Genomic DNA, 71875 nt, shown 5'->3' with positions numbered 1-71875 from the left:
TTTCTCCCCTGAGCCTTTCCAGGGGAAATTTTCTGGGAATGACTTTAGCAGAGCCTCTTGAAGAGTCGTGAAATACACAGCGATGAGATCACAAGGACTCTCTTTAATAGGATTTCTTTTTTGGGGTCCCAGGAGTAATGCCATGCCAATAACTCATCACTGCAGCTCCCTTTCTGTTTCCTACCAGCAGTAAAGAACCCTAAACAGCATCCTTTGGAAAAAAGCATCCTGAGTTCAAGGGCCTGATCCAAAATGCACAGCAGTCAGCAAACACTGATTGCAGTTATCTCTGTACAAATCTGATGCCAAACCTGTTTCACCCCAGCAGGTCTCAGAATTGTGTCTGGTTCAGGTTTCAGTGTGTTTCACTCTTGTTCCTTAGAAAACAGAAACAAAGCAAAAAAACCTCCAACCGAGAGAGCTGTAAGGAAAACGATATTTTGAAGAATGGACTTAGGCCAGTTCAGGAAATGTTGAGTTATCCCATCAAATTTAGTAAAGAAAACATATTCACAGATACAGCACTGGCTTTGCATAGAGAATTCATACAGTAAATATGGAAATAGAACCATGTTCAAAATAAAAAACATTTCCTGAACTCACTTAACTTCTCTTTCTGGGGGAGAAATAAAATCTCAGGGAGAGGTAAGCTTTGGAGCCAGATCTTGCAGGTCATTTGAAGGGAATGTGAATAAGGCAAGTGTTTTCCAGATTCCAGACCTGGGGAAGGACTTGTCCTGAGGGGTTTCTGTTTGGAAAATTCAGCTGGACTCTGCAGCAGTCTCTCCCATCTCCTATAACGGAGATGCTTCCCAGAGCTCCCAGGGCTCTGTATCCCACTCAAATGTGACCTTTCTCAGGGGACCCTCTGCCCTCTCTGTGTGGGTTGGACTTAGTGGGTGAAATAGGCCCTTTAGCCATGAGGGATTTTCGTGAATTTGAGGCAAACAACTGGGAAAAGTGAGGTAAAGTGCTTTTTGACACAGATTTTTGATGCTTTTCCACTTCTAAGTCTGAATCAGAAAGTGCAAAACTCAGAGAATGGGGTTTTGCAGCATTTGAGCATCACAGGTTGACCTAATTTGAATCCCTTGTTCTCCCAACACTGGTATTTGGGAGGGCAGGTCAGAACAGTGGGAATTAAATCTCTGTGGTGATTTTTGGATGCCTGAGCTGTTATATTGAGGACAACTGGTGAATGGGCTGGCACTTGTGTTTCCCTGCCCACAATGTCTGTCCTTCAGCAACCCCCTGAAGCCTCCTCTTGCCTGTCATCTCTTCAGACAGATCATAGACATCTCCCCCAGCCCATCCTTCTCTTAAAGGGGATGTTAAGTAGGAGCACAGGATTAAAGAAAGTGAAGTTTGCTTGCAGCTGCTCTGTGCTGTCCGTTCCACTCAGCATCAGTGGGATTAAATGCTTTCTTTTGGGTGTCAGGTTCTCTCTGTGCCTAGCACCGAGTTGCCAGTACAGCCCAGTGCCCTGATCATTCTCCCTTCCCAGATTGGTTCCACCTTTATATCCATTTCCTACCCCACATCCCTGGTGTCAGCAGCCTATTTGAAGTCAAATGAATTAGCACTGAAGAAATAACTGATAAAAATACACATTAGCACCAAGCAAACTACAAAGAAGGAATTGGCTTCCTGACGTGAGCATTCAGTACCATCTGGGAACTCTCAGTGTCCAGGGGCAGGCTACATTGTGCCACAAATATTTGAGCTTCATTAAAATTTTTCCCAAAGGAAAGAACCAGTTCTGACACACAAATATTATTTTGAGTGGTGGGGCACTCAAAATAAAGGGTTTCCATCAGTCAGAAATTTTCTTTCAGTCAGAATGGTCATTGCAAACTTATCTTTTTTTCCTATTATGTAAATATGAAATTTTCACCAAGTACATGCATGTTGACAGGACAGAGGAAATGTGTGTCCCAAGCTAATCTTTAGAGAGAAACATGCAAATAAAGCAGTGATAATAATGAGAACGGGCAGCTTGTGTCCATGAGGTTTTTGGGAACCAACACAACCCTGACTGCTATGATGGACTAAAGCCAGAGAAAATTCTTTTATTTTGGGTCATTTGTGAAACATCCTGAGTATTGTTTTCAAGGCAAGGGAACTTTCTAGGAAATATTTCCTAAGTGTTTTCATCTGTAATCCAATGTTGAGCTGCAGCAGAGCCTGTCTCTGGGATTTAGTGTCGGTCCTCTGCACCTTCATCTGAGTTAAGGCTCATTTCTAGCCCCTAATTTTAGTGAAATGATCTCATGAGGGACCTCAGTCTGCTTGACAGAGCTCCAAGGGGTCTCACACACCCAGCTATGTGGCACCTCTGTAGAAGAATTCCCTTACCTTCAGGGGGAAAAAACTGACTCTGGGAATCCTGATAGTTGTTTTCCTCGGTTTCAGATCCCTAATTCTCAATTTTAAGGATTCCCAGGAACATCCCTCCCTGCCAGAGCACCAAGCAGTGATGTTTGTTCTGAATACCTTGGAACCTATGGCAGATAAAAGTGCTTTTTTTTGAGGAGATGTACTTGATATACTTGAAATACTTCCTTAAAAACAAAGTATCCTTCTTCCCAGCACCAGCTGTGTGTTAAGGTGTCCTATAACATGGATTCTTCCATGAATAGAGCCCTATGCTTTTTGCTGCTGCTGCATTAAAACCCCTCAACCTTGTCTTACTGATATCTTTATCAAATTCTTGTGGAAACATGTTTTTAAAAAAAAAACACACACACAGACACAACCCAGCAGTGAAAGCTCTAAGTTAACGCCTCGTGTTCTTCTCAGATTTCCAAAGCACTGAGGCCTTGAGAATATGTTTCCAATATCCTCTCATCTCTCTCTGTTAGTGTTTTACTCAGCTCCATGCTGGGGAGGTCCTGACCCCGGCAATCTCCAGGGAAGGGGGTGGGAAGGGGGGTCAGGCCATGGTGGAGAGCTGCAGGCCACAGCCTGTGAAGTCAGCCCCGTTTCCTCGACTCCTTTAATACATTTAACCTGGAAGAGGCTGTTGCCGGCCAAAGATTAGATTACCAATGTTGGCATGTTTGGCCTAACAAATGGCAAATGGATGACGTGCCAGGCAACAGCTAATCAGTGCTGACACAGATCCATGGGCAGGCCTTTTCCAGGAGGGGATAGTTCATGGCTACAGCCAACTTTTGTCCTGATGACTGAAAGGAGAGTTGAGAAGGCCACCAGAGTACCTGTCTCTTTGAATCTCAGGGCTCCCAAACTGTGTGTCATTTTTAAAGGTCTCACTGGCCCTCTCAGAGGACGATCTAAATGTCCTGTGCTCCTCCAGGCGATAGGACACAAGAGCTTGAACCTTTCTCATAGCAAACCTGCTCTGTGTCTCTCTGTGTATGCACCTATATCCTGACTGTCACGAATTCCTGGCCAGAAAGGAAAAGGAATTGTTTCTGCAGTGTTGGTTTGAAAGGATAGTGGGGTCACCAGCCTTGCTCAGAGCAATGGTTTTTTAAATATTTTTTGAAATCCTTTTCCATGGCCATGGCTTTTGGAGTGTTTCTGGCTCCTTTTCTGTGACATGGCTCTCACAGAGGGGTACAGTGGGAGTTGATGGCTGAGGTGCTGCTGGTCTCTCTGGCCCAGTGAGGCTGCTTTGCAGTGCTTGAATTTAGTTTCAAATGTTCTGTTCTTTGCTTCCTCTAATATCCAAAAGCCTGTGCTACATCTGTATTTTGCATTCTGCTGAGTATTTTCACCTCTGCTCTTAACTCACCTAGACATGTGTACATGTCACTGGAGGGCCAGCAAGGAAAAATATTCTCTGAGTGTAACCAACTAAACCTGAATTTTGGAAGGAAGAGCTGTCTAATTGCTAAAACTATCAGTCACAAGAACCCAGTTCATTCCTAGCTACCATCCTCTTTAGCCTCTGTCAGATTAGTTGTCTTTTAGCTTTGCAGTTCTTCAAGTCTGAAATTAGATGGGGTGTTTTACTGGATAAGTGAGCTCTGGAGGGGGTGAGGAGGAGGAGGAGCAGAATCACTCTGAGTCACTGAAACAGTCTAAACAAGGCTGGGGAAAGGAGACTGCAGGGAGGTCCTGTTGGAGAGCTTTGACTGTTGTTTGCGATAAGCCCAGTCTATCTGGAACTCTCTGTGCTAAATCAAAGAGCCTTTAGATGAGATACCTGTCCAGGGGAGGTCCATGTGCTGTGCTCTGCCTAAGGAGGGATGAGTGGGTGGAACATGGAAGGGGGACGTGATGGAAGGGGGGAGGAAGAGCACTTTAGCACAGTGGAACGTGTCTCAGGCTGAAGCTTGGCATCCAGTGAGCAGTGAACAGAGCTGGATGTCAACTAAGTGATTACTGGAGATTCTACTAAGACAGCATATGTTTTGTTTGCCTCATTGAACTGATGGCATTGGAGCCAAAGTATTCCTTTCTACTTTCCTGTGAGCATTTGAGCTCATTTGCTTGATGGCAGGATATCACTCTGGTACCTTTCTTAGAAGGCATCTGCACAGTTGGGTTTGATGCTGTTGACAGTCTGGTTAGCTGCCAGTCAACTTTATCTTCAGTGCCTGATTCCACTTGTAAGGATTTCTGCTGCAGATCAGATGTGTACCTAGATGCTTCAGACCTTCACAAACTTTGTCAGGCCAAGATATATGACAGATAATGTTTTCTTGGTCCAGAGCTCATCATATTTAATTTTAGACATAACTTTGGTCAAATGAAAGATAACTGTGTTTCTAATATAGTCATTGGAGAAAACCAGGCTGTTCTGCAGGCAGTATTCCTTCTGTCTTGAAATGGAAGATCGTGATTGAAATCAAAGAGTAGCCCTTTGGAAGCTGTTCTGTCTTTTGCAGATAAAGGGAACATAGGTGACTAATTTAGATCTGGGATGCTGTTAGTCATGGGAAATGAATCCCAACTTTTGAGAGGAAATCTGTGCCAGAAGTTGAAGACTGAGTACCTCTGGGAATAATGCAAGACCTCCAGGTGCCTTCAGACCCCTGCCAGTAAAGTCCTGAGACATCTACCATGTGCTGAAAAAGTTGCTGCTGTTTGAAATTGTTTTTCTTCACATTTACTCCCAGATTTTGGCTCATTGTTGGAGAAGGACATGTTTTGCCTTGGCTCTTTTGCTATTCCTGGCTATTGGGAAGACCACTACTTTATTATGTTTGTACTGACAAGATATCTTATCCTATTTCATTGCCAGCAGGGCCATCAAGTACTAAAACTGTGAGATTTGTCTTTTTAAACACAGTTACTGAGAAAAGAGCACTGAACATGGCTGCACAATGATGAAGCTCATGTATTTGTGAAGCCTGATCCTTTTTTTTATAATTGATTTACATTCTGGCTTTGGAATGTTGATTTTATATCCATATTTGGGTTGACAAATACTTTGTTGTTTCGTTTAGCTTTTGTAACTGGAGGAATTAATGGATCTCTGCCTTATGGACATATGAGGGAATAGATTTCTGTAGAGGGTGAGTCTGGCCAAGGTGGGGAGGCCCTGGCACAGGTTGCCCAGAGAAGCTGTGGCTGCCCCATCCCTGGAAGTGTCTAAGGCCAGGTTGGATGGGGCTTGGAGCAACCTGGGATAATAGAACATGTCCCTGCCCATGGCAAAGAGTGGACCTGGATGGGCTTTGAGGTCCCTTCCAGTCCAAACCATTCTGGGATTCTTTGATAAGGTGGGCTTGGTTTTGGTTTTGGAGTGATGGTGAACCTGCATTTGAAATGCTCATGGTTCAAGTAAAAACAAGGGAGGGAAGCAAGACAGAAGGCTGGGGGGTTTTCCCAGGATAGATGTTTGTTGCTTTTGTTTTCTTCAGAAATGAAGAGAAAAATAAAGTTGAGGAGGCAAAGGGGGGGCAAATCTGTGCCTAAGGAGGCTGGAGCTGGGCAAGGCAGAGGTTGTGCAGCTGAGGGAAGTCTCATCAACCTCTGTCTCATGCTGAACACTGCTCCTTGGTCATGCGTGCAAAGGGGATGAGATGGAGGCAGAGGAAGACCTGGGGGAAGGAAGAGAAGAGAGCAAAGATGTTGAAGGGGGTGGGGGAAGATGTGGAAAAAACAAAACAGTTCCAGGGCAGAAGAAGGGACGATGGTTCAATTTAATTAGGAGGGAACATGAGCAAAAGCTCCAAGAGCACACGCATGCACACACCCTCTGCTCCACACCCTCACCCCCCAGAGAAAAAAAATTCATCACACCGATTTTTTCATGGTCTGGCAGTCAAGTGATAAAATTATCAGATGAGGGTCCCATTCTCCTTTCCTGCAGTCACTTTCGCCAAGTGCACCACGTCTGAAATAATGAAGCAGATTTGATTAAATTTTCACTGGCTGAAGCAGCCACGCTAATTTGGAGATGGGCTTATTAGTTTAATGACCGATCTGAATAATCAGAATTCATTAGCATTAGTGCCACTATTGTCAGCTCAACATTAGCCCTGGGCTCCAGTACACAAAGATGCATGGTTATATATTTATATAGAAGGAGGCTGTGTTTATAAAGGGTGAAATGGAGAGGGGGGGAAGCTAAAGAAAAACTATATATGTGCTTTTACATTTTATACTCTTCTTCTTATCCTTTCCTGCATATCCTTGTCCATTAGCAATCCACTGAACGAGGAATCAAAACAAAACAAGGCTTTGTGAGAGGGTCAGTGCTGCTCTGCCCTGGGCCAAGCAGCCCAGTGCTTGGGGCAGGTGAACTTCGGGGCCCAATTTGCAGATCAAAGCAGTCAGGGCTGTTTTCCCATAAGATGCTTTTGACTTCAATGGCCATTACTTGGATCCAGAGATGCTCAGGAACTCCTTAGGGTTTGGAGCTCGGAGAAGCCACAAGGGAAGCCCAGAGATTTTAAGGTATTTACTCTGCTTCTCTCTAATGAAATGAGTGAGCTGTCACTTGGTGAAAGTATCTCAGAAAGACTTTGAGCCTCATTTTCTGTCACCGTGAAGGTATGATCTGGTAGTTCCTCTACCAAAATCAGTGAAGCTTGCAGAGGGTTGGCTTAAATGAAGAGAAAAGAAATGCAGTTCCCAGAGCTCTGATGGTGGTAGCAACTTAGCTGTCAGCTCCAACTACTGCTCAGTTAAATGCAATAAAACAAGATTAATTTAACATTAAGGCTGCACAAAATGTCAAAAAATACAAATTATGAACCCTGATGTTTACTCAGGCTGACTGTGTGTCATGTCTGTCTTCTGATAAACATCTTTTCATGGAGAGAATACTATATTAAATCCTGTACTTAGCAGAAAAGGCAGGAATGTGCAAGGCAACTTATGCTGTAGGAAAGAATGAATGTTGTAGTTATCAGTAGTGTTTGCATTTCCTTCCATTGGGATCTTTTAAAATGGTGAAATTGTATCACTGTATCTGTTGCTTTTTTGGGTGGTTGGGATTTTTTCCTAATGTTCTTGTTCACATTTACAAAATGTATGTTATAATATCTAGGTTAATATGTGTCACCTTAGAACTAAAGCATGCAGAAGCCTTCACTTCCCAGATTTCTCCAGGTATTGGTCTAAAATGTGTAAGGCAAATAGTTTAATGAGGGTAGATTTTATTCCTCACAGAAGCACGGCCCAGTGTCTGTTCCTGTGCAGGACCTGCCATGGCTGTGCAGTGTGTTGGGGTGTGGTGGGAGAGCCCTGTGAGATCCAAACCTGAGAGACCTTGTACCTGTGTCCATTTAACTCCTGTTGCATCACAGGTGTTCCTGAGACAGCATCCAACACATCTTGCTCATTTGCTTTTCCTCATTTCTCTGCTGCTTTGAACAGAGGTGCTTTGCTTTTCACCTGGAGGGGCATTCCATCACCATTATATTGACAAAGTAAGATGTATTAAAATAATATCCAAGGGACTGGGAATAAATCACTAATATTTGGGGAAGCAGTGTAACACCCATCTGTCCATGACCTCTGTTTATATATTGATGTACTGGGGAGAGCACAAAGCACTGGAGTCAGGTGAGTAATAGCAAAGCCAAGAGCATTTACACACCTAAGGATGATTGAGTACAGAGAGTTCCTCACCTGCTGCATTTGAACCCGTCTGAAAGCTCTGCTGTGGGAAGACATATTGATTTTACCTTTGCACCTTCAGCTTAGATCCCTGGAGCAGGGTCCTTGGCCCTCTGACCTTCTCTCCAGTTGGGTGGAATCTGGAGAGGGCAGTGGGAAGGTCCATCCCTGCATCACAGAATTCCTGACTGTTAAATATATATTCAAGGAGCCTTCCTCTGCGAGTCTTGTGTCTCAGAGAAGTACATCCTGTGGAGAAATGTGCTATAAATGTGCAGTTCACTTGCTTACATGTAACCATTGGCATCACTGGATTTAATCAAGTATGGGGAACTGGAAAAATTCCAGTTGCCTTTATTAATTTCTCCTCCTCAGAAATTACACCTCTTGGGGTGTTTCCTTTCACTGTGCTCAGCACCACTGACAGTCTCACTGTGTCATCTCCCTGGGGCTTCACAGCTGCTGTTGGGCTGCACTGGCAAACAAATAGTTGGAATATTAATTTCTCCAGGAACATGAGGCTAGGACTGAGGTTAAAATCCCAGCAACGGGATATTGGTGGGCATCTAAAACTGAGGCCATGAAGTGTCTCACTATTTTCAGGAGTATCAGGTAAAGAGGGATTCAGTACTGGTGTTAGGGATCACTTTTTATTTGTTTCCATTGGGTATAGTTAAATGAGTCTTGTATTGATTTGATGAATCCTATTGCTGTATCACTGACTGATTCTTGTCACCCATTAGATTGTCTTTGGCGTCTCTTCATGACTGCCAGACATGAGAGTGGGATCTTTTAGAAGTCCTGATTCCTGTTTAGCCATCTGAATAAATGAGCAGACTGTTAGGTGTCCAGCCCTCTTCTGGAAATCTGCTCTCTAAGGGATTCAGTAGATGTTTAGTTATTGGAAGTCTGGTGCTGATTTGATGGGTTTGAGTCCTTTAAGAACCTGACCCTTAGCTCATTCAATAGTCTGACTCCATGTTTCAGTTTTGGATGGAGTTCAGAGTGACAGATGTTAACCTTGAATTGCTTTTTGGTGTCTCAGTTCATGCAGCGTTGGGTGTTGGAGATATCGATCCTGGCTTTTGCTTTGTTATTAACTTGTGGTGCAGATGAGGATTTATTTCTCCCTGTCATCCATTGTCCTGCAGAGCTGGGGAGTCTGGCTGAGTCCAGCTTTTACACTGGGTTTGATACTGTCCTAGGAAACAGTAAGTGACAGTTCATTCCAAGGAGATGTGCATTGCATGTAAATTCACCATCATGAAACTCTGCAAGCTGTACACAAAAAAACCTTTCTTCCTTCCATTAATTTTAGCTGGTATTCCTGAGCACTACTGTTTGAACAAGGATTTGAATCTTCAGATGTTGAATGGATCTTGTTGGGTCAGCACTGGCTCCAGCTTCTTGTCACCAGTGAGGCTTTTCTGCTGTCTCAGTTGGCAGAGGGGTGGATGCATGAGGGGCATTTGTCTCCACTTGGGGCATGATGAGAGGAGTTATCTGCATATGCTTCCTTATTCACTAGTTGAGTGTTAGAAATCACATCCAGAAAAATGCCATCCTTGGCATCAGGGGTGTTGCCTGCATAGTTGAAAGCACTGCTGGCATCTGTCCCCCGTCTCTGTGAGCTCAGGGTCTCTGAATTTCTAGTACTGTATAGAAGGCACAAATAGCATGAGACTGGTATTGCCAAAAGGTCCAAATGGACTTCAAGCATCCACTGGAGCTTGGATAGTTACTGGGAATGTCCTTGGCTAGTGTACCCATGGGGATTTTGAAGGGGCATAACACCTCTGTGGGGAATGAAATGGAGAGGGAAGCTTGAGAGATCTGTGCTTAATGAGGATGGAGACAGTCTAGAGAGAATCCCAGAATCAATTAGGTTGGAAAAGACCTCTGAGATTCAAGTCCAACCTATGACCCAACATCACCATGTCAACCAGCCCAAAGCACTGAGTGCCACATCCAGTCTCTACTTAAACACCTCCAGGGATGGTGACTCCACCACCTCCATAATAGAGTGGAGTCAGGAAATATCTTGTATGAAGGCCCTTGTTAAGGGGCCAGGACACTGAAGGAAAATCTGATTAAAAGACACAATATTTGAAACCAGGTCTCTCAGCAGTGTGAAGGGATGACTGGAGTGTGCACAATTACAGGGATGAAAAAGCACTTCTGTTCCAGCAGAGGTAAAGCAAAGCTGAAGTTCAGTGTAGGATGTCTGTGTGTCAGTTCTGTTGACTTCACAGCCACTGGGAATGAGTCAACTAGAGCTGACCAGTAAAGTCTTTCCCCAAGCCATGCCAGCTCTAGTCTGGACAAATCAGTTATGTGTCAGCATGATAGTATGAGGATGAGTAAGTCTGCAACACCTAAAAGCTGGCACGAGAGAAGTACAGTGTGATTTCCTCCCCAGCTGGCATGGATCTGGGGCCAGCAGCTTGACGTGAGCCAAGCGTGGAATGGAGGGAAATTTTGAGTTGGAGCCTGCTTGTTCCAGTGCAGGGTTTGCTCACAGGATCCACCAGAGACGGGTGGTACCTGTGCTTCTGTAGGAAGAAGTTGGAATCCATAAAACACCTAAGAATAAGCAGCTGGTTTATTGTCTGACACACCACACTGTGTGACAACGTGTCTACACATGGGTAGAAAGGTTTTCTGAAGAAATTGAAAAGCTCTTCTTGGTGAGACCAGGGAGCAGCAGGTGTGAGTGTTATCCTGGAATTTCTGCTTACAGCAGCCTCTTTTGATGGCCAAAATAGCACTAGGACATGGCATCAGCCCAGCATTTTCTCCTCTGAGCAGTTTCTTGAACAGCAGTTTCTTGTGACTTGCATTGGATGACTGGCCTGGGAGGAGGAGCTGGGGAGGGTGGGTTTGGAAGGAGCTTTGCCAAGCTAAATTTCTGGGTTGTGTGCACTTCTCCTTGTTTCAAAATCTTTGTTCTGTTCAGTAATCCTCTCATTTTCATGCTCTTCATACTTTCCTGTGAAGAGAGAGTTTATTTCCAAGGACCCGCAGGTTGTGCACCAGTAATTAAATAATAACTTTTGGCTTAGCCTTCTGTACACCTCTGATTAAACTTGTGTGGGTTTTTTTTTTTTTAATTCAGTAGGAAAAAATACTCTGCTACATAAAAAACCCCAAATTTATAACATATATTGCTTCACAGAACACTTGAGAATTACACCATCTGAACAGACTGATCAGCTGCCATGAGAATTAAAATGCACATTTACGTGGAATGTTATTTACACTATAGACAGCTGAACTCAAAATACATCAGTGAAGGTTCTTTTCCAGGTTTTTGAAATTGGAAACCAGTGTGTTACATTGCATCATTCCCTGGGAACGTGAGGCAGTCATTCAGGTTGGAAACTACTTGGATTGTGCCCCGTGTCGTGGGATTCCTGCCCATGGAGAACATTCCCCAGCATGTGTCTGTGCCCTGACAGACACATCACCTGCAGCCCCTCAGAGCCCAAGTGTTCATTGTGCCATGGCCCACACACAGCACCTTGCTCAGCCCTGCACACCTGAAGGCACGCAGGGTCTCCTAAAACAAGCTGCTTGTTGGGTTGCTAGGGAGTGGCAGCAGGAAAGCTCAGTTTGGAGTGGGATTATGGGATATAAACCACGCACCTACGCAAACCTCCATGTGTAATTTCCCTGATTTATTGGTTTGAGCTTCTTACACCTTCAGGGATGGAGTATTATCTGCTGTTCCAGTAAAAGGGGAATGCTCTTGCTCCCTTCTTTGTTGGCAGCTGGAGGAAAACCTGTGGTTATGGAAGGTGGCAGAGCAGAGCTTTGGGAACAGACTGAACGGCACTGTGATTGCTGCTCCTTCAAACTGCTAAAAGATGTCATGGGATACAGTGGGGATTTACAGCTGTTATAGTCCCTGATTGCCCCACAATGGAGAGAAATTTCCAAGAGGAATTTTAATCCAGTGGTGGTGGATTAAAATGATGCTTCCAGGCTCCCAGTTTGCTGGAATACTTGGAGGGAGAATTATTCACACTGTGGCTTCCTGAGGCTGGAAGTTCTGCCCCATTCAGAAGACTTACCCTGCCCTGGAGTGCTCCATCCAGGACAAGTGCCAGCAGGAAGGAGTGTCCAGCAGCTGAGACAGCTTCTGCTTCACTTTCACTTGGGCAAGAAGGGAGAGAGGAAATTCACTGGGAATACTTGGAATACAATCCTGCAGTCTCATGGCAAATGCTGACTCCTGGTCAGCTGCAGTGGGTCAGTACAAATAATTCTCTGTGAGTGCCCATTGACAGCCCCAGTGTGTTTCTGACAGGCTGTTATAGCAAATGTGAAACTGGGAGGGAATTGGTTGTTGTCTGCTTGTCAGGAGCTCTCAGTGGTGTAAAATAGAGCTTTGATATTTCTCCATGGCTATCCCAATTTCTATTTAAAAAGAAAAAAAATAGGCTTTCCAATAAAGAGGTTCCTGACAGGCAATCATTGTAACCCTGGCACAGATATTTCCTTCTCAAAACTGGCTGATTTAAGTGAGCCAAAATTGCAACACTTTTGGAATCTGTTGGTCAGAGGTATGGAGCTGGCTTTCTCGTGAGGTTTCTAGTTCTTCTTGGCTTGGGAGCAGAGGTGGGCTGCCAAGAGGTAGAGGCGTAAAAATCTTTCCTTTTGAAGTTAATCAAATAATTTGAACATTTCTCACCTCTACCTGTTGGGATTAATCCAGTGGCATATGCTAACCTTGAAAGACCTCCAGCACCCATATCAGAGTTGTCTCTGTGGTTTTAATATATGTGAATTCTCCCCTATAATCTTTCCTTATTCCTGGTGACGTTACCAAATCCCTGCACAGCTCTGGAGGATTTCTCCAGAGATTCTTCAAAGCAGTGGCAGCCGTGGGCATCCAAGGAGAGCTGAAGGATCAGAGCCCTGTGTGTTCCCAGGGGGACAGGAGAGCCTGAGCAGGGAGCCTGCAGTGAAATCCTGGGGCTCACAGGTGAAATGGAAAATTTATTTAACATTTATTTGCAGCCCTTTATGATTTTTCAAACTTGCTGTTTACTTACAAAGTAATGGGGAGAAAACCTTGAGATTGCTCTGAGAGCACTGTAGGGAGAAAACCAAGGAATTTGGGAGCTCTTGGGCTACAGGACATGCTCCTGTCCTTCTGAGGAGGCCCTGCTGGCAGCAGTTTGAGCCCAAGGGATGTGGTAGAGCTGGATAACTCAATGTTGAGATGCAGACCTGGAAATTGGTGGATTTATGACCAAGTCATTGTCACTGTTTGCCACAAACTTTCTGTATGATCTCATGCAAAAGGCTAAAAGTTCATGTGATTAGGATTGTGAGTTTTGAAATGTGTTTTTTAAAAAGACCATTAAAAATCAAGACCACTGTTGGAGCAGGCCAGCCTGTTGGTACTTGCACAGTAACTTGAGCAGCAACTGGCTTGGCCATAGTTAAACTTGCCAGTTTGAGTTCCTCACCTCAGGAACAGGAGCAATTGTTTTTTGTCACCTGACAAAAAGAGTTGAGAGGATGAAGAGTTGTGAAGTTGCCCTTAAATTCAGGTGTGGGGAGAATGAAATTATAGAGAAACTGGATTTATCACACAGAATTAAGGAGGTAAAGGGAGCTCCTTCATCCATCCATGAGGATATTCTCCACTTGCTGCAAGACAATGAAGGTAAGCCAAAGGAGAGAGGGAACAGGCCATGAGCAGCTCTGAATTACTGCTTTTATGCAGAATTGTTACATCTGTGAGATTTTAATTGAAAAGACCTTTGAAGTCATCCTGCTCCAACATGGGATTATTTGGATCAGAAGGCATGGAGATTTCAGAGACTTGGCTTTGCTTTGCCACCCAAAAAAAGAATTTTTGCTGCTCCTGAGGTAGGAGGATTTACCCACTGAGCTCCTGGAGCAGAATGATGGGAAAAGCCAAACAGCAAAATAGTTCATGTAAAAGAGAAACAGATGCAAATCTTCCTCTAAGAACTAAACTGATACAGAACATTTTTTTGTTTTTTTCTTCCCCTGACTTGAAAAACAGTTCTAGTCATTGTGATTATTCCTTATGGGGTATTTTGTGGCTGGATGGATGCAGAATAGGAATGTTCCAAATCTCTTCAAGAAAGTTCCTTGTGGTGTCAGCCACGCTGTATTCCAGATTACGCAGCAGTTAAATTCAGATAAAAATCTGTACTTGCTTTGATTCAGCAAAGCAATTAACCATGTGCTTTAGATCCACTTGGGATTTGAGCATAACCTTAGAGTTAAGCATGTACTTAACATTTTGCTGAGCAGGGCCCTGAGTCTTTAACCCTTGCTGGGACCCCTTTCTAATGAATGTTGGCAAAGAATGGGCCTGTTTCTCAATAATGTTTGATTTTTTGTAACCTAGAAGTCTTTCTCTCAGCTTCAGTGGGCTTTGGATCAGGGCCCAAGAATGCAATCCAGAAATAATAATTTACAGTATTTACATTGCATGTAAATTATATATGAAGAAATGAAATGGCATAATGAATCAACCACAGGGGCTTTTCTTCCCCTCTGATACCAGAAGAGAAAAAGCCTGTAGGCAGCTCACAAGTTTTCTTACTAATACTCTTGAGCCCTTCTCTTATTAAGTCTTCTGTTTTCTCTGGCAAAGCCTCCCCTAATGTTACCCTCAGTACAACCTTCTTAGTCCATAAATGAGAATTTGATTCTGCTGTTATTAAAATGTACCATTGAGCACAGGGTTTACTGGTGGGAAAATCCCATTAAGTATTTCTGAAATACCCTTTAACTACTTGATTTTTAAGATGATAGGCAAAACTTAACACTCCTCACAATTATATGTACAATAGCTCGTGCACTCATCAGTTTGGAGATGTGAAGGGGAAAAAAATAGATACTGAGTCTTGTGTTTTAATGGCTTTGCTGAGTGGAGGGTGTGGAGGGCCCTGATTTTAATATAAATTACTGAAGCTTTGAAGCTGTTCTGTTCTGTAGAAATGTACTGGGATGAGTCAGTCCAGGATCCCTTACAGGTGGAACAGTGAATCAAGAGGTATGAGCTGGAGCTCTTAAAACAAAGATCTATTTTGTGTGGAAAAGGCTCCATCGCTGGAGATGATAGTCCAGGGGGTTCCCTGTTCCTCTACTGCCACAGCTGTGTCACCAGTGTGTCACAAATGAGTGGTTTGGGTAACTCAGAGCAAAGGTATCAGCAAAATCAAGTTTAACAGTAAAGTGAAAGTGCAGCAAAATTTGTTGGCTAGGTTCATTCTCCTACTTACTAGGTGGTGAAAGCACACAGAAAAAAATCAGACTAAAATTTAAATCAATTACCCTAAAAGTAAAATCAACCTAAAGTGATCTACATGGAAGCTGGGGATGGAAAAAGGGCAAGAATGGGAAAGAGTAAGGATAGAAGGGAATAGGGAGACCCTTGCATTGAGTCACAAGGTTCACTGAGTGGCTGGGTACATCAGTGAAGGACTTTCTAGGCAGAGCTGGAGTTGACACACAGACACTTAGAGTTTCTAGCCCAAAGACATTAAACAGAGAAATTGCAGTAGTTTTTTCATTACTGAAGTCTGTGCCTCCATTTATTCATTCATGGTTGATGTTTCCCCCCCAGGAATCATTGAGTTAGAGAATCCTAGAAAAGGTTGGGTTGGGAGGGACCTTAAAGCCCATTTCATTCCACCCCCTGCCAGAGCAGGGACACCTTTCAATATCCCAGGCTGCTCCAAGTCCCAGACAACTTGGCCTTGGACATTTCCAGGGATGGGCCACAGCAGCCACAGCTTCTCTGGGCATCTTGGTGTTTTTCTTCCCTTGTTGTCCACCTTGGAGATGGCTGATAGTGTTCTCTCCCACAGCATTCAGGGAGTCAGGTGTAATCCCCAGGAGTGGGTTTGAATTGAACCTGTGATTCCAAATCAGTTCCTTGGGCCAGGTAAAACATGGCTGCAAAATGCACAGCTCTTCTTCTTCTTTGCCAGTTGTTATTACTCCATTTGGTGAAACATTAGAGTAAGAGTATATTCATAAATAAATTTAAAAGGATTAATGCATGATGAATAGACTGTGTAAGCATATTACAGGCATGGTTATTATGTGATATAGGTGATCATAAGTCATGGTTAAATGCAACCTATTGACCAACTGGACTCTGTAAAAGTCTGTAACAAGACATTAGCCACTTGTTAACAGAGCTAGTAATCATTTATTGATCTTCCATGCAGTATTTATACATCCGCCACCCTAGAAAGTGTGGAATTCAATTCCAGGATCTGCTTTCAAGTCCCACTTACTCTAATGGGGGGCACAAATCTCTCACTTCAGAATCTTGAACTGTCAGAAATTGTCAGGGCTGGCAAGAGGCGAGTGCTGTCTTCAGGTGCATGAGGGTCTGGTGCTGTTCTAGCACGGTGCCCTGAGCTAAGCTGCCTGGCTTGGAGAAAGGAGGAACTCAGCTTTTGTGAAGGATCTTGATATTTTTGCATTTGGTTTGGTTCAGGTTAGAAATGAAACACCCACATTTGGTATAACAGGTATTGAGATCATCAGCAGGGACAGACCCAGTGATGGGCTCCCTAAGACACCACAGCTGGGAGTGTTCAGGTCCTCATGGCTGCAGAAGTCCCAGCCAAGGCTGTCCAAGAGAAATGAGAAATGATACAGACCAATCCATACCTGCTGAATCTTTGTTTATTAATTTCCAAAGGAAATGTTTAGCTTGAATTGTTCTCTCAATCTTTCTTCATCCCATCCAAACACAAGTGAGAAATTGAAAGGGATCCAAGTGTCCCAACACAGTGAGATAAGAACCAAATAAGGTCCTCAAAAGTCAGAGTTAAAATTTTAGAAATCTCTAGCGACCAGAGATTTGGTAATGATCTCCCTTTAAGAGATGGGTAATTGTGTTAGGAGAGGGGCAAATTGTCAGAGTGGGTTGGGCAAGGAGAAGGAACAAAAAGGTCAAAGGTGCAGGGAAATGAAAGAGAAAGGAGAGAAATAAGCAGTGTGGGAAGGGACAGAAGGAAAATCAGCCTTGTCAAAGTAAGGCAGTGCAATAATAAATACCTTGGAAAGCCCACAATGCAGTCCTGGAGTGTAGAGTGATACTGGAAAGAGCCCTGCATTTCTCTCCTTCTAGTGGGTGGAAGGAGTGATTTTATTATGAGAGTGAGAAAAAAATGATGGAATGGCATTTTCATGAAGCAACCGAGTGAGGAAATGGAGGACACACAGCCCTGGAGGCTGGGAGAGAATGGCCCTTAATTCCCTGTCTCTGTGTTCCTCTGGCTCTGGGCCTCGGAGCACACACAGCCCATCTGATTTAATAAAGGCAGGAAGCAAATGGTGCCGGAGCCATGAGAGACTGCAGAGAGGGGTTGGAGAAGGGTCAAACTCATTTGTCATATGATGGGATGTAGAGTGTGGGGAGGGGGAGATGCTTGGAGGGTTAAGAGGAGTGGAAATAGTTACAGCGCTGGAAAAATGGATGTTACCACAGCTGACCTGAGTGCTGTGCTGCAGTGTGACTTCTGGGGGTAAGGACAACATCCTGGCCTTTCATCCTCTCCCCTTTCTCACTTTGGGATGGGGTTTTATAGTTTCATTCCTTACAGCTTATTCAGTGTCCCTGAGAGCTGGCTATATTTAGTGTTTGTAGCACACAGGGACTCAAGTCAGGGGTCCCCGCAGGATTGTTGCTGCTCCAAAACATCTGTCCTTCACAAACTGATGCTCCCTCCTAATTGTAGCAGGGGCTTCTCAAACTGTGTGTTCCTCATGCAGCAAGACTCCAAATGAACTTTCCACTCACAGACAGAGGGACTTCAAAGGGTCTTTGTTGACCATGGCAAGTGATGAAGCACAAACTTGAGAGATAACAAGGCAGAGCATGCTCACCCACAGCCCACACATTGATTCCTCTCACTTGGTGAGAGCCTAAGGAAAGGTTCTGGGATAGCCACTGTGTCCAAGGAGTTTTCCAGGTGTCTTGGGAGCAGGAATAGCACAGGCAGCTGCCCTGGTGCTAGGCTGGGGACAAGGTGGTCACTAAATTCCCATGCAGGGTACCTGGGTAATGCCTGGACTTCAGCAGGAATGGTCACAAATAGATGTCACCCTGTCATTAATGAACTGCCTGAATATATATCCACAAAAAATGTGCAAAAAGGCACATCAATAATTTAAAAAGTGCTTTCATTCATTCCAGGAGGAAGTTCAAGAGTTCTAGGTGTTGTGTTGCATCTCAGGACAAACCTTGCTCATGGCAACAAATCTGTTTATTTCTAATGTTGTCTTTTTTGATTGAAAACAAGTTGTTGTTCTGGGTGGTTTTGTTTTTTTGTTTTTTGGGGTTTTTTTTAATATGAAACTAAAACTAGGCATTATAGGCATCAGGTCAGCAAACAATAAGAACTGATCTGAACTTTCCCTCAGAGATGTTTATTGAAGTTCAAGGGGTTTTTCTCACTCCCTCTTTCTTGCTGTGAAAGGAAATCCTAAAATAGCTCAGTCAAAACATTTTTCTCAGCATGTTTCTGGTTCAGCAAGGAATTAGAATTATATTGAGTCATAAAGGGTGGGAAAATGCAATTTTAAAGAGAATATATTTTCCTAATTTTTCTCCTTCCTAATTTCTCTGAAGTTTTAAAGGTATTTGCAAATTTCAGTGTCTTATATACAGCTCTGGCAGCTGACTGAAGCAGGTACTGTTCCCTGAAGTCTCCATTTCTGTCCCTAGTTAAATAAGCAAATTTAATTTGGCAGAAACTCAGCCTGTACCAAACATTATAAACTCACCAGCTCTAAAGATAATTTTTCCTTCTTCAGTGTCTGCTCCATCCACACTGTCTCTAATAAATGGGCTGATGAATGAGAAGGCTCAGGCTGATGGCTGATACAGGATCAGGAAAACTCTGCAGATTGACACCCTCGGAATATCTTGTCCTGGGTTTACTCCAGCATCTGTAGTTTCATGTAGTATCTCTTAGAGATATGTGATAGCTTCTCTCTCCTGGGGTTCTCTCGTCATGGCTCTGCAGAGGATGGCAAAATGCCTTCTGGGGTCCCCTCAGCACCCCAAAACTTCACAGCAGGCAGCAAGCACTGGCTGTACCTGGAGGAGGATAAAGATGAGATTGACAGAATATACTTCAGGCTTGACTGATGGAAGAAGGCTAGGTTTTCATTTTTACAAGTGCAAGTGAAAAATGGTGAATTAATGCTTATTAGCTATGCTAAATGGTTTAGAGCTGCAGCTGAAATCCTAGGAATGCAGATCCTATCAATTGATGGATTAGTCATAATCTCATACGAGCACTGTAGGACTGGGATGTTTGAAATGCAACATTTGGGGTGGATTTCATTGCTTGTTTGGCCCGTTGTGTGTTCAGACACACCAAAGGTACCAAACATGGCCCAAGCAATGGGTTCTGGCTTTTTCCATGCTCCAAAGTCTGGTTCCTGCCTCAGGCAGGAAGGGTCTCTGAAGCTGTACAATTAGGATTATGACAATGCAGAGTGAACACTTGGGTTTGGTGCTTTGATTGGAGTGATGTTTTGTCATACAGCTGCTGGTGATCTTCAGACCAAGCATTTATCCATAAACCATTGTACATTTAGCATAGGTTTTCCCTATCTTCCTGTAACGTCAATTTTTCTCTATCAACAATGGCAAAGCCTTTTTAGACTCTTTACCTCACTTTAATGCATAATTATTTCATTTACCCTTGGACAAGGCACCTGCAGCATTCTGGGAACAGTTAGATCCCCTGAGCAGCCATGATTTGTGCTGCACTATCCCCTCCTTTGTAATTAGGGTTTTCTCCCTTCCTCCTTCACCCCCCTGGCCTAACATGTCCTCTTTGCTGCCTTCCCCAAGTCAGACAAACGTGTTCCTTGGAAGGTCAGTATAACCTGTAGGAAATTCCTGCTGGCTCATTCATCACTAGTCATAACCATTCTGGAATGTGAACTTGTAGTCTGTTATCTGGCTACTGCTAGTGATGATGCCTGGAGACGACAGCTTGGTTTTCAAAAGCTGGGTTGACCCTGAGGGGCGAGGAAAACTTGTTTTGACAGAGCAAACATGACACGGAAGCAGCACAAGTGCCAATATGTGCAGGAACAAGGTGTTATTTTTTCAAGGTGGATTTTTTTTCCCCAACTGGGGAAGGCACAGCAGTGTACGGGAAACAAAATATTTAGTGTTTTTTTTCCTTCCCCAAAAATGCATTTAAAGTACAAAGGCTATCTGTGTATATTTTGAATGAGAGAAAAAAAGAATGAAGCAGGTTCATCTGGGAAGGGAACAAGGTTTGTCCTCCTCTCATTCACCTGTCCAACATCTAGGTTGTGAGTCAGTGGTCCTGAGACCCCCCCTGCTGTCCTGCCCTTGCTCTCTCCTCTCTTTCCCCACTTTCCCTTTGGGATGTGCTCTCTCTGAACGGGGACTGGCAGGGGTCTCTGGCCCAGTCCTATAAAGAACAACAATCTCAACTCTTGACCTTGGTGCAGTATTGTTCCTACTTGTTCTGCTTCCCTCAAAGACAGGACAGAACAGATGACTGTGGATATTTTAAAATGTCAGCCTGACATTGTGGCATTAGTATAATTTAAGCCAAGCACTGTCAGTTATTTCACTTTGTTTTCCACTGGCTGAATGTGTGGCATGCCTTGTTTGTGGGGCTCAAAGTCATGTGGTTCCATGACACCCCTGATCCTGCTAAGCCACCGTTTCCAAATTGGAGCAGCCACATGCTTCTTCCATCACTTGTGCGTGGCCTGGCCTGTGTCTGGGAGCTGTGACTGTCACTGGCTGTGTTAGAGAGAAGGAAATATTTCTCCTGCTCAAGCCATGGTGTGATGTGGCTCATTTTTGGGAAAAGAGATTCTCCCTGGAAACCAAGACTGCCACTGAGCTAGGAGGGAAGAAGCAAAGTGCTGAGGCAAAGCACTCCATGGATAAAAATAATGTTTGTGAAAGCCAGGAGTGGAATTTGCTTCTCAGTAGCCTCTCTCCCTTTTTTTCCCCCAATGACATCTGTGACAGACAGGTTTTAGAGTCCCTGGTTCTGTGTGCTGCTAACACACCTGATGGACCTACATGGTATTTGAGAATGTAAGTTAAAAAGATGGTCTTGAGTGTTTTAGCAGCAGCTTAGATCTTACAGAAATCTGTGTTTGAAGGCAGAACCTGAAAATATTTAGCTAAGTAGACAAGAGTCCCTTTCAGAGTCCCTGTAAAGTACTTCAGAAGTCTGAAGATATCTTTCACAACTTCAGTGTGAAGTCGAAAAACAGTTGCTGAAGACTTAACAGCAGGCTGTGATTGTGATAAGTTAAGATGGTTTATGTTTTGATGCTGACAACTCGCTTCCTCTTTGTGCTGGAACCAGTCCTGACCTCAAAGCAGTGTCAAGGGGAGAAGCAGCATCTTCCCGTGGCTGGTGGGAGAGAAGCAGTGGGAAAGTCCAGCCGTGGGCAGTCCCATGCAGGATGCTCCTCTGTGCAACTCCCACTGTCCTCCAAGGTTAATTCCACTGCACAGCTGCACTGCTTGGGGCGATAAGGATGCATTAAATAAAAAGGGATTTCCCTCCTTGGGAATCAAATTAGAGCAGTCCAGATCAGGCCAGTTCTTTTATCTCATTCTCAACCCAACAGGAAGTTTAGACACCAGTCCCCAAAGGTCCTTTTCTGGTCACAAACATCTGTGAGGCACTGAACTGGAGGAGTGTGGGGATAGTGCTGATATCCTGGCTGTTGGGAAGATGGACACTGCTACTCAGTGTCTTGGGAAAAAAACGAGGAGGCTGAACTTGCAAACACTGCAGATTGCTTGGAGTCATGGATAAAATCCCAGGTGTGAATGGTGGAGTTGCTTCTGGGGAGCAGAGCTGCCAGCAGTAGCACTGTCACTGCAGCACTGTGTTCTCCAGAACGTGGGAGGCCCCCAGTCTTCGACCTCTATGCAAAGACCTCAAAATAGGGAAGGAAAAGAAAGAGTACAGCTGAAAGAAAAAGTATTTGTCTTGTAAAGTTTGCTGTCTGAGCATAGGTCAGACATGGTGTGTTCAAGAGAGTTCTTGGTTCAGTATTATTCCATAGAGAAAAACAAAAATAACTCCAGCAGAAGGTTGAAAATGCAGTATCTGTCTGATTTCTGGGTGGGATTCTTGGCACAGAGCTAATAGGAAAATAGTAAGAACCAATAAAAAGGAAAGATTGTTGATCTGTAACTTGAGTGAGAGGAGTTGGTGGTCTCAGTCCAATCCTAATTAGATCAGAGCTCACAGCATGGAAAACCAGCAGTGACCTTGCTACTGCTGTGGCTGGAGCTGGAACAGCTGATGGGTAATGAACTCCCCTGACACAGAACTGCTCCTGAAGTTGGGCTGGAAGGCTCAGCTTCAAGCACGAGGCTGTTCCCATCACACAAGCAAAGCAGCTGTACGGCACATCAGCTTTTTGTGTGTTTGTTGGCATCAAGACTTGTAAGGCTTTGTTCTTTTCCCTGTATCAGACCTCTAAACCCCTCGGGGACTGGCTGCATTCACCACGAATCCTATAGAACTGTCTGGTAGCTGATGTAGCAGAACTTCCCCCCAGTAAGTGGCATAAAAAGTAGCACTGATGAAGTGCCTCTCTCAATTTTTTTTCTGTGTGCACTAAAACCACCTTTTAAAGTTGGTTCTGCCCAAGGTCAGTTGAATGTGGCCAGTGCTATAGAAGCCTCTAATGCTTTTTGCAACAATAATGTCTTCATTGTCTATGCAGCTAAATTGCAATCAGTAGAAATCCAGATGTTTGTCTGGAGGGAGACCATGCTGGGGCATTATTTACCTTACAGCTCACACCAGAGATGCAAACAATAGCAGCACAGTTATCCTCATTTTGGCATTAATCCCATGAAAACAATGGACCAAATTCATCACTGATAAAACACCATTGTTTTACTGGAGTCTCACAAGAAGAGACATTGCCTGGTAGAAAGATGATGTTGCTGCTCTTCTTGGAGAGGGTGGAAAACGATTTTGTCTCCTTTGATACCAACACAAATGGTCTTCTAATCTCCACTGGCACACGAGAACAATTATCAGCTTTTCAAACCCAATACATACAAAACAAGACAATAATCGTAAGGTTGCCAAGTGATATCCTTAGATCATTTCCACAGGCTTTTGTTGTCTTCTGTGTCTGGCCAGAATTCCTTTGGGCTCACTGATGTTGCTCTCTGTGCATCCCATCATTTATTCTGTTCGACAGCCAGTGTCAAACACTGAGAAATCCAGCAAAGGAAGGCAGAGGTCAGACTTGTGACATCTTCTGAGCTCCGTGTGTTTGTGTAACCCAGCAGGGTTCATTTCCATCAGAGATGGAAGGAGCAGGATTGCTGCTGCTGGGAGTGTGGCTGGGGAGGGCTGTGTGCAGGCAGCTCTCTGCTCGGCCTGCAGCTCTCATTCCATACTGGTCTCACTGGTTTCCTGGGAGGGCCCATTCTCTTTATGTATTTCTGTTAGAAGTTTATCTGTGAAATAAATGGGGGAAAAGGGGGAGGGAAAAACTGTAGCATCCCAAAGGCAGACACTTCCCAGTGAGCCACTCTTTGTGAGCTCTTCAGTGGTTGCAGCATGGAGGGAAAGGAGGAAAAGCAGTGAGAACATTTTGGGTGCATGCTGGAAAACTAATGGAACTGCTGTGCCTTCTCTGCATGTCTCTCATTTTAGAAGCCTGTTTCTGCTCTTCTCCCTAGGCTTGTTAGCTGATAGATATTCATGGCAGAGTCTTTGTGTTCAGTTGAGAAGAAATTGTCCTTCTCCTCACTCCCTGGTTATTTTTCCTCAGTCTGTGTTCTGCCCACAGCACTGCGCCTTGGGAAAGTGTGGCTAAAGTGGATTTGTTGCTGGAGGCAGCATTGTGACAGTTCCCTTATCTTGTCATGGCATTGTTGGAACTTTCTGGCCTTTTCTGTGCCTTTCAGGAGGAGACACTCTACAGGAATTACTCATAGAGAGTTGATTAACTGAGCTAATTGTTTCCCTGATTTCCTAAGTTAAGGCCTGGTATTAACTAAGTAGTTACTACCAGCTTCTGATTTGGCAAAGAGCACAGAGGTGACTCCCAATTTTCATCTCCATTTCCATGCGCATGCTGTGACAGTTCCATTTAAACACACGTGCTGGGAGCCAAGATGAAACTTTCATTTATGGAAGTGGTGGGAACATGTTTGTGAATGCCTGGAGTGTGCTTTGAGAGCCAGGCATAGAAGTTATCAGGTACATTCAACATACCAAAAGCGCCACAATGAATAACTCTAAAATATAGATATTTGCTATTCCTTCTCATGGCCCCAAACAGGAGAGGAAGCTGGAGGTTTCCTCTAAAGACAAACATTTAAGGTGACTGAAATATTGCTCCTTTATTTATTTAGTTATTGAGCTACTTATAGTTTGCTGTCTGCCCTCCTGATCTAGTCAGGGCCCAGCACATGAGGTAATGGCCCTGTGTGAAGTCAGTTCAGAGCTGTGCACTCTAGCAGAACCTCCCTTGCAGACAGTAAATCACTGTCCCCAGCAGGTTGAGGACAGCTTGGGGAGATAACATTCTCTGTGTTCCTGGGGACTCCAGGCCCTGCCTCCATGGAGCCTGGCTGCTGAGTAAACACTCTGGGATACATTTTTCTTGTCCTGCAGGGCTTGCAGTCTCAATAGACCAGGAGAAAAGGGAGAGTTTGAAGGAAAACAGAAGCTGCAGTTGCTCAGCAAACCAAAGCTCTGGTGGAGCTTGGACCCCAATGCAGTTTTCTGCCTTCTGTGAGGTGTGCTCATGTACAGGGACCCAGGGTCACTCTTACTGAATGTTCCTTCACTAGAGCAGCACTGGGGAGACCTGTAAGGTCACACAAGTGATGACCTTATAAAAGGTGGATCTGTCAGGGGAAATACGAGAAGGAACAGTTTTGCCCTGAGCAGTAAATGACCAGGAAAGCAGGAAGTAGCTGTTCCACATTACAGAACAAATCCACACTGGTCGTGGCAGTAGCTGGGCTGTTCTTGCAGCATTTCTCCTGCTCTGGAGACCTACAGCACCTTTGTGACTAATCTCATTCATTCCAAAATAATTCTGAAAGCTAGAAAGGTGCTTTTTTTGGTGTAGAACCATTTCCCTGAGTACACACAGTGGTCAGAAGGCTGATTAAGGCAATGTGAGCATCTCAGCCAGTTACACAGCCAGAGCTGCTTTCCTGCAACTGGAATTAAGAATCCAGATGATGTGTTCAAGATTTATGGTTTCCACTGGGGTGTGTGCTGCTGACATTTGTTCTGCTTCACACAACGTATTCCATCCCATAATGAACTCTGTCAGGAGAAGAGAAAATAAAGCCATTGTCTCCTGGCAAGCTCTGCCTGTGCAGTCACCCTTCAGTGCCAGGCATGAATATGTGAATGTTCCAGAGTGTGAGATATAGCTGGGGGCTGCTGAGGTTGGTTTTGGGGAAAGGAGAAGGCCTTAGGGTGTGTCAATAAAGGAAGGAGTAAAGGAGCTGGAGGTTACTCACAAAAACAAGTTTTGGCCTGTAGCTGAAGGAAGATTGTGAATGGTTCTTTTCCAGATTTCTTGACCCCTGGATTCTCTTCTGGCAGCCATGTTATCCAGAGAGTGATTCTGTGAGGTCAGAGATTGATTCTAGGTTTTTGTCTTCAAATACCTTAATTGGCACCAAAATGGGCAGAGGATTATGTTCACCCTCATGATCACAAGCATCAAGATGGGTTTTGGTCTTGCTGTCCTACTCCTCACAGTGGCATAGACACAATGTCACTCCTGTGACTGGACATGAGGAGCTGGAATGAACCTACATCAAGGGAAGCTCAGATAAGGCAGTAGGGAAAGGTCCTTCACCCAGGGGCTGATCAGGCACTGGAACAGGCTCCTGAGGGAAGTGATCACAGCACTAAGCCTCAAGGACTGTCTGGACAATGCTCTCAGCCAACTTTAGCTTTAGGTGGTCCTGTGAGGAGCAAGGAGCTGGACTTGGTGATGCTTATGGGTCTCTACCAACTTGAAATACTCTGTGATCCCTGAGTCACTGGGATTGTGTGGGAAATGGAGTGAGGGAGGGGAGAGATGCTTCCAGCTGCACTGTGCTCTCCAACAGAGGCATGGAATTTCACCTGCAGAGCGTGGGCACTTAGAAATGCATTGTCCTAAGTAGAGCTGAGGGAACTTGGAGATTGGAAACATTAAAATACCACAGCGAAGGTTGCTCTTGCAGTATTTATGATCAGAGTGAAAGCAGAATGTACCAGAAAGCTTCTGTTGGTGTCTCTTAACTCTTCTCACGAGGTTTCCCATCCTTCATCCTCAAGAGCCTGGGAGAATTTGGATAGACTTCAACTACACACCCAACTTTGTGTGATTATCTGTACTGAACATCTGACCCCTTTTGAGGTTTGGGCATCTTTGGGCAAATGGAATCTAGCAGAGATAAAATCAGGCTTTATTTTTCATGCCTGAACTTCAAAAGTGGCTGTTTTGGTTAATGAAGCTGTGGCATGCCCGAGGGGGTTGTGTGCCTCTGGGGGTCTCTGAGCAGGGCCAAATCTTTTGCTGAGAGTGGTGCTCCTTGCCAATGTACTGCCCACTGTTTTTCACAGCTCCATCACTTAACGACTGTTTTCTATTCAGATAGAAATGTTCTCCTTGCTTTTATTTCCTGGATATCTTATGGGAGTGAATTTTAGCCCATAGTGGTGTTTGCTCACTACTCATTCAGACCCTCTTTTCAGTTGCTGGTCTATTTGTGTTTGTTTTGTGAGGTTTATTATCTCTCACAAGAAAAGCGGTTTCTCAGCTGCTGTAAAATATTATCATTCCAAAGGCTATGAGAAATCAGAATGATTTCTGATTCCTAGCTGAGGATTTAGAGTCTCAGTTGGTTTTTAAAATTCCTCAATTTAAATTAAGTGAAACAGTTAAAGGAGAGTGTAAAATGAGCATTAGTGAGTAGTGAGAAATTGCTGTTATGAGTCTTTTTCATCCTTTGTCTGTTATACCAGAGGTCCTAAAATTTTCTGGATGTGCTTATAAATCATCATAGTACTTGCAAAATGTCTTTGCTTCTTGAATTACACCAAAGGAAACTTGCTGAGATTGATGGGCCTTTGACCTGCAAGTTGCATAGGTGTTTATGTCACAGTGAAGTGGAGGTGAAGTTGGACCTTTTTGATCTGGCAACATTTTTGTCTCCGCTTTAAACTGATTTTGTTTTAAGGAAATGACCAGACAAGGTATTGTCCATTATCTGGGATTCAGTGAGCCCTCACTCTGCCATGTCTCCTTCTGCAGTAACACAAACAGCCCCAAAGCCTCTGTACTCCAGGAGAAGAGTACAGATTCCCCACATGGAAATGTGGGGAAAAGAGACCACCGTGTGAGGGGCAGTGTTTTGTGCTTGCTTACACCCCTCTACCTCCCCTGAACCCCATGGAGCTGTTCTGGAGTGCAGAGGGCTGAGAGCAGCATCCTTCCTGCACTGCATAAACACATCAGGGATGGGACACGTGGCAGAGGAGAGGAGAGAAAAGGGCCTATTCTGACAGACAGACAGACAGGGCTCCATAGACAGCCAGACAACAATTATAAATAGCACCCTTTTGAGCTCTGTTTGATGTGTTGCCCAAGGCCAGGTGGAAAATCTTTCCGTTGCTGCCTCTTCAACTAATCGCTTTCCCCTCATTTTTCAATAAAGATTCCAAGTTTGGTCACTTCTTTGGCACATTTGTTTCCCATTAGAATACTTTGTGCTATTTCACTGTGTTATGCTAGATAATTGCTCTAATAACAAACCAAGGGAAAGCTTTTGAACATTTTAGGAAGTAATTTTTTCCCTTATGAAAATTCAGTGAACACTGACAGAGATCTGGGGAATAGCAAAGGAAAGGCAGAGAGAGAGAAAGGGGGAACAGAGTGTATTGACTTTTATTGATGGTATTTCTGCACTTACATGTAAACCACATGCCAAAAATTTAATTGCAGTCCAACTGAATATTTATATAGCACTTTATCATTTTCAAAGCTTTTTAGTGAGTATTGTTCAAGTGAACCTCACGGTATCCTGTGATTAGGGACACAAGGTTATTGTGTTCTGCTGCTGCTGGAGAAGTGAGACAATGTCTTTTTTGACTGGCAAAACGGTTGCAAAGCAAAGATAGGAATTGAAGAGGTCCTCGCTCTGCTAAACTTCCCCACTTCCCATATATCAAGGGCATGATTGCTTCAAGTGCCCCAGTCATTGTCCAACTCGGCTTCTGCTCACAGCAGAGTGAGTTTTAGCAGAGTAGTGCAGAAGAAAACAATTAGAACATGTTTAGTACTTTCAATAAACTCCCCTCTGTGTTTGTATACTGCCAAGATGCCTTTCAGAATTTAGTGTGGTCAAGGGGATAGGGAGATAAATAATACAAACTGAAGAAAGGAGGCTTGGGCTGATTTACTGAAGCCTCTTAGCTAAATTCTTTCCACTCAGACTCTGCTAGAGGTGGAGCTTTTGCTCTGCAATGCCTGTTCATTTCCCATCTTACATAAAAAGCTCCAAGTGCACTCAGGACTCAAAGTTTCTGGGATGGAGGTGTCAGAGGGCAGAGACAGATGTTGATGAGGGTGCAGGACACACAAGGTGTGTCCCCATCTGCCATTAGGCCTTGACTGGGTTTGTACTTTCCCATCATTTAAAGCTTCAGTCCCCTGTTTCACAAAGGTGGAAGGATGGCACTTCCCTCCTTTGCAGAGTGTTTTTAAATCTAGTCTTGAAAAACACATAATTAGAGCTGGGTTTGTATCTGTTGGCTCCTCCCAGAACTAACCTCTGCTCTTGTCTTCAAACAGGATTTTCACTTATTTGTCTTCCTTTTTTTTTTTCAAAGCATCCAGATATTTGTGAAGAGGAGAAAGGAAATAAGAAAATAATCTTCTGCTAAATTTCACTTATTTGACCTCTGGATTTGGTGCAGATGGCTCTGATAGCTCCCCTGCTGTGATTCCATGGCCTAGATTCTGGATTTCCCTGTGAGCCATGGTGTCATCCTTCCACTGAGCCAGTCCTGCTGAATCCCAAACACCAGCACAGCAATTGCTCCGGCTGGTCATCCCCCCTGCCTTCCCCAGGGCCTTGTTGGTGCCTGGTTTTGGTTTCTCTCTCTGTGGCATTGAGTTCTCCTCAGCACAGCAGCTGCTGGGTTGCACTGCCTTGATCCTGGTCTGGGAGAAGATGGAGAGGCAGTAAAAGTCATGTGTCTCTCCCTTTTTTTCCTTCTCTTTTCTGGGAAGCTGTTTGCATGTTGCAGTATCCCTGGCAGGAGATGCTGAGTCCATGGCTAAAAGGGGCACTGCAGCCTTCAGCCACTTCTCCAAATTCCTGAGCAGCTGACAATCCTTTGATGACAGCCCCAGAGAGTTAATGAACTAAAAGGGCTGCGGGTTATCTGTTCCCAGAGATTGGGGAGCATGAATTAAATGGTCTTTTGGAAGATGGGAAATAATTATTCTTCTGCTTCAAAGCCATGTCCAATTGAATGATGTCGCCAGCCCGAATCAGCAATCACAATCTCTGATGAAGACCCATTAAACAGATTGGGCTGAGTAATGCACAGGAAAAAATGTCAGGAGCATCTTTAATTCTGAGTCTCTCAACCCTACAATGGTATTTTTTTCTTTTCTTCTTTTTCTTTTCCTTTTTTTTTTTTTCCTTAAGAAACTCTTTAAGTGCCTCAAGCTTTTCTACCTCAGCACTTCCAAGCTGGAAATAGCTAGGAATGCATTTCTGCATCATCCCTGATGGAAAGGCAAGGACAGGAGGAGCCAAGTTTCCTGGGGTATCATCTGGTATATGTGAGGGGTATTGTTTAAGATATGTGAAGAAGAGAAACCTTTTGGGAAAAGGCTTGGGCAAGACCAGTTGGCAGCCCCTCCTCTGGAACATTGTTCTCTAGGTCACTTCCTTCTGGCAGGCGATGGGAAGGAGGGGTCTTCCCCAGGGCCGACACTTTCATACACTTTAAGAGGAGGGAGAGTGTTGAGTGATTTTTACTGAAAGAAAGACACATTCTTCTGTACTTTAGCTATTGCAAAAGTGACATAATGAAGTCAAACATTAGGGCATGATCATTAGGGGAATTCATTAGGAACGCTTGGCTGTACGGTGAAGTCAGTTGGAAGTTATGAACTATAACTCCTTAGTGTTATTGGAGAGAAGAAAATCTTATTGCAGTGATTTGCTTTTTCACCATGAGCTGCAACTTGAAGGATGTTGCAGCAAAGGTAAACTTTGCCATTTGGTGCATGTGCCAGAGAAGCAGCTCCTTAGGTTGGGCTGCAGATGAACTGACTGGATGAAGTCCAGCATCCCTTCCAGAGGACAGCAAGTTACAGAAGTAATGAAAGGAGACTGAGAAAGGCCCTTATTTTGGAATAAAGGAGTTGTCACTGGGGTATGCCTGGTTCCCTAGTGTGGCCATTACTACTTGTATAATCTGCTTCCCCATCATTCCTCATCTTAATCCCTCACAGATCAAACCTCTTACATCACAATATTCCCAAAAAAATCTGTTGGGAGGCAATGGCACATGTGTTTTGCAGAGATGGAGGAAAACCCCAAATGTTTTAGGGCTGTACTAAACAGCAGCCCTGGACTGTTTCTGAGGCTGTAGCTCTGGGGTTGTGTGAGGATGCTGAGAAGGAGCTGTAGCCCCAACTGGAGCATCATCACACCAAGGCACTCACACCTGGCTGGGTTTCAGCTTCCCAGCTTTGCTCAACAGCCTGTCATGTCTCATCTGGACCAACCTCACCAGCAACAGTGAAAAGACATTGCTGAGGCAATTTACCTTGAAGGAGACATCCAAAACGGGTCAGATGGTCTGGAAATGCCAGTTTCTTTCCATTTATGATAAAATAGGATGAAGTTTATTGTCTCACCTGTAGTGATCCAACAGCAATGGAGTATACTTAACCTCTAATCTCAGAGGTCAACCTCACTTTCCTTCTCTTCTCACAGACACCCCCAGATTTCCAACTGTCACAGATGTAAAGTTTGAAAATATGGCCTGAGTGGAGGGGATCTCCACACACACTGGTAAAACACCATGTTCTTAATGCCACATAAAACCTGGGGAAATGTCACTGGAGTAAAAATGAGTAGGAGTTGAGCTCAGGAGGGTTCACTCAGGTTTGGAACCCTGTTATGGGCAAATTGCTCACTGTGAACACCACAGTGCTCTCTGTCCTGGGTGTTGAGGAATTACGATTTGAGGCCAATTAGCCAAGATTTGTTTATTGAAGAACCAAAACCCACCGGAGCTGCACGTGTCTGTGGATCAGCCCTTCAGACATCCCACTCAGGGCACTTAGAGGCACTGCAGGTGGGCTCAGCAGTTGATGCAGCCTAGCAAGGAAGGGCTTCACAACAGAAATGTTTGTAACCTCTGAAAAATACCCTGGGAGAGCACGGAAATCATCTGGGGACTTGGAGTCTGCATTGGCTACTCTGGTGCTGGTGACTGATAGGGATCAGAGCCCGTTGTCCTCTCTGGGGTGTGATGTGTGTGGGGAAGTCCTGTGTCCACCCGGATGTGGGATGTGGGCAGTTCCAGTTCCAGAGCAAACAATGCCTGCTTGTTTTGCCCAGCAGGTTAAAACGCTGCTTTGGAGGCTGTGTCATGGGGTTGGAATGTGATTCGGTGTGAAAGACTCGGACGTGTTTTACAGGGGTGTCATGCAGGGCCCTGCTCGGGGTGGGAGGGGAAGGCTGCAGGGCACATATTCCATGTGCAGGAGCACTTTTCTTTCAACCTCTCTGTGTGTGGAAGGTTTGTTTTCTAAAGGTCTTCAGCATTTTTTAATCTCTGGTGGGATTTATCCACTCTTCTCTACTTTGCCCTTTGACATGCACTAGCTGAAAATTAGATCTGTAGTTAGTTGAGAAGTTACCTGTGCCAGAAAAAGTCATTCCATGCCCCCATTGAATATAATGCTCCTGGGAATACCCCCTGAGATTGTTTTGACTGAAATAATCAGAAAAAAAAAATGGGTAAAGTGGGAAAAACCCCCCAAATTCCTTGTAAAAACAGTTAAATCCAAAGGAACTTCTTCTACCTCTGAAACCTGAAAATACAATTGTTGCTTGTCCTGATAACAGGTCTTTCCTAGACATTGTCACAGTTGGGTACAGAACATGAGCTGAACCGTGGCCTCCCCTGAAATGACTTCATATGGTTTGAAAAATAAAGGAGACAGGGACACTGAGGAATGAGTGCTGTGTTCTGCTCTGGTGGGTTGGGCAGGATTTGGTCTCATGGCCTTCCTGAAAAGAGGAACAGTCGAGGGTTTGGACCAATTTGTCCACCAGTCATCCTGGCCAGCCCTGTGTAGCTGGGGTTAATGGGATGCATTCCTCAATGTGGTTGGATGGGAAATTTGGAGATGCTGGAAAACTGCCTTGTGCCAAGCTGGAGTGAAAAATCCTGAAAAATGTTATGTGCTGACAGGTTAAGAGGAAAAAATGTTAAGTTTTGCTTGGTTGAAATGTTTTGTTTTGTATCACTATGTAAAGCTGAGAAAAAGAGGAAGAATCAAAATGAAACATTTCAAAATTTAATTAAACAGCACAGAAAGCTCATTTGAACAGAAAGCAAATATTCAGTGACTGTTCAAGCAGCATGTTTTGCTTAGTTGAGATTTTTTTTTCCACACTTTTTTTTTTCTTTTTTTCCCTAGTGTCTGGAAATTTAGTGACACTAAACCATTCCTAGAAAAAAAGGTTTTGGTTTGGATGAACCTAAGTTTGTCAAGAGCAATGTATTTTGTGAGAAAATTCCCTGCTGCTTCTGCTCATCAATAAAGTTGATGAGTTTCACCAGTCTCATGGCTAACTAGGGGAAAAAAAAGATCCCCCAGTTAGTGAAGTGGATAAATAACTTGGCACAAAGTCCTTCTCTGTTGACTCAGTTTACTTTGTGGACCCGGGCACGATTGTCATAATAAATTAAAGCATGAACATTCCCATTTGTCACTTCACCGCTTCCTTTTGCTGCCTTCCAACATGTGGTAAAACCATTAGTTTTAACAGAGGGAAAAGAGCAGAGAGGGGAAAGAATAGTGCTGGAATTATGGGGAGAGAGGAGAGGATTTGCAGGGTGCAGTGGAGGCATTGCTGAAACAGCTCCAGTTGTGCATTTACAGGGCATAGTCTTATCAAAGTCATTGGGGTTTGTCATCTCCCTCTGCAGATATAAAGGATATTGTGGTTCTTCTGGGACTCACTATCAACACCTTCCAAGTGCTTAGTGTGGCCCAAATCTAAGGGCAGTGGACAACTCCTCTTGGTCATGCCATGTCCCAGGATTTTAATGAGCTGTGTCCTGCACTCTCTAGTGTTCCTTGCTGTCTCCTCAGCTCTGCACAGCTTCTCCTCATTTTCCTGTGCCATCCTCAGTGGGAATTTCCTAAAGCTAAAGGAGGATGTGTTCAGATCAGGCCCCTTGTTGACAAGGTGTGAACAGATTAATGGCCATCCCATCCCACCTGGCCTACTGGGCTTTCCGGGGAATCCCGCTCTGAACAGGAGCCTGCAGGAACAGAGGGTTTCAGCTCTAAAGAGGAGCAGAGGTCACATTCACAAAGGGAGGAGGGTACAGGGGGGGTGTTTATGTGTGCTGGGAAGCTCAGAAGAATGTGAGTCTGGGATTTGAAAGCATCCCACTCCTGAATTATGATTATTTATTGTCATTATAGTGCCTAAAGGCCCAGTCTCATTGTGCTGAGGACTCCAGACACAAAATGAAGGCACAGCCCCTGCCTTGAAGGTGAGTGAGGAAAACCTCCCTAAAGGGGGCTGGGAACAGGTGTGGCACGTATCCATCAACCTGATGAAGCTGTTTACAGGGTGTGTGTAAGTGTGGGCAAGTGTAGGAGAAACAGCAGCAGAAGGAGAAAGTTGGATGTCAGTTTTCATCTCCCTGGCTCCCCTTCCAAAGTGAAGAAGAGGCTTCACTTTTTTATATTAATTATTTTTATTGTCTCCTTTCTTCTCCGGTAATGATTATCCACAGGTAAGATAAGAATTAACAGAGCATTTTTAGTGGTTTTGCTAAAAATCTGGATACTGAAAGACATGATTCAAGAATTTATTTGCTATCTTTATGCAAGTCACTTCTACTTAGACTTTTCTGAAAAGTAATCCAGTACCTAGACCTCAATAGCACTTTAAAAATACAGTGCTTTTGATCTTTTAGTGCTTCAGTTTTACTTAGTCTGTGTGGATAGGAAAGCAAAGAGGTAAAGAAAGAAGTTTTTCCATGAGCAGCAGGTTTAATGAAGCCTGGTGTCCCTATGGACTTGTATCTTGTGTCTTACAACCCAGTTAGCTGATGACATTCCTGTCCTTGCTGTGCCTCCACTACCCAGGACAAGGCATGGAATGTTTTACTTGGAGCTTTTGGGTCCTGCTCCTGCTCCTGCCAGGGAAACTTCTGAGTTTTCAATGCCTCTCCTTCATTGGAAACTCATTTGAAACCTCTGCCCCTCGATTAGGTTTGTCCAAGACTGGACTGTGGGCCTCAAAGTTGTGACATCATCCCACAGAAGGTGGGATTTTTAGGGGCAGTTGCATTTGCATAGGGATTCACTTTGCTTCTGGAAACCTGGGGATAAAAATTGCAAGATACTGAGAAATGTTGTGCTTGTTATGGGTTAATGAAATAACGAAGCTCATAAAAGAGTGGTACAGACTATTTTGCACCTCAATGGGACATGGTGGTTCTTGAGTACTTCAGACAGAAAAAGGAGCACCAGAGAAATGTATGAATTTTTTCTTTTACTTCTTAGAACAATCACCAACAAAAAGAAACTTAGCTATTCTTAGTTACATCTCAGGGCTCTGCATAATCTTTCCTTCTGAATTATGGAATATGATAGCTTTTATTAAATCCATTACAATTACAGCCTCTCTGGTGCACAGATTTAGAATATGGAATAACTAGGGTGCATAATTTCAAATAAATATTTAAGATTTTGATGCGTGATACAGTTTTAGACTCTTAAGAGATTGAGCTATATTTCAGTAGGGCTGTTTTCTTCTAATTCACACAAACTTTCCTATCCAGCTATGTTATAGTGCTGGATACTATTGAGAAAAGAACTTAATTTGGGGGAAAAGATCAGAGCTTGTGCTGTTTTGCTCAAGATTTGGTCTGTGGTGGTGATTTGGATCTTCTATAAAGTAGCCGGACAAGAAAAGTCATAAAATTTTCTTTTAAAGTTTGCACTAATGCTAGGATGAACATGCAACTGGAAAAATTACAAATAAAAATTTTGTCAAAGATAGTAAGTACAACATTCAGACAAGGTGATATTATTGCAAAATTGGGATTGTGCCTCTTTGCAGGGGGCCCAGGAGTAACAAGAGAACAGGAACTCTGAACATGGCTCTTGCTCTGGATCTCCATCAAGTGGCTGGTGGTGGGTTCTCCCTCCCTGCTCTGCAGTGCCTTGGGTCGGGGTGGCTGCTTCCCAAACCCCACTAGTGGTAGGAATACCTGATCCCCACAGTAGCAAGGACAAGGACAGTCAGAAACTCCCAGAGAAGGCCGGCAGGGACAGCTGATCATGCAGGTGTCCAGGCATGTGGCAGAGGAGCTCCTGAAGAGCCACAGCCTCATCACCCCGTTGAGAAGCAAGGACAGCAATTCCTGAGTGTGAGGCCAAGAGGGAAAACCCCCTGTGGATGACTCCATAGTCCTCCTTTGTCTTCTCCACACCTGCTCCCTTTTCTCTTCTGCTCTCCCCACCCACCCTCCAAGAAGATGCTCTGGGTGTTGGCTTTGCTCCGTTGCCAGCGCTCTGCAGAGACGTGTTAATTATGACTGGCAGCTTTTAAAAGCCCTGTTTCAACACCTTGCTGTCACCACACCTCATACTTCAGCAGCTTAGCACATGTTCCAAGGTGTTTAAAGAGCTTCCCGTGAAGCCCTTTTGCAGGCACCAACCTCTTGCCAGGAGCAGTAGCGCTCCTGACCGCACTTTTCTGGCTGCGACCTTGTTGGTGTTTGCCTAAGACATGTAAATGAGCAGTGCGGTCGTTAGCGAGAGAAATGTGTAATGTTTTCCATTGTGTGGCAGGCTTAGAGCTGACAAGAGCCCAGCTCGTGTTCCAAAGTCTAAAGCAGTTGGCAGGTTTCTCAGTACCAGCTTTTTATGCCCCCGAGTGGGTCATGGAGCGGAAAAGGGGGTGGAGAGGGAAGGAGAGGGAGGAATGTGTGTGGATGCGTGGTGGGGGGAGAGTTAGCAGGAGAGAAGGGCCATTTGCAAGCCACCAGCTCCGAATGTCACTCGCTGGGCCTTGTGGTGGTGCTGAAGGGCCCGTTGGAGCATTTGATTGACTCGAGGCTTGATGCTGCTTGCCACTTACCAGCACTTGTCTTTGCTCATTAGCAGGGGGATTGTGGGCAAATATTTAGATATTCAAGAGAGGAAATGTTAATCTTTGCAGTGTTCACTGAATATTTAAATGAGGCAGCAGGCAGTTCTACTCTGTGTTTGACCTAGACTTCTAGTGCTGAGCAAATGCCTTAGTCTTGGGGTGAATTTAGTCCTGCACCTCCCTGTTCTTGGGGTTAGGGCTGTGGGGTGGAGTCCAGACCGTCTCAGAAAAGGCAGCACAGTTGGTCTGCACAAGCCCAGCCAAATGTAATTGGCCCAGGAGCCTTGATCTGGCCAGTTTTAGGCACAGAGAAGTGCAGCCCCCGTGGAGTCAGAGGGACATTGACTTGTTGCAGGCACTCTGCTCTAGGGAGGAGATGGCCTTGCACTGGAGGTTGAAGGTAACAATGTCTGGAGGACTGGGCTCTTGGGATGCTCTGTTTGATAGAAAATGAGGACAATAAGGACATTTCCTTGGGATTTGAACAGGCAGCTCTCCCAAATAACAGTGTTAATTAAGAACTTCAGGTATTTGGAGATGAGCATGGCATTAGGCCACCTGTGTTGTTGGAGTAGGGATTCAGGTGGATTAGTCTGCATTGACACAATTGAAGCAGGTAATTAAAGTGTCTTGCACCACATTAATACCCAGAACTTTTCTCTGTATTTGCTCTAAATTGGCTTAATTTCAGTTTTCTGTCTTCATTTTTCATTGCTACCTTCCAGCATTACTCTAGACAGCAAACATGAAGGCAGCAAAATCTAATTGCAGAATGTTGCAGCGTTATAGGAGATAAATGTTGAAGTAGCAATTCCTGATATCAGCACTTGAATCTTGATTATTTTATATCAGAATCAGATCAGGAATTTTCTGTGTAGGATGTATATCCTTTGGGATATTTAACATCTACTGTAGTTCCTTAGAGAAAACTCTAGACTAGGAGTGATGAGAATTATATTATTGTATGGGGTTAAATGACAAATATATCTGTATACAACTTAATAGAAGAAGAGCCAAGAGGATTAAATCTGGCAGCTGCTTATTTAACTGAAGCTTTAAAGGAATATAACCTAAAATGAGCATGGTTAAAAATCACCTTTAAGAGGAGTAGGTGAGTTCAGAACCTGCCAAGTGCTGAGCATCTACCCTGACCAGGCAGTATTTCTGTGTTTCACAGCCTCTATATTTAAGGCAATTCAATGGAATTATTTTCATTGAATTTTATTCAGTTACAGCAAAATTACCAAGGAAATTATTTACTTATTCCTAAATACAGTCACTGGCTACATCCTGACAGGATGAAGTGAAAAACATTTATATAGATTTTATTATTGATGGAGTTCCTAAACACAGTTTATGTTTTCTGACTCTCTTATTCCAGTAGCTGCTAGTCAATTAAATATTTCTCCAGTAAATTTGAGGCTTAGAGAATCACCTGGGATTTGTAGAACTCCTTTTAGTGGGAATTAAAAACCAGTTACTGTAGGTTTAGGCCCATCTGACAGTTCCAGCCCTCTGTTCACAGCTGTGCCTTCCTACCTGGGATCTCTCCCTGTTTTTTCCTTGGGCATTTTTTCTTTTTGTCTTTATTAGTCTTTTTCTTTCTGTCATAGCTTTGCTCTGGGGAGGACAGCCAGTCCTTGTTCCACTCTCCATTTGACCTTCACTCGAGGCAGGGTTCAGGATTGCAATCATGGTTTTATTCTGCACGGGCCGGTTATGCCCTGGGAATGAGAGGCAGCAGAGATCTCACTGGAGCCAGCAGACAGCAGTGATTTTAGTCACAGCCACAGTTTTTAATGACACCCTTGCACTCAGACTGTCAGGCTGGTAGTGAGAGGCGGAGATCCCATGTTTCTCCCATCTGCTTTCGCCGTTTTGGCTTTTTTAGGTTGGCAGAGCCGTTCCATGTGCTCAGGAAATGGCTGTGTGTGTCGGTTTGTGCAGTGCCCTCTCTGAGCTGCTTTCATTGTCAGACTTGTGTGTTGCTGCCCCTCCTGACTCAGGCTGGCACGGTGCTCTGGGAGCCCTGGCTGCGGCTCTGTGCACATATAGGGCACTCGCTGCTCTAGGGGGTGACAGAGCTGGGTGAGAGCAGCCCGGCCCTCCTGCGCCCGCAGTGTCAGCTGCACTCAGAGCATCACACCCAGCCACGAGCGCTCCTGGGACTGCTGCTTCCACTGATCCACTGCCAGCTTTCCCTCCTCCTCCCTCTCCTCTGCCTGCAGCCACTAGCACTGCAATGCTGGGACAACATGGGGGGCAACAGGAAAATAACCCTGGAAGAGTCCGACACCAAACAAATTGCCACCAGTGGAGTGCAGCTCCTGCACAGGAGCATCCTCATCTTTGCACTGCATGAGGGTTGTTCTCCAGTTGCTGGGACACCTTCCACTAGACCAGGCATTTGAATTTAGTCATTATAGTCTTTTCTGCATTCTTCCCTCCTGTTTAAGATCTGTTTCTCAGCTGCTAATGCCAGACTGGAAATCTTAATTCAGAAAGCAGCTGAGACTCTTCACAGCCACTGAAAGTTCAATCTCTGTCACTTCTTGAATTCTACCTTTGATGATTCAAATATAAAATTAATTCCCTAATACTTGTTAGAGGCTGGTGTGAAACAGATTTTTACTTGCTGCTATCTAGAGAAGTTTCTCTGATAAACATTGTCACCAGGCTGAGACAGTTGGTGCTGTCCAGCTTGGAGAAGGTTGTGTGGAGATCTCGCAGCACCTTCCAAGATCTGAAGGGGCTACAGGGAGGTCTGAGAGGGACTGTTCCTCAGGAACTGTAGTGACAGGACAAGAGGGAATGGCTTCAAAGTGAAAAAGGAGAAATTTAGGTCAGATATTAAGAAGAAATTATTCCCTGTGAAAGGGGCGAGGCCCTGGCACAGGGTGCCCAGAGAAGCTGTGGCTGTCCCTGGATCCCTGGAAGTGTCCAAGGCCAGGTTGGAAGGGCTTGGAGTGCTCTGGGATAGTGGAAGGTGTCCCTACCCATGGCAGAGGGTGGGATGAGATGGCTTTAATGTCCCTTCCAACCCAAACTATTCTGTGATTGATTTGGACAGGCAGTAATGTGCTAGGACAGATTCAATGTTGGTTTGAAGACCCATTTACAGAGGCAGGATTCTGGATTCTGTGCTGCTGGAAGAATTCTTCTTCCCAAAGGAATTTATATTTCCTTTAGCCCTCACTGCTGACTTCCCAACAGTAATTATTGCATGGACTTTTATATAGCAGTGAATGTCAGTCCATGTGGAGAGACTCTCTTGTCCTGAAAAACAGGAGAGGATTGCTCCTCTCCTGTTTTTCCCCTACATTATGCTGTTGTTGGCTCATTGATTTTGGGCTTTGTTGTTGTTGGTTTGGTTTTGTTATTTTACCAATAAGAAAAACAAAACAAAAACACAACAACAAAAAAACCCCTTCCCTTCATCCCCAACCAAACTCAGAAGCCAGAAACAAAGCAGGCAGTTTGTGATCCTTGATTGCATGTGGCAGGAAGAAAATATTGAATTGCGTTTCCAGTGTGAGCCATTGTGAACTTGAAAGGGACGTCGTCAAGTAATTTGATTTTCCCACAAAGTGTTGCAACCTTCCAAAAAGAGGAGAGTGTCTTTTTGGTGTGGTGTATGCCAGGCTCCAGGAAGGAAAATGCTGCTGAGGCAGTGCCAGCTGGCCGTGATCCCAACCTCCATTCCCAAAGCCCAGGCCATGGCATCAGCAAGGCTGGCATGGGAGTGCAAACAAAAGAAACTCGGTGTCTTGACTGCAGGCTCCCTTTGGAACAGCTCCCACGAGAGGGAGGGGATGGCAGACAAGGAGGTGGGTGAAAAAAATATTTTCCCAAGTAAAAAACATTGAAAAAGAAAAAGCCAGTGAAGCAAGTTGTTGACAAAATGTGGGGTTCTGTGGAAATCCAACACTCTGGGGAGCAGTCAGTCTCAGTGAGAGATTTCAGCAGGAAAGGTCTAAATGCTTAATTTTTACAAGTAGCAGAATGGTAAATGCTGGCAGTGTTGAAGCATATTGATAATAATTCTATTTCAGTTTTTTTATGGGATAGTGAATTTCTAATTCTAAGATGGAAATGTTCCATTTGTTTGTATTCTATTTATTATTATGTAAATATTAAATCCAGTAAAAACATAACTGTTGATATCAAAATTAAACCTTTGAGCTCTATTGGACAAGCTGTCCTTCCCTCAGGGTTTCTGGATTTGGGTAATTCTCAGTTTCAGGTTCTGGTTCAGTGCAGTTAAGGAGTTTATTTCTATGATTATGAAGATTCCTATGGAAACTGCTTCCAGACCAGTTTAACAAAAGTCTGCTTTGGAAGCATTTTAACTGTGGAGACACAATTTTATCTTCCCATGTATTTTAGAACAAGAAGAGGACCTTGATAAAATATATATAAAACACTTGGGTTGTCGTGTAAGGGTCATTTTACCTGGGATACAGCCCCATCCACCCTCTGTGGAAGGAAACAACATTGTGGGAGGGAAATGCTCCTGTTTTGTCTGGAATACTTATTAGGAATGCATAGGAAGGATGAAACAGGTCCCAGAACTCCTCGAGGTTCTCAGGAGCAGGAGGTACATCAAGGAGTTAAAGGTATATTTTGAATCACTGGATGAGGAAGGGAGGCAGTCAAAGGGAAGAGGAAAATTCCATAGCAGCTCAATATTCCTTTGCTCCATCTTTCTTCTTTTGCAGTAAATGCTTGCAGCAGTTCCTGCTGCAACTTTTTCAGGTAATAAAGGTGAGGCACTTGGGTGCCAAGAAGTGGGAGTATGGATGGATTACATGGATCATATCCAAGAGCTATGGAGAAATAAAAGGTCAAAGGTATGACTTAAATAAGCACCCTCTAGGAGGTTTACTAGTGGTTTACTAGAGACAGTTTTTTCTAGCTCTTCAAGTAATCAAAATCTTAATTTCTGAAAGTTTTTGTTTGGGTTTCTTGGGTTTTTTTTTAATTTTTGGCAGACTTTTTGCAGAAAGAGAAGGCAGGATTGGGCCAGACAGGATTGTACTGAGCTCTACGGTTGAGTGCTGTGTGTTGTCTTGGAAATTACTGATTCCTGGGCTATATTTCAGTACCTGGTAACTAAAAATGGCTTTGTGGTCAGAAAGCCATTGATATTTGCTTCAGAGGTAGTAGGTATTGGCAGATGCCCAATAAAAGGCAGAACAATTATATTATCTGTCAAGGAGACAGGATGGTGGGTTTTAGGACTGCTGCCCTGTTTTATGATGTAGATGCCCACATCTGTTAATTCTATTCTTAATTACCTGTATCAGTCTGGGTTTGCTGCTTTTGTTTGATGCTGTATTTTATCTGCAATTGCCTATTTACTTTTATTTTTTTGGAAAGCAAAAGATGTAAGAGCAGCTCTTGGAGTCAGTCTTTATTGACTGCCAGTGCAGTTCCTGGTGACCCTGACCTGCATCAAGAGATTGTGCCCAGGCAATAATTGGTGTGTCACAAGAACCCCCGTGTGGATCTGCTCAATCCAACATCCCACAGAGCTTCCTTTGCTTCCAGGGGAGCTGAGCAGAGAGGAGGAACCAACAGGCCTTTTCTACTCCCTTTGCCCTCTGCTCTGTTCTCAGGCCACTTAGATCTGTTAGTGAAATAGATCCTGGTGTTTCATTCCTGCTGGGTTTTGTTTAGTTTCAGGTGTGCCCTAAGCCCCCTGCTCAAGAAGGAGCACCTGCAGAGGGACTGACTTGTCCTTTCTCCTTGGTGGTCACAGGATGTTGGTCCTGCCCCACGTGGGGTTTGCGGTGAGGAAACCCCATCCCTTTTACCTTGGAAGGCAGAGGGAGCTCCCAGGCAGTGCTCATGCTGCTGCCCCTGTTCCTGCTGGGATCGAGGTGTGGTGTTTCTCCTGCTGTGTCACTGGGGTTTATGGCCCTGCAGTGACGCAAACCTGCAACGTGCAGGCTTGGGAGATATGATCAGGACAAACTGAGATCTTGGAGCTCAGGCCCCAACAGGCAGCTGGTGATCCTGATCACCTGAAGGGCAGGGAATGCTGTGCTTGCACACACCCTCTTAACGAGTGCACACTCTCTGAAATTTACATTTTCCTTGCAAATTGGCCCTGAAATGGCTCTGAACCCAGTTCAAAATGACCCTGGGTCTCTGGTTCATGAACTGCTGTTTGTAGCTGGGAGTGGATCCACCAGCAAATGTAGGTGTAAAAATGTCACATCTCCAAGAAATTACCCAGAAATATCTACAACTGTTACAGGAGACATTATCAGCTCTTTGTTTCTTTCCCTTGACTTCCTACTCTTCTTTCATTAATCTCTGAATCTGTTTTGGGAATCCTAATCCCCAGTAAATCCCAGAAAGGGAGAGGCAGCAGTGCTGGAGGGAGCTGGCAGTGAGTGGAGTGAGCACTTGCATGGCCTGAGGACCACTGGCCTCGCTGGCCTGTCCCATCCTGGCATCTGGTGCAGGACTTGGCTGCTGGAGGGGTCAGGACGTGTTTGGCCAGGCCTGTGACTGTCTGCCAGCCATCCCCCAGCCCTGTCTCCATGTATCCCTGCATTTCCACATTCCTTCCTCTTTTTCTGTGGACATTGTCCTGTGTCTGTGTCTTCCCTGTCCCTTCCCTCAGACATCACTGCAGTGTGTGCATTATTCTCAAAAGAATTATCTTATTCTGATAATTCCCTGTCAGAGAGAGAAACTTTTTTTTTCTGTTTTTCTCTCTTCCCACTTTTCCTCATACTTCCTTTTCTGCTTTCCTTTTCAGTCCTCTGCTCCTTTTCCCTGGCTCTTCTGATCTGAGCACATTACCCCTGTTAAAACCAACGTTTTTTTACCTGCCAATGGGAGAGCTGTTCTCTCCTGTTCTTTGCTCTTTGGCAGCCCCTGAACTTTGCTATTTCCTGTGGTGTTTGATAAATCTGGAAACTCCTTTGGCAAGCTCTGGTGTAGCACAGGACTCTCCTGCTCCATGTGTTTGAGTGGATACTCATAGCTCCTCTTGGATCATCACACGTACACACTGTCACAGTTCAGTCCTGAGAGCCCTGCAGAGCTTTCACTGAACATTCAGCTACAGAATTAATTTTATGAGCCATATTATGGGTACAAAGCAGCTTTTATTAGGGAGGGATGTGCCAGGGAAAACCATACAGTGAAGATTTCCCAGTAGGAATGCACACCGCATCCTATTTTCAGTGGATGTAAGAGATGGTTCTTCCCTTATTCCTACTTCTCATGAAAGCTGAATAAATTTTGCATTTTTAATCCCTTCTCTGGGTAGAAGTTGTGGTGAGGCAGGTGATTGAACCTTAGTGGTGTTTGCTCCAAAACACCAAATCAGCAGGTGCTGGATGATCCCTAAACACTGCCCATGTTCTTTGTGGAATAAAGACTCTGAAGAAAGGAGAAGGGAAAAAGCATTTCTGTTTCCTTATTGCCATTGAATTCAGAAGAAAACAAAAGGGTTTAGTTTGTTGGAGAATAGCAAGGCCAGCTTTAGCAATGTCTATGAATGCAAAAATATGTTTCTGTGTTGGTATTTTTGTATCGTGTATGTGATATATTTTTATAGAGTTTTGGACTTACTTTATTTACATATATTATAACCTCCCTACTGAGTAAACAAGAGATGCCCAGCTAAGCAAACAAGCCCCAGGGTGATGGGAGAGGGAGAGAGAAAGGAGAGCAATAGCAGGAGGGGAAGGAAAAGAGAGGTGGCAATAGGAAAAGGGTAAACAGACAAGCACTAATTAAGGCCTTCATCACAAGCAGGGAGATGTGCGAGGCTGACAGTCAGTCAAGCAGATAAGGGAAGATGAGTTAAAATCTAGCCCCAGGTTTTGAAGGCCTCAGGGCCCTGGCAGACAAGAGCACAGTGAAGCACAGGAAGCCACTGAAAGGTCATTTGCATGAAATGATGTTCAGGATCTTTGCTTTTGTTGTTGCCCTGATGGCTTTAACCCCTTCCTGGCACAGGAAACACACAGAGCTAAGACACTGCACATGGCTGGAAGGCTTCTTTTGGTGGCCTTTCAGGGACCACATCTCCAGGGAGTATGTGGGGAGGGACACAGGGCTTGCTTCCCACTGAGGATAAGGGGAGCTGAAATTCCTTGGCAAGGGATGGCCTCACTCTCCAGCAGAGCATGAAAGGGAGAAATCATCAGAACAGGAGACTCTGGGCATGAAATGAGCCACAAGCTTGACAGGCTGAGGGAAGGTGCAGTGACCTGCATTGGTCAAAAACATTCAGATATTTGAGACGTTGAGTTTTGTGCATCTTTCCAAGAGCTCTGGACACAAATCGAGGTTTCCATTCTGGAGCAATGTCAGAACCTATTGTCACTCGCTCTTGCTGTGGTGTCACAAACACATCATGGCTGTCAGGAGCACTGTGCAGGCGGCTCCTGTCTGCCCCTTCAGCTGCAATTGGAAATACATCCCAAATTTTTTGCTTAGCAAAGAATGGGCAAATTGTAGTTGCAATCTCTTCTCCCTGAGCTGCTCCAGGAAACAAGATCTCGCTCAGCTCTCGAAGGGAATTCTGACACTCTAATTATTGTTACATGTTCTCAATGTGCTTGGTCATTTAGGCAGGTTGTAATTCTTAGTGACACGGCAAGAGAAATGAGCACAGAAGTGCTCCCCACCTTGGAATAGTCAGGCAGCCTCACACGCTTCTTTACAACCCCCACTTGTGTTTAGATGTTTTGGAAGGCACAGTCGTTACTCTTCTGCTTTTCCTTCTGAAACAAAAGCTGGTTAGAGCCAAGTTGAGTAGATTAAATGGGGATCTGGGCTATTGGACTTCTGGGTTCTGCTCCAAACCACGGCCACTTCATTACTGCCTGACCTTCGCCAGCTCACGTCAGCTCCCTGAGTAATGTATCTCTCTGCCACAGCAGGGCAATAAGCTGGACTTGCCTCCAGGACTGAGGATGATTGGAATGATTGTCTCTGGGATTGCTGGGCTGCTCTGGGATCCTTGGGTGGAAGGGCTGGTGAAGGTATAGTGGTGGTTAACAGTGGAGCAGTCAGTTGTGAGGCTGGAAGTTCAAACTCCATGCTTAAGGCCAAACCATGTTGGGAAGCCAGTGAGGTCTTGAGAGATGTCAGCCTGTTAAAATGTCAGATCTCACAAGGGAAATCTCAGTAAGGATTTCCTGTGGGGTGAGCTCCATTCAGATAATTTTCAGGTACAAACCCCTTTCAGTTTCATGTCAGAGCTGGAAGATTCCAATCTGAAGTCCATTTTAGACTGAGGCTGAACAGACCAGGGGTCTTTTGGTTGGCAAGCTCCTGGGTTATCCTACTAGAACCAGTGCTGTCCAAACCAATGATTTCCAGTTCAGGTGTGAAGGTTCTGGCTCAAGCCCAACAGCAGCAGATAATCTTGTGCAGTGCTGTGGCTACAGCTTTCCCAGGATGGTGGTGTTTCTTTCCATTTCTCTGCTTCTAGGACACGAATCATCATGAAAACAGAAGCATTTTTTTTTTCCTTAAAAGATAACAAAAACCAAATTTCCAAACTTTCCATCTGTTTCATTTTGCTTACCGCTCACCCTGCATTCCAATGCAGTGTTAGGGCATGCTAGGATCCCATTTAGGGGAATATTTTTAAAAGCTCCTGTGTGGAATCAGTGGAGATGATGGCATGTAGGATTACAGGTAATTGTTCTGTGTTATGAATACAGTGTCATGATTGAGAATGGACTTGTCTAAAGCAGGAGCTATGAGCACATGGAGGAGTAGCAGGATATAGATAGCCTTTGGCTAACTGCTCATTGCTACTGCTCTCAGTAGCATTTTAAAAGGCCACTGTCATCAAGTAATTTTTCATCTTATTCACTGTATGTAATAGCTTCTTTAAGAGCCTGGAAATTATTTTATTTGCCCTTTTACTCTGGACAAACAACACTTTCTTTTTCTTGGCCTAACATTCCATTGGGAAGACAAACCCAAGCCCTGTTCAGAATGTTTTTGCTTCAAATTCCACATAATGCCAGTGCTAGCATCAGCCTGAGAGGAAGAGAGTTCTGAAAGTGTGATTAATCTGTTCAATGTATGACCTTGAAAGCTGAGCAAGTGGAAAGGAAATATTGATTATTAAAGGTGAGGTCTACGGTTTGGAAAGAAACCTTATGTTGGTGTAGTAAGAGAGATCAGTGAATTCATATGTTGAGGGAAGTAATTTGTATGAAAGAAGAGCCCTCATGCTCATTTAAGGAGGAAATATGTGTTGTTCCATTCTGTGTTTTATGGGAACGTGCTGCTGTTGAAAGACAACCCTGTAAAAGTCCTGCACTGTAATATTTTAAACTGATCCTGTACCTCAGGGCAAAACACAACGTGGAATTGCAGATTTCCCTTCATACCTATAGCAGAGATGGTCAGGGCTGAGGATGTGGAATGGACTCTATAAAGTAATTGGAGGAAATATTATTCTGCTGCTTTTCAGCCACTGGATTTGGCTGTCCAGAGTGAGTCTCCAAGAAGAGTCTTCACCCTCCTGGGTGGGGTAGTCTTGTTCTCCAGGGACCACACTGCCCTTATCAGGAAGAGCAGCCCAGGCATCCAGCACAGCTCGCTGAGTGAACCAGGGGGAACTCCTGGTTCCAGCAGGCTTTAAGTAACCTTGGGAGTAGAACTGAGCAAAACATTTGCCAATGGCAGCAGTAGAAGTTGGAAAAATACCGATGTATTTTTCTGTCCTCTCTTTGCTCTTCAGCTTTAATAGCAAATGTGCCTAAAACCCTGCCATTCTGGGTCAGGGAGGAGAATCAGCCCGAGATTTGTTATGGACCAGGAGTGTGTTAAAAACCACCGAGCTATTTCCAACTCTCCATTTTTCAGTTCTCATTTTAAGACAAGGCCAGCCTCTGCCACGCCAGCGTGGTGTGATCCGTGCCCAGCAGTGTGGCACAGGGTTGGAGAGGTTCACTCCCCGCAGGGAGTAGCTTGTGATTTCCCAAAGCCCAAGCAGGCGATTTTTCTCTCTTTCTCTCTCTCTTTTTTTCCCCTTTCCGCCTGGGAAGGATGCAGCATCACAGACCTTGTCACCCGGAGCTTAGAGGACAGCAACCATATGCCTTCCGACCTGCCCTTGCTTTTCTAGGAAAGCTTCAGCCTGCTGGGCATTTCCTATCAGAATCGTTAAGGGAGAAGGACTGGGATGTGGCCCAGGCTGGCGTTCCTCTGGTGCTGAGCAGGGGTGGAGGAAAGAGGGAGGGCGGCAGGGGAGCGTGGCAGGAGGAGGAGGGTGAGGAGACCGGGCTGCCAAAGAGGAGGAGGAGGCTGGAGGAGAGGCGAGATTGGCATCTTCATGTGCAGGGGGCTGGCCAGCGCCGGGACAGCCTGATGAGCCCGCGGGCCCCGGTCTCTCGCTTTGCGCTGATTGCAGTGATGGGCCTGTCTGGTGGCTCGGACACCAGCGCTCATTATCGCGCTCCGCAGCGTTCGCAGCGCAGCGGCGGGGGAAGAAGGGGTGGAGGAGGTAAAGAAGCCCTGGAGTCACACGCACACACAGATCAGAGACAGGAAAGGCAGAGAAACAGCTTTGGCTCCAGGCTATTGATTTTGTTCCGTGACACTTGCTCATTTCCCACTTAGTGATTCTCGCTGTAGTACCTTCCCGCTCCGGCTGCAGCGGCTCTCCGAGGAGGAGGAGGAGTGACCTGGAGTGGCAGGGGTTGAGCAGCTGATGGCTTCATCCAGTGATCTGGAGCCATTTTGGAAGCAATCCTGAGTGCTTGCAACAGCACACAAGCACTCCAGCACATCTCCACACTCACCAAGGAGACACTTCCACTGCTTTTCTCACTGATGTGCACGTACAGCCTCTCCGTGTCTGTACCTCGGCTCCTTAGGTGGTCTTCCAAAACCTCATTTGCTCCCTCAGCTTCTCCATCAGTCTTGTCCTGCTGTCAAGGTGGAAGAATCTGGAGGCAGAGCTATCCAAATAGTCTTCCTGGAGAAGTGATGCTTTTTAGCAGGTATGGCCCCAGCTTTGCACTGTCGTGATTAAAGCAGCAGCTTTATGTTAGTTGCACTTGTGGGCCAAAGCACTGGTACAACACTGCACAGGCAGCATCAGCCTGCTGTTTTTCCCTTGGTTGTAACTTTAGTCCCTTTGAACTGTTGTGGCAACAGCAGTTCTGATCTTTGCCCATATTATTTTTAATTTTTTTTAATACAACCAACTGCCTGAGCTGAAGGGAAGGAAAGAGAACTGCTTGTGGGTTAGGGGGGTGAAGGGACCAGGGCTGTCACTGAATAGTACCAGAACCAGACTTGGTGGTCAAAGTCTATGAACCTCTGCAGTAGCTGCCTGTATTTTCTGTCTTGTGAGAATATTGATGATAGCAGACATTTCTCATCACATCGGTACCAGAAATTTTAGGGGCACAGAGAAGAGGTGCTGGGTTGATGCTACTTTGCTGTTAGCATCATTTTCCTTTGTTTAGCTGCTTCTGATAGAGCTTCTTCACTCAGCTTGGAAGTTTAGCTCAGCTGGGAGAGTAGGAATGGGCTTTTGGGTTAATGTAATTTCTTGGTCACTCTCTTCCTTCCTGGCCTGAACACACACAGATGCACAAAGACACACGGACATAGGCAATTTTCCCCAGCTTTGTATCGGGGGATGTTGGAATGCCATGGCTGGCAGGAGCTACTAACTGGATTAGCTGGTAAATCCATCTGGAGCTCCCAGTGGGAGGGATGGACAGGTTCAAGATGAATAACAGCTTGTCTGAAGAAGCAAAATGAATTATTTTATTAAAAAGAAGGGGGGGAATATCCTCTTTCTTCTTGTAGACTTTTGCCTGACATGGGGGGAGTAGTTTCTAGAAGGTAAGGAAAGAAATTATTTTTGAAGAGGGAATTATTCTTGTTGACTTGTTAAATACAGTTGTCTGTCCTTTTTCAGTTTATTTATCTGCACCTTGTGTTCCCATTAAAGTGTTTTTTTACTTCCTAAAACTTCATTATGAATTTGAGGCTGTAAGGTGTGATGCAGCTTTTTTTAGTGGTTTCTTCTCATCTTTCTGTTGTTGTGCAAGATTTAAGCCACTTCCAGAACCATGACTTGGTGCTGCCCCTCAGGCCTCAGCCAGTGGGATTTTCACACTGGCTGATGGGAGGGCAACAGTGGCTTGTTTAATAAGGGCTGTGTTGAGCTCAGCCTTACTTGGGGCTCAGCAACGGCCTCACCTCAGATTTTCCTGTGCAAAGGGGGCAAACCAGCAGGATCTGAAATGTTGTAGAAGGAGGGGCCTCCTTCTGACTATTGATAATCTTGAGCAAAGCTGCATTTGCTGATACTTCCTAGATAAGTGGCTGAGGAAATAAAATTGGCTTTTCCTTCCCCTGCCCTCATCCTGTTGCATAATTTTTGCCACACAAAGCTGGAATGAGAAAGGAAGAACCTTTTCTTTTTGTTTGTCTGGTTGTTTTATCTATCCACAGTGGTGCCAGTTGTGTTGCAGGATTACAAAATGTGTGCAAGTGCAAGGTGCAGCTTCTGGAAGCATTTTGTCATCAGAGAATCAGAAAGCCTTGGGTTGGAAGGGACCCTGATGCTCTTCTAATTCCAGCCTCCCCACCATGGGCAGGGACACCTTCCACTGGACCAGGCAGCTCCAAGCCCTGTCCAAACTGGCCTTGAGCACTTCCAGTGTTTAGGCTGAGATTCCTGTGGTGGAGGGGTTGTAGGAGAGGCTGAGGAGAATGAGGTGCTGAGGGACCCTCCCCTCAGTGCTGGGCTGGGAGCGTGTTGTGCCCTGAAGTGTGTGTGCTCACATGCAACCCCTGCCATTAAGTGATCAGTGTTATTTAAAGGTTCTTAGGACCAGGGGTAAGGGCTATAGTTAATAACAACAATGATAATAGCAGTAACAATAATAAAAGTCATTGCAGTGCTGTTAAGCTGTGACCTAAAAAACCAGAATGGCCGATGAGGAGTCATGGGCCTGATCTCTCCCCCTCTTCCCTTTCCTCTCCACCCACATCTCTATGCTTATTTCTTTCTTTCTTATTTTTCCTTTCTTACTGATATGTTTTTTTTCTGCTCTGGACATATCCTTGAATCCTGGCCATTCCCCCAGCTTATGGGATTCCCATTATACACGCTTGATATTTAACAGCTTTGGCGTCTTCCATAGCTGGGAGTGAAAAGAGAAAAAACAGCTCAAAAACATAATGGAGCAAAATCTGCATACTGAGCCCTGGTTCCATGTCCCTTTACACTGTTTACTGAAATCTTAAAAGCTACGAGCTGTGGCATCTACTCAGACTTCATCAGCCCATCCTGCCCTGATGCTGGCCTTGGAGACACTGCCAGCTCTGCAGCCACCTCCTCACACCGGGAGCGCTCTGTGCTTGCCAGGCTCCTCCCTGCCATGGAGCAGGAGGGAGCCAGGGACCGCTCCTGCCTCTGTGGGGGCAGCATGGATTCCCTTTGCTGGAATCAGAAATGCTGGTAAAGAGCTAAATTCACGCCACTGGCTTTGTTCAATAAGGTGTGGGGCATGCAGTGCAGATGGGGTAAGGAGGTGATGAGTGTTTTAAAATTATTGGCATCCTTTTCCTATAAAAAAATGTTGTGCCACAAATGAATGGAAATACCTTCTGTGAAGTCCTGTTTCCTTACATGCCAACCTCTTTTGTGCATGTCTTGAAATTCCCTTTTTTTTGGTGAGCTTTCCTTGGTAAAAAAGGGTTGCTGCCAGGTGGACCTCAGTGTCACAAGCAGTCGCCATTCCCAGCCTCTCTCCCACTTGCCTTCTGATTCTCTTCTTTTTATATGACTTTCTTTCTTTCTTTCTTTCTTTCTTTCTTTCTTTCTTTCTTTCTTTCTTTCTTTCTTTCTTTCTTTCTTTCTTTCTTTCTTTCTTTCTTTCTTTCTTTCTTTCTTTCTTTCTTTCTTTCTTTCTTTCTTTCTTTCTTTCTTTCTTTCTTTCTTTCTTTCTTTCTTTCTTTCTTTCTTTCTTTCTTTCTTTCTTTCTTTCTTTCTTTCTCTTTTCTCTTTTCTCTTTTCTCTTTTCTCTTTTCTCTCTCTCTCTCTCTTTCAATTTTTCTTCCTTTCCCCAGTGGATGTGAGTTTTATGGACAGCTAAGGAGCAGCACAGCATTCACCTGTCTGTCATGTTAAAACTGGAAAAGTGTCTTAAGAGTATTTATATAATCTGTTTGCTGTCCTCCTTTACCTGATAAAATTCAAAGTCAGACTGAGCAGTTTTTATGGTATTTCTTTTGAGTCAGTGGGGACAACCTGACATGTCTAGAGGGCACTTCATGTGCCCAGTCTTAAATGTTTATTTTACAAGAAGGTAAATTGCTCATTTACCAAGGCCATGAGAAAATAGAAGGGAATTAGCTCTGAACCTTGGTTCAGACATCTGAGTTAGACCTGACTCATCCCATGCTTTAATTGCCAGTGTCCTTAGCAGCATTAAAAGTCTCCTGATGAAGCACCTTCTTTTCTGTCTTCCAGCATCTTTCTTTCCTGGTTCCCATCTTTTACACCTCAGATAGATCAGGCATTTCATTTTCAGTGCAAAAGCCAAAAGATTTTCATTAAAGTTAACAGTGACACATTTAAAGCTCATGAAGAATAAATGTGCTTATGGGCTAGTGCTTGCTTACTGAATGGGAACCACTGCTACCAGTCTCCAGTGAGACTTCAATTTTTGTAGTGTGAAAGATTTTATATGGTTTGTGGCAGCATCTGCAGTTTTATTAAACAGACTAAAAGTTCATCAGCATTAAGATGTAGGACAGCTGTTAACTGATGGATTTTAACAGTGAAATTCCCTTAGAGTCAGCTGTGATTAGCATGGGGAGGTATCCTTTGTGGGCCTTGCTGTTCATCCCCTTGTTTTTTTTCATTATCTCTGGCCCAGCAGCACAGAAGGAAATTATCCCCTCTATTACATCCTCTCTTGTGGGCCATTTTCCCAAAGGATTTTCCCTTTTCCTTAGGGGTGAAGCTCTGGGTGAAGCCATGTTCACCTGGGGAGAAATCTCACTGCAGTGCTGTCATCTTTGGGTCCTGCTGAGCTTCAGGGCTGCTGTTGGGGTTGGTTTCATGCCCTCCCCAAGAGCTGAGACTCATTTGGGACTCAGCTGTTTGGAAAGTCACTACAGACCAGAGCTATCCAGGCTGGAAGATCAGGATCTCAGGTTAACTCTCTCCTCTCCCAGTGCAGCTCAGAGCATCCTCAGGCAGCTCCTGCACTGCACTGGTGGAATCCCCTCTTTAGTGGCACCAGGAAACACAGAGTGAAGTTCTTCCACACAAGCTGCTGCCAGACCATTGTTCACTGGAGAATCCCTACATCCTCAGGTAAAATCCCTGATTTCCACACTGGAAGTGGGGTGGGTAAAACCCCTTTGCTCAGTTGCACCTTTGAGGCTGGTGGATGTTCACATCTCTCTAACTCTGCACAAGCAGGTCAGCATATTCTGCCAGGGCCATTATCCTGCTGCTCCCACAGCCTTAGGAACACAGCAGGGAGCTGCATCAAGGAAATGCATTAAAGACGAATCAGCAAGAGAGAAGGGACCTCTGGGCCAACTCCCTGCTTCTCAATTATTTATACTTCATAATTTCCAGCAAATCACTGGCTGTTTATTGGTGCTCATCTATAATTGAAGAGTTTCCTAGATCACTGGCCAGCTTTGCTTAAGTTGTAGCTGGCCGTGCCTGTGAAAGCTGTTAGGAAAACCCCAGAGGGAAAGGCAGGGCCTCAGGAGTGGCTGGTCATCCATTGAGGATACACACTTTTAATTTTTGGCTTTTGTGGGCACCTGGGACTGGGAGGTTTCCAGCATGTGGTTTACCATCTCCATTTGACCACATCACGCAGGGACTGCAGGCTGCACTACCAGGAGGACCTTGATCAGGAGGTGTTCCAAGGATTCTGCCTTTCCAAGCCCTTGCTCATAGAGTGTGCTGCCTGTTCTGCCAAAAAAATAAAAAACAAAAAAAAAAAACCCAACAAAACAACAAAACAAAAAAAAAAACCCACAAAAAACCAAAAAGTGGAAGGTTTTGATGTTTCTGAAATTCTTGAAGAGGCTGTGAAAAGGAGCTACTGTTCTGAATTGAGTTGAAAAGCCAAAGCCTTGAAAACTTTAGAGAGTTAGAATTTAAAGGAAGAAAAAATCAAGTGCATACTTGTGCAAGGAACAGAGTTGGCTTTGCATGCTTGGGATGGCTCCTTCATCAGGCCTGGCTCCAATAACATTTCAGCTTCATTTTCCTCTTTTAATGTCAAAATTAAATTATTTTGGCAGAAGCAGTTGAAAATTTATATTTCAAAACATCAAAATGGGCTATTTTGAAAAATTTTTATTATATTATTTTCAAATTAAAATATCTGGAACCAGCTACTTCAGAGTGAATAACTTCACACTGGAACAGCTAGGAAATTCTAATGAAAAAATGGTGAAATGTTCCCAACCAGCTCTATCCATCACTTCCTTTCACTACTACCCAATAAAAATAGCTCCCACATACCGCTGCAGTCAGGAGTGCCATGTTACAGAAGAAGAAATAACTAAGCCAACAAAATGACTCACATTCCAAAGATAATATACAAGGTAGGGCCTGGCCAACTGGTTCAATTCAAATTAGAACCAGCCTCAGCCCTCCTGCATGAGACAAACTGATCACAAAATATGATCTGTTGTTGTTGTTTGATGTCTGCTTGTTGTATTTTCACACACTTCTGTTCATGATCCCACTTCAGTGGAAGTGGACGTGCCTGTAATGCTGCAGAGACTGCAATTTCTCCTCATTTTTTAACTGGAAGCTTTTTGTAGTAGGGCTAAAGTGGGGCTGTGTGCAAGGGGATTTGTTCCTGGAAATAGGGATTTTAGTTCACTTCCAGCTTGCAGTTTGGTTAAAGTAGATCTAGAGCCTTGCACAACTGAAGTTTTGCTCTGCTGGATTTCTGGTTTTGAAGTGACAGAGGTGGAACCTCACAGAAACCAGGCAGTATAATTCTGTGAGAAGTGTCAGGCATGAGCATAAAGAGCTGGAGCAATGTGTTCCCACATGCCCTTAGAGCCTGAAATATCCCTCTTAATTTTAAACATATAAATCAAAGGCATAAAACTTTTAATTTTATTGTTGTTGTGAGGTACTGAACTAATACCCTGAAGTTTTTAGCTCGTTAATTCTGTCGATCTTCACAAAAGCTCTCGTTCCAGCAGAGTGAGTCCTTCATGTAAGTACAACTTCTCAGCCAGGTTGGTAGTGCTTTTCAGAGCAGATCATGGTTTAGGTTGAATGCATTTTAAAGCAATCTATAAATCTTTATGATCTTTGTTTTTCTTTCTCTTGCATGCATACTTGGCAAGCATTTCCAGTTTGCATCATTGAAAATTTGATTCACCAATGTACAATGGGTGAGATTTGTCCATGTTTGAAAAGGCAACATCAAGCCCTTTGCACCTTTTAAATCTTCAAAATAGGACTGAAGCAGGACATTATGGTTTGCCAGACCGTTGCACTGCCTTCCCCTGAAGCTGGACTGAGTTTCAGCCAGGCACAATGAAGGGGGTGAGGGTGGAGAATGAATTATTGTGACCTTGCAATGTGCTGTGAAAGAAAAAAGTGTTTTGGGGCTGCAGTGCTGATTATTACTTTCTTTCCTCTGTGGCTTTGGTGCTTTAGATTCTGCTTGGACAATTGCATCCCATTTGGGGCAGCCTGTTACCAAAAACTGGAAGCTTAGGAGAAAGTAAATTAATGTTAAAGGTCTACAGAGCCCAGCTTCTGGGGAAGAGTTTTGAATTCAGGAGATTTAGTTTAAATGAGCAGTGTGGACAGAGTAAGAGGCTGCAAGAACAGCTGAGAATGGTGACTTGATGTAGAAAGGGGAGGTTTTTCTGGGCTGGAGGGGTCTCTGTACTAGTGGAAGTTTTCAAAGGGAGGCTGAACAAAATCCTGGGTGGTGTGGAAAGCAGACCACAGTCAGACTTGCACTTGGACACTTCCAGGAATGGGACAGCCACAGCTTCTCTGGGAACCTGTGCCAGGGCCTCCCCACCCTCACAAAGAATGATTTTTCCCATATATCTAAACTAAATTTCCCCTTTTTCTGTTTGAAGCCATTTCCCCTTGTCCTGAGGATTTTTGTATTTCAGAGAGTGTTGGAGGTGCCCAGAGTCCCCAGGTGCTGCTGTGTGTGTGTGAGGAATGACAGGGACAGTGCAGATGGGACAGACTGAAACGGGGCTGGACCCTTTTCCTTGGATCTGAGTAAATAAATTAATCCAGCCAGGGCAGGGGCATGAGGCATTTCACAGGAGAGTTTCAAAAAGGCTTTTGTGCCATGTACCTTTGACTCCCCTGGCTTTGAACCAAGCCTAGAGTTGCCAGTGTTTATGGTGCTTGGTGGTGTTTAATGCTTGGCTGTTATTAAATATCTTTGTTGTGTGTTAACTTAGTGGTTTCTGGGGACACTTGGAGAAGTTAAGGAAAACAAGCTGGAAATTAAAGTGGGTGATGGGAGTGCTGCAAGGTTTGTTATAGCTGAGTCCCTCTTCCCAGCTCTGTGGTTGCACCAGTGACTCTCCAAGTCCTGGGAAAGTCCCTCAAGGATCAGGATGCTTTGGAAATGCATATCCCTGAAGTATCCAGTAGTATTTTCCTTTGCCTAAGTACAGGGGAACTTCTTTACACTGGTGTCAAACATCCTTGGTAAATGTAGTGATTATTGGACTGATCTTCACCAGGAAATAAATAAATAAGAGCCATAAGAACAGAAAATGCACCCTCCCAAGATAGCTTTTATGTAGCTAGAAAAGTGAGGTGGTTTCCTGTTCTAAATATTTAACATGATGTTTATGATATGTCCTCTGGGGGAAGAGATGCTTGAAAGCTAATGTTTATGAAGTAAGTCTAGAGGGATGGAAAGGGGAGGCAGGGCACACTAACTAGGAAAAAAAAAAAGGGAAAAAAAGAAAAAAAGAACCTCAGGAGATGTCCTGATTTATGGCTTTACTTGCTGGAGAAAAATCTCTGTTTTGTTAAAAAGGTTGCAACTGAAGGAAAGCAACTTCAACTCTGCTCCTTTTGAAACCAGAAACCTGTTCCCTCAGTCCAGACAGGATCTGAGCCTGGGCCAGCAGGAATCTTTTACTGGCTGCTGCCTTTGTGCTTTGGAGCCCTGCAGAAGGGTTTGTCTCCCCATCACGTGAGGCTGGAATGATGGGCTGATGGTTAAGAAGCTGAACTACGTTTCAGAAAGGAGGGGTGAGTTTGGTTTCCTACTCTGCCAAAGGCTTCTAGTGTGATATTTGGGTGTTTAATCTTCCTTTGTCTCTGTTCCCTGTCTGGGAATAGCAACAATTTCCTGATTCAACTGGGAGATTGGAAATAAATCACTTTATTGTTAAATAGTTAAAAAATAAAGGCCTGCATAGCCATTATTTCAGGAGGGGTGACTGAGCTCCTTGTGAAGCATACTTGGAATGGATGGTGTTTTTCAACCCAGTTTATTAAAACCAATTCTTGGCTTGTTTTACCTGACTAATTCTGTGTGTGAACTGCAGCCACCCAGGTCCAGGAAAGGTCTGGAGCACCTGGAGTGGCTGAGAGAGCTGGGAAAGGGGCTCAGCCTGGAGAAAAGGAGGCTCAGGGGAGCCCTTCTGGCTCTGTACAACTCCTGACAGGAGGGGGACAGCCGGGGGGGTCAGGCTCTGCTCCAGGGAACAGGGACAGGAGGAGAGGAAACAGCCTCAGGTGTGCCAGGGGAGGAGGCTAAGGAGGAATTTCTGCATGGAAAGGGTTAAACATTGGCTGGGGCTGCCCAGGGAGGTGGTGGAGTTCCCATCCCTGGAGGCATTTAACAGCCATGTGTGTGGATGTGGCACTTGGGGACATGGCTCAGTGATGGCCTTCCCAGCACTGGGGAACTGTTGATGTTCTTGGAGGGCTCTTCCAGCCTTGGTGACTCTGTGACTCCTGCCTGGCTTTGCCATCCCTGCCACAGGGACATGGATCCTTTGTGGAAAGTTGGAGCTCAGAGAGGTGGAACAACAAATGTTCCCAGTGCTCTGAGCTTCAGTAGGGTGAGTTCCTGCCATGTCCTTCCCCAGCTGGAGCTGATGTAGGGGGTGCAAAAGGGAGGCTCTGTCAAGGGGGTCAGTGCAGCTCCTGCCCCTGCTGCTGTGTCTGCTGGGCCCTCAGTGTTCCCTTGGTGTTCCCTTGGATCCCAGCACCAAGGAGCCTCGAGGGCAAATATGAGAAATTTTCAGCATAATCTTGTCTAAGATGAAACTCCTGTGGCTTTAGCACTGGACTTAGAAGGTCTCAAAGTCAGAGCCCAGGTAGAAAAATCCTGTGTCTGAATCAATATTTTTAAGTTTCTCCCCTGTGTTGTGCTCAGCCAGGCCGGGAGTCAGGCCGTTTGTTTCAATTATTAAATACAGATTTATGACCTGTTGTTTTTGTTGGAAATAGAACCAGGCTTGGGACCAGTTTTCTCCTTGCAAATAACTGTGGCTGCAGTTAGTTCATGCAGGTAGAAACATATCAGTTGTGTTTATAAATTCCCAGTTTCCTACTGGTTTTCTCTCTATCCTCATGGCTCTGACCTCTCTCATCAAAATGTAACAGTCCCACGTCCCTATTTCTGGGATTATTGTGTTTTACACAGGACTAATCTGCCTTTGATGGCTTTTCTTTGGCATGCTCTCAGCAAGCTCTTACAGAACTTCCCAGCAGAGAAAATTCTTGCACTGTGACAGTCCTGGGTAGTCCTGGTTTGATGACAGCCAGGTCTGGTGGCTCCAGAATGGGAACATTTTCACTGGTGTTGATAATAACAATGTGCTTCTCACTCCATTCCCTGGGCTGCTGTAACAACTGCTTTGCAGTACCAAACATGGAAAGTTTCCTTTTATGTAGATATTACTGTATGACTACATTTTGATAACAGTTAAAACAGGGATGGCTGAAAAGATACTTGAAGTGAAGGAGAGTTCAGGTGTTTTGGGTAAAATTTATCTAACAGAGAAAGCTGATAATGTGTGATGTAGTAAGACATTAAACAAAGAGGGAGACAAGTCTGCTACTCCTTCCCAGTAATCAGTGGAGCTGCAGTAGGGTGAGTTCTTTCTTTAAAGGTTCTTTTTCTTGTTGACAATACACAGAAAAGGCTGTTGTACCGACCTGGCATTTAATTTTTTTTTAATACTCCCCTTTGCCCTGAAGTTGTGAATCTCTTAAACTCCAGCATGAGAAATTACTGAACAGAAGAAAACCAGCAAACCCTTCCCCTCCCCATACTCCTGCCCATACCCACCCCTCCAAAACTTCATGTATTACCTGAGCATCTGGAGCATTGAGCTGAGGGAAACATGGTTTCTAAAGTTTTTTTTAAACAAAAAATCCCTAACTCTAATCTATAACCCCCATTCAGACCTGCCTCTAGGGAGAAACCCACCAATTACTATTTACTTTACCAACCCAGAGTGATTTGTGGGCGTATGGAAGAATTATTTACGGTTTCATGCAGGAAAAACTTTCAGCTCCCTATTTGCCCTTGTAAGTAATGAGTTGCCTCAGGGGATCAAAGGTCAGATTTTGGTTTTAATGCCCACCTCCTTTTAAAAAATAAATAAAGCAATCTATGTGAAAAAAAGAAGAAGGAAAAAAAAAGCCCTAACAGTCTGAAAAGGCTCTGACTCCTGCTCTGCTTTGATGTTTTAGGTCTGGAAGGGATCATAAATTTGCTGGTGTGAGATAGAGTGATAATAAATGTAGCTTTTAACTGCTGGGTTTTTAGCTCACACAGCATCCATTATCACTGGCAACTGCAAAGGGAATGCATTTTTTTTTTCTTGTTGCTCTTTAGCAAGATAAATATTCACCCTGTTATCCACTGATGTCCCAAAAGCTCACATGAAGTCTGTCCTTGTAATCATTCCCCAACAACTTCCATTCTTGGCCCAAACGATCCAGGGGTGTTGAGGTCAGGCTGCCACTTGGTTCAGCATTCCCAGCTCCTTATTGAATGGGTCCTTTTCCAGCAGTTTGAGGTGAGCAGGGGATAGCCAAGGAACAGCTGGAAACAGAAAATTGGTTTGAGGTTCCAAGCTGGAGAAATCTTGAGATTCCCAAAAGGGCTGGATGCAGAACAACTGGTTGGTTTTAGGACTTTTGCATCTCTGTTGTCCTGTTAGCCTTGTGTGAAACTCATCCCTTGGAGCTCTTCCTGCCTCCACTTCCTGACAAACCAAGGGACTCTGTGCCCTGTCAGCACGTTTGTGCCAGCCCCAGGGTGTGTAAAGCTCAGACAAGAGGCACTTCTGGAAATTCCTATAAAGTCTGATGGATACTTTGTGCCAGCATGGAGCAGAGCTTCCAACCCAGCAGCCTTAGTCATGTCATGAGATTCTGAAACAACCTTGTTAATAAATGATTTTAGCCACTTAGATGTCTATTAATGTCTTTTTGCTGAATGCCAGCTACCTCATATTTCAACAATTTCCACAAGCACTTATTGATCATGTATAGATTTGGAATGAATTTTGCCAAATCAGTTTATTATCCCTATATATCTCTTTCTCTCTGCTTTGCTGTGTGGAGTAAACAATTCAAGTATTGTTTCTGTTTTCCCTAGATCAGCAATTAGCTCATTTTTACCCAACTCACATCCATTATGGATCACTTCTGGTAGGAGTATCATTTATTATTACTTTTTGAAGTTCAAACATAGATTTCTTTCTTTGGTCTGCTGCAAAACTTAATGATTTCCCATATGTTCTTTGAGGCCTCCAATCTAAATGAGAATGTCATCCACTCAAAAATCAGAAACTGTTAGAAAACTCTGGGACTAGAACAGATGCTGGACAGCAGTTTTAAGTAAATAACATTCAGAGGGTGTATTAAAAAACATTGACTGGATCTTTACTAACAACTCAATGCAGGTAATACTGTTATTTATGGTGGCTCTTGCTCTGAGTTCCTTGTTTTATGCCTTTATTGAAATTGCATTTATTAGAGGATACCTTTTCTTACTTGGCCATTCTCTTCCAATCATGGAAATAGCCCTCTTCTCATAGATTAAAAAAATGTGAAGGAAATGTGCTGTGTAGTCCAAATTCATCTGCAAAGGCCCTTTGAATCCATTTCTTTGTAACTTCCAGAAAAGTGGTGGCAGTTAATTACCACGGCTTTGGAGCAATTAACTGCTAATTTGAGTATGTCTGGGCGTAGCTTCTGACAAAATTAATCCACTCAAGGTTTTCCTTTAAGGACCAGCTTTATTTCTGACTTTATCTTTGGAGCAGACCACACTTTTACTGAGTGCATCATCTTAGGTTTCTGTTCGTGTCCTTGAGTATATCCAAGAGTCAGTTTGGAATATTGTCTGACCTCATCACAGGGACTTTGGATGCTTGCCTTGGCCACACTTTTGCTCCTCTCTGGGTGCATGCAGGTGGCCATAGCTGGCACTCTGAGGTGGTGTTTAGTTTGAAAGGGTGAGTCGTTGCATCCCAAAGCTCTCTGGGACAGATGGGATGTATTACCTTGGGACGTGCCTGTGCCATTGGCTCAGCCAAGAGCCTGGAGGATTATCTAGGCTAGACCTCATTTCCTGACTGCTAAAATTAACTGAGATGTATGCTGCTCGTAGTTGCAAGTTTCTATAACCCTGGAAATGTTTTAATGGAAAAGTATGTCTTGGCCATCTGACTTTATTGAAAGAATCTTCATCAAATTGGCCATTATTGTCAGTTCTCTTTTTCAATTACCCCTTCTAAGATGGTCCCAGCTTTCTGGGATTCCATATAAGAAAGGGTACATGGTTGTCAAACAGAAAATGGATTGCTCATCTTGTGAGTAATCTCACAGTAAAAAGGAAAGCTGGATTTCAGTCACCACCTGGAACTGAGTCTGGGAAAATATCTCAGCACAATGTGAATTTGAGCTGGACTTCAGTGGTTATAAGGCTGGACTTTAGATAAGGTCAGTTCTGGGACTAAAAACATCTGCTTCCCTGGGCTGGATGTTGTCCATACTCCTTGGAATAGGACAACTACTGATGGGAGATGTTAGCTAAGTTCTGGAACCAGCTCTGCTTGTAAACCCTCTCAGGAAGCTCCTGCTGGTGTCTGGCAATGCTGAACGCTCACATGGGAGGAACTGAGGAGGGCTGTGTTGAAATGACACCTCAGTGACTGGGACTAGGCAGTAAAATACAGAGAACATGAGGAACTGGAACTGGGTATCCTCAGGTAACTTGCAGTTGCCTTTTGAGAGATGTTTGTATCCATATCTGTGCATCCCAGCTGGAAGTTGGAAAGCACTGCTCAGCTGAGTGAACACAGGGAATCATTATTGCTCTGGAGCCATGATGGTCTAAGGATGAGAGGGGCAGATTTTGTGAGAAGATGATTTTTTTTTCTGTTATTAATCCCAGTGGAATATTTAGAAAAGCAATCAAAGTTTTGGGTTCATCTTTCTTGAGTCGTTTCCTACTTCAGGCAGACTCACCAAAGCAGGATACCTGCATGGGTGTATGTGTGTTCCAAAAAGGTTTGGAAAAGAATTCTGAGGGTGAAATCCAAAGAATTCCTGACTGACCTTAGGAATGTCACATTAACACTCTGTTTCCTTTTGTTATCAGTGACTAATACCTATTCCCTCCATGAACAAAATAATCTCTGTGGTGTGTTGGATCATTTAAATGGGGGAGCAGGGATAAGGAGATCTGAACATCAAAGCAGTGGTGAAGGAGGGCTTATCTGTGGAGCAAAGGTGGAATGAACACACACCAATGCATTTGTTGTTATCCTCAAAGTCTGATAATCTGCACCACACTGAGATGCTGTTGGATTTCAGCAGTCAAATAGAGACAGATAGAAAAAAAATCTTCACCATTTAGCTAATCAGGATTACACCCAGCTAATGGAGAGAGGTTTGTTTTCCCCCCTTCCCTATCATCCTGGTCGATTCCAATTGATCTGGGTTCTGCTGAGCGAGAGCAGTCCTTCAAAGTTTATTCTGGTGTCAATTTTTATAGTTTCCCCCGCTGATCAATAGAATGCATAATCATTAAGGCAAAGTTTGTGAAAGCTAATCCTTCAATAGGAGTTTTATGAATGGCTCAGAGTGAGCTTGAAGCATTTGGATGTAAGTGGAACCTTTAATCAGGTGAGTGACAGGAGACAGTCAATAGGATTTGCTGAGATTGGATTCTGATTTTCTATACAGCTCTGCAGAGTGAGCAGGAGAGAGGGAAATGGGGATGGCCAGGGGAACAGACACAGGCTAAAATGGAAGTTTCTTCTCTTTTATTATTTATAAAATGTATTTCCAATATTTTTAAGAAAGACTTTGCACTTGCATATCATTTTTCACCTGGAGAGCTCAAATGGGGACATTTGCTGATTAAACACTGCATCATCTTCTTGTGAAGGTGAATAACAATTAGTGCTGCTTTATGCTGTGAGAGCTTCCTGCTTTCCTCCTTGTGCTTGGTTTTCCAAGTGCAACACTTTTGGAGCTTCTTGGCAAGGTGAGAAAAAGCAGAGGCTGATGGAGTAGGACACTGGCAGAGGAAAAGGGACTGTGGAAGCAGAATTGCTTTGGATTTGCCCACTTGGCATGTGGTTTAACTGTGGACTTGGTTTTTTTCTTTTTTCACACAACCTAGTCTCACTGGAAGGACTGATCTGAACTATGTAAACTAAGGAGAAGAGTAAGGAATTATCTAAAATAGGGAACTGGAAAATCAGAGGATGAGTGGGATGAGCTGTTGCACTGAGTTCATCACTGCCAAAAAGCCCTTGGTGTCTGCATTAGTATATCTCCTTTTCTCCTTCTCTGCCATTTCAAGTGCAGTGGAATGAGCGGAGCAAACCTGCCAGCAGGACACCTTTTCCAGCAGCAAGAAATATTTTTGCCTGGGCAAATAACTTCTTTTTGCTGAAGGATTTGCCTTGGTGTGCCAAGATGAGAAGAAAACAGCCAGGGGAGAATCTGTTTGCACTTGGTCTGTTGATGAATGAAGGGCTGGGTTTTGGTGTTAGCACAAAGACCTGTGTGCAGTTGGACACTCTGAGCATTCCTTAGCTGTCAGGTTGGGCAGTGCTTTGAGGCAGGAAACCAAAACTGCTGAAGAGCAAAGCTGGGCTTTTCATTTGCAGTTTCCAAGAAGAACAGAGCAACAGACATGAATCATGTAAATAGTGGTCAGTGAATTCCTTTGCATGTGGCAGATTGAGGGGTTGCTCAGAGTGTTTGAAAGGGAGTTTAAAGTTGCAGTGAGTTGCCTGCTCTAAACTGATCCAGCTCCATTGGCTTCCTGTGCTTTGCATCAGCTGAACATTGTCCTCAGGCTCATCATCTAGCTTTTCCCTCTGATGGTTAAACAAATGTTTCAAAAGCAGATTCTCATTTGGAGGGTTGAACAAAGTTGCCTTGAGCTCCTGGCACTGTACCTGCAGGTGGGCTCAGGGCTGAGGGACCAGCTCATGGTCCTCTGTACATGAAGTTTGAATGTATTGTTCTCCTCATCATCTGCTATTGTCCCATTGGGAACTTGGTAAAAGTAGGAGTTTTTTATTTTAGCTGAATTTTGTTTCTTTATTTATTGCTGATTCATAGTCCCTGGGGCATTTTGTCATCATGATTGCACAGCAGTATGAGTAGAGAGATAAGAAATAGAGAAATTCTGCTTATGGCAGCACCTTCAGGAGTTCAGAGGAGTCAGACCTATATGGGAAATTCACCACCACTTGCTAAGAAAATAGAACATGCCAGATAAACTCAAGATGCTGGCCCAGACCTGGAGAAATGGACTGAAATGCTGTTGGGTTTCCAGGCACAGACAGGACTATGAGAGCTGTGATGGGGCAGCACCTCCATTTGCCCTGGTAAGGTTTGGGGTAAGTGTGTGATGAGTGAAAGCTCTCCTACCTCACAGAGGAGTTACCACCCAGTGACTGTTGGTGGTTTCACACCTAGACCTGCATCTGAACGTTGTTTCTTGACCCCACTGCTAAAATTCTGGGGTTTGGCATTCAGTGTGAAATGCTTGCAAGCCTCTATCCTGAACTGCTTTTGAGTGACAAAGAGAGAGATGGGGGCAGCTCTGAACTTGGAAATTATTCATTGCTGAGATGTAGTTCAAAGCTTTTGGTCTGACAGGTGCTAACCTTTGATCTGGTAAATGAGAACTTTACCCAATGGAGGGGAGGGAAGGGGAGGAGAAGGGAGGATTAATAAATAGGGGAAGGGGAGGATGATTTAGGAAAGGTCAGTGGGACCTGAGTGCTGAGTTTGTTGCATCAAGCTCAGGTGGAAGGAGATGCTGAGGGGGCTCAGGAAAATACTGTAGATTGTGAGAGTGCTTCAACTTCCATTCCTCCCCCATGCCTCTGTCTACCTTCTCCTGGAAGTCCTGGTTTACTTTCCCAGGGGGCTGGGAAGGACACTGGCACTTGTTAGTCAGTGTGTCCCACTCAGCCTGGGCTGTCCCAGCCACCCAGCTGTGGAGCACAAATGTGTGTTATGGGCAGCTGTGGCTGGAGAGGTTGTGCTGCCAGGGCAGATGGTGGCTGTGGGAAGGTCACTGGACCTTTTCTTGTTAACCTTGAGTGTAGCTGTGCTGTCCTGCAGCCCACGGAGCCCCTGAGAGTCAGAGAGCAAAGGCAGCTGAGTTCAAACTGCCCTTGGCAGGACACAGCATCAAAGGTGCTTTCCCAGAGTTATTCCTCCAAGAAATCAGGGGAATTTTATGAGTCTCAGCTCACCCCAATGCTGCAATGCTGTGTTTATGACACATCAGTTTTTCCTTCTCTTTTGTCTTGCTTTCCTTCTGGCTGACCAAGTAGTTTTCCCGCTTCACCAAATGTTCTGCTGGGCTCCTCCAGAGGCTGACAGTGCTCCTCACCAGCACTGCTGGGATGCTTCCCATGAGTGATGACCCTGTTCCCAGCCTTCCCCACACCCCCTCCCTCTGCCTCCCACTATGCTAAATATTTTAGTACTCATTGAAATCAATTGAGCCTCATCAATTGGAAATAGAGTGTAAATCACTGGGACTTTTGCATTCACCCCAGAAATCAATTTTCACACATTAGGGCTATTAGCTTATTGAGAAGTGTGTGATAAATGGCTGTGGGCCATGGTGCAGCCACACCTGCCAGCTCTGCATTTTGCATCTCAAGTAGGCTCAGATCAGGGGGATGCCAAGGGGAGGCAGGTCTTGGTGTGGGGTAGGAGACATGAGGCTCATGAGCCAGGCAATCTGTGCCTGGGGATCAATAACACCACGAGCACTAACTCATCCTCGCAGGGGCTGGCGGCGGCTCGCAGCCAAAGCTGTGGTTAGGCAGCTAATTTTTATTCTTTCACAAAGATCAGTGTAATTTGGGGAGGAAAGGTGAAACATAGATTACAAACATTTAATAAAACTAATGCAGTAGTTTAAAAAAGAAGCTTTTGTGTAAGTCAATATCCTCCTTCCACACAGCAGCTGTAGGTAGGGTTTAGAAGTGCCACCTCCTCCTGTCATCCCAGTGCTCCAGGGAGGTAGGATGCACAGTTCATTTCCAGGTGTGATACAGGGATAACTGAGATTTCCAGTCTCTCTCTGTAATTCCTTCCTATCCCCTTGATTTCTTAGAGTGGCAGCTAATTAGCTTCTTGCTGAATGAGTCTGGGAGAGGTGAGGGACCTGGTGGCCTTGGCCAGTGCCCAGCAAGTCCTTCTGTGGCCATTTGGAAGAGCTTGGTCTGTATTTAAAACATAACTAATTCTTCTCAGTTACCAGTGCCAGTCCAAACCATGGGTGACTCCAGGGCCTTGGAGGCTCTCCAGGGCTGCACTCCATGTTCATGTGCTGTGTAGTTTGGCATTTTACACATGTGAGCCACCCCTGGAGCTGTGGCAGTCATGCATAAGTAGGGCAGTCTCTTTGGCTAGAGATCTCATCCCAGTTCTTATCCTAAAAACTTCTAAAAAAACCATATGTTTCCCAATATTGGATATTTGTCTGTAAAACAGGGAAAAAAGGGATCCTGGAGCACTTGGATGGGTTGTGCAATGTCAGGAGCAATTGATTTTCTTGCTGTGCAGTGGATGCTGGGCTCAGGAGGGGACTCAGGAGATCGATGTCATCAAAGATTCTTTCCCAAGATGAGCAATGTGGGCTTAGAGGCAAAGCTCCTTCCTGTGAACATCTGGAAGGGCGTGAGTGTGTGGTATGCTTCTAAGACTGTCCACTTTGGAAGCCCAGGCCAGTGGTGCAATAGGGGGTTTCCTTGCCCAGACACTACAGATGTGCTGTGGCCTGGCTTGTTTTAGTGAGGGCGCTGCTGGATGCACTTGAATTGCATCAGGAGCATCCCAAGGACAGGCAGCAGGAGAGCCAGCACAGGGAATAGAGATTTCCAGGAGGAAGTTCTTGGCAAACACTTGGAGGTAGCTTTGATCCACCCCTAGGATCCACTGTTTTGATGCTGATACTTTATCACTCCATGTGCCTCTTCCCTGCTTGCCTGTTTGCAAACTGAGGGACTGAGAGTCCTGACTCATTTTGGGATGATCTTTGCTGGCTAGCTGGGAGCAGGAAGCAATGACCTGCTCTCCAAAGAGTGCCAGCGAGGTTTGGCAGCTCTCACAGCAGCACAGACAGCTGGCTTTAAAATGTTCACACCTAAAAGCTCCTGGGTTTCATTCAGCCACATTGCTGGAACATTTTCCAGTTGCTCCATCCAAAATTTTGCCTTTCTTCTTCCTTACAAGTTTCATAAGGAGCAGCACCCCCCGTGCTGTGCAGACCTGCTGGGTAAGGTTATTCCCAGGATCTGGAGCTTGAGGCCAGCCGGCTGCCATCAGGACTCCCGGGCAGGGGCTGCATTGCTTCTCTGACAGTCCTGGGCTCTCACCCTCAGCTAATTACTTTGATCCTTTACACTTTGTAAAAATTCTTACGACACAAAATAAGTTCCCCCTGGCTTTAACCTTGTGACCTGACCGGCCCTTGTAAAAGGGAGGGAGAAAACGCAGCCGTGCACGCCCAAACACACCCACCCACCCCTGTGCCTGCATCCACATCCCCACAAACTGCCTAAAGCCTGGGGCTTTAATAGTTTCCTCCCAGGACTCCCACAAAAAGGCAAATAAAACTCCTTTTACAAGATAGCAGAGCAGCATGAAGGATCAACTTCACCAACAACAAGTTCTTTCTTCAGTTCATTTGTTTTAAACCTCCTTTTCTTGCAGATTTTGATCCTCTGAGTGCCTCTCTCCTTCCATCACCATCCCTCTTGCCTGCCCTGCTGCCAACAGTTTAATGGCTAAAACAAGCAGGGTATTTTTTCAGGATCTGCTTGTTCACAGGGGGTACCTGTGTGTGAACACATACTTTTAAATTCCCTTTTCACAAATAGGGAATGTTTCTTCTTTCTTCTTCACAGGACTCAGCTAAGAAAAGAAATGCAGAGGCAAGAGAGGGAAAACCATCATATTTATGAAGGGCAGTTAAATAGAGCAGGGATCTGTGAGGTAGCTGAGGAGAGATACAATACAGGTCTATAAAATCATAAGTGGTCTGGAAAAGTAAAGAGGTTGTTACTCTTTTACCTTGGTTAGTACAAAAAGCAGATTCAGTTCTTCACACAAAGTGTATGTCCTTTTCCCTGAGCTGGGGGAAGCATTTCAGAGCATGGCAACTTGGTGAACAGCAGAAAGAAATCTAATGTATGGTTTAGATTAAGGATGGGGAAACAAATTTGTATCTTGCTCCCTTCCTGGCTGACTTGTATTTATAAAACTTGCAGACACTTAATAATCTTGAGACTTCTTTCTCTCTGACATATTTGGTGAAGAATGCTCAACATTTTCTGAAGTTGCCATAAACCAGAATCTAGTGCAAGCTGCACACACATCAGGATTCAGGAGTCTTGCCTCTTTAGGAAAACAGAGTAAAAAATAAAACCCTTAATTTGCCAAGAAAACCCACATTTGGATGCCTTTATCATTTCCTCAGTTAAGCCAAAACCAAACTGTTTGAAAGCTTTTAGGCTTTCATTGATTTCTCCCTTCTTTCTAGTATTTTTTTATTTCCCATGTTTGAATTAGAACTGGTACAAGAAGGAGTCCAGGAATAAAATCCTGCAGAGTCTGTTCTTCCTAACACATCATCTGGATCTGGATAGGCAAAAAAATCTCTAGACTCAGATGGAACCAAGGGTGTCATTTCATGTTCTCTGGGAGCCAGAAAATAGATTCTGGAAACACTGAGGAGAAAAGCACCCCAGCCTTTTGGTGGAAGGTCTGCAGTGCCCGTGCTGTTCCATTTTGCTGGACATCAGAGTCTTGGATCCAAGGCTCAAGACAGGGAGTGAAACTTCCATGCCATGGGTGAGGATGGCTGTGGAAGCAGTACCTGCACAGAAACATGGTGTGTATGTTCTTTAATGAGAAAAAATCTTGCACTGTGATTGTGGGCTGTTCCTCCAAGTCTATTTGGCAGATCTAACCCTGAAATAAAAACAGAGGCTCCTTTTAGCTCCCCATATGAAGTTCCTGTGTGTCTTTTCTCCTCTTCCACCCCTCAGGGTGGGGCACAGCCACAGTGTCTGGTTAAGATCTGTGGAAGCCATTCAGCAGATAGTGGCATAATTAGGAAATGTATGTGTCTGAAGCCAAGGTGGATTTTGCTGATTACTTGGGCATTAAGGCTTTGAGATCAAAAGTGTGACTAAGAGATTATGAAGGATCCAGGAGGAATCTTGGTAGGATTTTCACACTCATCCCCCTGCCTTTATTTGAAGAGGATAATTATTTGTATGGGGAGCTCCCTGGACTGGGATCTCACTTGTTTGTCCATGTTTGTACAGCACCTACCACAGAGAGCCCTTGCTGCTTGCTTGGGAATCTTTGGGATTCTTGCACTGTGCTTTGCTGATGCTCAGGGAAGAATCTATTCCTGTAACAGAAAAAGAGGAATCGTCCCCAGCACCCCTTCCCCTGTGAGAGATTCTTTGTGAGGGTTTTCTCATTCCCTCCAGGCCTGTGAGCCTGATTTTATCCCATCAAGGGGATTTGAACTCCCCAGTGCTGAGTTTTTTCTGTTTTTGTCTGGGTCAGCATCCCACACACGAGAGCCTGAGTGGAGCCACTTCCAGACTCAGTCTCTGTAGGGTGCTGACCATGCCAGAGCTCTGACCACAGCCAAATTCTAGTCCAGGGCTCTGAGCTGGTCTCTCTTTCCCCAGGTTGCCTGCTTGTACTAAATACTGGGGCAGCTCTCTAAAATACTGAAGGAACAAAGCATGCAAGGCAGTAAAATGAGGCAATTAAACCTATAAAACCAGGGTTTACAAGGGAATTTATAGTGTCAGAGGTTTTTTATAGCTTTTTTAGATTAGTTTAAATAAAAAAGGGGGAGAGAGAAAGAGAGAAAGAGAGAGGGAGAAAAAGAGGACCTGAAACTTGAGGAGACTTAAAAGTTCAGAGAGAGGCTTTTAGGAAGAACAGAGGGGTAATAATTAGAGGCACATTTTCCATTTCACTGTCTTTGCAAATTGAAATTAAAGAAGGGGGGGTTGTGGGGGGAGCATGCACAGAACAACAGGCAGTTTACATTGCTCCCTCTTCCTCCTGGTAGCATTTGATTTTTCTATTTCTGTTCTTTTGCTTCTGGCTGGGTGAGAGCATCTCATCGCCTGGGCAAAGAGAGGCAAAGAGACTAAAGGGAAAGAGTAATCTCAGGCCAGGTGGAGTTCAGCTTTGGTTATTTCCCCTCCTGCAGTGCCTGCTCACTGGTTCAGTGTACCTTGCAGATCTGGGAGCTCATGTTCAAGAGGTGAAATGGAGCCAGGACCTGATTAAAGCAAATTTGGCCAGGGGAGACAATGGACCCTGTGTTTTTAAGGGCTTTTATTGCTTTAGTTCCTCCAGCTTCCCTTGGCATTCCACAAACACAACATGCACACATCAGGAGATGAGACTACCTTGGGAGTGTCTAATCAGAGCCTTTCTTGGCTTTTGTCTGCTTCTCTGTGAACTAAGGAAAAGGTGATTCACATCTCCCAAATCCTGCATCTTTCTCTGTGGAAGCACCCCAGCAACAGAACACACAGTGCTTTCAAAGGGGTGCAAATCAACCAGCATTTCTGGGCCTCTCTGTATCCCATGCAGTTCCTCAGAGTACATCCTTGAAGAGGCCAAAGACTGCTGTCCTGAGCTCCAGGTTGTGGCCATAGAGAAGGTTCAATACAGGAGGAGGAGTAAATTCAGATCTGAGATGGGCGCAAACAGCTCCAAAGTGCTTTTCTGACCAACTTGTAAAAGGCATGAACAGTTCTAAACTGCATCTCCACATGTTTTCCTGGCTGAAAGAAGGTTAAAAATGAAGCACAGTGAGGCAAAATTTCCCATTTCTGATCCCATGGACATGGGGGTAATTATCTTCGTTGGAGATGTTACCATTTTAGAGGGAGATTGGAGTCAAGCCCAGCGTTCTTGAAGCAGTGCTTGAGTTTTTAAAGTCTGTAAATGTGTGTTATTGCAGTCACATGATAAATAGTTCTGAAATCAATAGAGAAAGCTATTAAAAATATGGGTTTTGTCTCTGTCTAGTATGGTACATTAAGATACATGTATCATCCTACAGTCTCTTTTCCTCTCCATATATGTGTGTAGGGGTGGAAATTTTAGAGTACTCAACGTTGGTCAAACTGTCCCCAATGGAAAATACAACACTGACCTCAAATAGCATCACATTTTAGGGCAGTGATGAGTGATTTCTAAAATGCTACCATTAAGTATATATATTGAAAGAGAAATCACTCAAGGAAGAATGAGTCTGACTTGATCCTGAAGTTCTTTTTGGGAAATGGTGATGAGAGGGAGCTCTGGCTGGGCAGGGCTCTCTGTTTGGGTCATCCCAGTCTAACACTGGTTTGGCATTTCTATTGAAATTTCCCACCTGGGATTTATTTTTTGCAATCTGAAGAGCTCAAGGAAGAAAGTGAGCCTGGAATGACTTGTTTGCATCTTCTATGTTATCAAATGCATTGAGAAACAAAGAGCTGGCTGTGTGAAGCTCTCAGAAGAACAGGATAAAAAAAAGCCTCACGTTTGCTAGTTGCTAAATGCAACTTTGAGTAAGCACTGGAGTCAAACAAACAACTTTTATGAGTGAGAAATTCCATCTGCTATCACTAATCTTATAGATCTTTCTGTTCTCTGATACTTCAGTATTTTAAATGGCATCTAATGGGCCAGAATGTCCAAAGCAATCAATGTTATTCAAGCTCCATGGCCCTTGCTGCAGGCGTGGGCTGTCCCAGCACAGTGGGCTTGAAGCTAGAGCC

The sequence above is a fragment of the Molothrus aeneus genome, chromosome 18 (assembly GCF_037042795.1).
Source record: "Molothrus aeneus isolate 106 chromosome 18, BPBGC_Maene_1.0, whole genome shotgun sequence".
In the NCBI taxonomy this organism is placed as follows: Eukaryota; Metazoa; Chordata; class Aves; order Passeriformes; family Icteridae; genus Molothrus; species Molothrus aeneus.
This window is presented reverse-complemented; position numbering follows the sequence as displayed.